The sequence below is a fragment of the Rhinoraja longicauda genome, chromosome 33 (genome assembly GCF_053455715.1).
Source record: "Rhinoraja longicauda isolate Sanriku21f chromosome 33, sRhiLon1.1, whole genome shotgun sequence".
Lineage (NCBI taxonomy): Eukaryota > Metazoa > Chordata > Chondrichthyes > Rajiformes > Arhynchobatidae > Rhinoraja > Rhinoraja longicauda.
In genome coordinates, this window is record NC_135985.1 from 21,348,485 (window position 1) to 21,415,715 (window position 67,231).

At 45.9% G+C, this 67,231-nt stretch overlaps 2 protein-coding genes across 2 annotated transcripts in view; one reads left to right on the plus strand and one right to left on the minus strand.

The window, feature by feature from the left end:
* Positions 1-8,272: 8,272 nt before the first annotated feature.
* Positions 8,273-35,486, plus strand: st8sia2 (ST8 alpha-N-acetyl-neuraminide alpha-2,8-sialyltransferase 2). The gene is made up of 5 exons (XM_078427221.1): positions 8,273-8,332; positions 15,956-16,075; positions 22,054-22,311; positions 26,568-26,861; positions 31,193-35,486. The coding sequence occupies exons 1-5, from the start codon at positions 8,292-8,294 to the stop codon at positions 31,482-31,484; spliced, it is 1,005 nt and encodes a 334-aa protein (XP_078283347.1). The 5' UTR covers positions 8,273-8,291; the 3' UTR covers positions 31,485-35,486.
* A 14,609-nt stretch (positions 35,487-50,095) lies between these two features.
* The window catches only part of fam174b (family with sequence similarity 174 member B), a 21,261-nt gene continuing 4,125 nt past the window's right edge, over positions 50,096-67,231 (minus strand). The window contains exon 3 of the mRNA XM_078427185.1: positions 50,096-57,398. Coding sequence (XP_078283311.1) covers positions 57,395-57,398 — 4 coding nt within the window. The 3' untranslated portion in view covers positions 50,096-57,394. The remainder of the gene's footprint in view (positions 57,399-67,231) is intronic.

Sequence of the window (67,231 nt, forward strand, 5' to 3'; positions counted from 1 at the left end):
CATCCACTCTTTATTTCCTTGTGTCTATGTCCTTGTGTGTTTGTGTCTATGTGTGAATGTATCTGCGTGTGTCAGTCTCTGTTTTGTCCTTCTGCATACCTTCCATTCATTTGTTCTTTGTACATTTTCATATCTCTCATCTCCCTTTCGCCTGACTCTCAGTCTGAGGAAGGGTCTCCACCCGAAACCTCACCCCTTCCTTCTCTCCAGAGATGCTGCCCGTCCCGCTGAGTTACTCCAGCATTTTGTGCCGACCTTCGGTTTAAACCGGCATCTGCAGTTCCTTCCGACACATGCTGCCTGACCTGCTGGGTTACAATAGACAATAGACAATAGGTGCAGGAGGAGGCCATTCAGCCCTTCGAGCCAGCACCGCCATTCAATGCGATCATGGCTGATCACTCTCAATCAGTACCCCGTTCCTGCCCTCTCCCCATACCCCCTCACTCCGCTATCCTTAAGAGCTCTATCCAGCTCTCTCTTGAAAGCATCCAACGATCTGGCCTCCACTGCCTTCTGAGGCAGAGAATTCCACACCTTCACCACTCTCTGACTGAAAAAGTTCTTCCTCATCTCCGTTCTAAATGGCCTACCCCTTATTCTTAAACTGTGGCCCCTTGTTCTGGACTCCCCCAACATTGGGAACATGTTTCCTGCCTCTAATGTGTCCAATCCCCTAATTATCTTATATGTTTCAATAAGATCCCCCCTCATCCTTCTAAATTCCAGTGTATACTCCAGCCTTGTGTGCCTGTCTGTTTCGGCTTATGCCTTGTCTGAATATTTCCCCATCTTTACTTATCACTCCCAATTCACCAGTATCGCCTCAATTGCAATTTCCCACCGTTACTGTGATAGCAATAGGACTTTTCAGTGTGACACTGCCACATCGTGCTGTCTGATCTGTGCAACCTCAGAACAAATTATAAGGGGACTCAGTAAGGATGGGCAGGAGCCTTGATCATCACAGGTGCAGCTGTACCACATAATTAATCATCCCTTCCCCTCTCAGAGTATTTTCAAGTTATTTCTTGTTATTACCAGGGTTTTTGATCCATTTATAAAGAACAGGAGCAGAGTCGATGACTTCAGTCAATTTAACGTGCATTTAAAAAGGATTTGCCGGTTAACATGACTGTGACATGTATCCTATGTATTTTACATGTGGGAAGGAACTGCAGATGCTGGTTTAAATGGAAGATAGACACAAAATGCTGGAGTAACTCAGGCAGCATCTCTGGGGAGAAGGAATGGGTGACGTTTCAACCCGAAACGTCACCTGTTCCTTGTCTTCAGAGGTGCTGCCTGTCCCGCTGAGTTACTCCAGCATTATTGTGTATATCCTATGTGTGATGTGGGGTTTTTACTTCACGTTTGATTGCTGTGCCTTCTATCGTTTTCAAAATCTCTGCACTGCCTCGCCCTCTCCAAGTGGTTTTCCCCAGTCCCTCATTCCCTTTCCATCTCCAACTCTGGGTCCCAGATTATACCCTGTTACACAAACTGATCCACTCTGAGAATCTCCCTCCTGTCTTCCAGATGAGGTGTTCACTCTCAGTTAAATGCAAAAGATTCCATGGCACTCTTACAAAGCAGAGATCATTGGGCCACTATTCATCCCTCGGTCTCGATAGAAACATCTGATATCCTGAGATATCAGTCTGAAGAAGGGTCTCGACCCGAAACGTCACCTATTCCCTTTCTCCAGAGATGCTGCCTGAGCCGCCGAGTTACTCCAGCTTTCTGTGTCTATCCTGAAGGATCTCAATTCGGGTGGATACAGGGAGAAGGCACAAGAGACTGCAGATGCTGGAAACTTGAACAAAATTATAAAAGGCCTAGACAAGCTAGACGCAGGGAAAATGTTCCCAATTTTGGGGGAGTCCAGAACCAGGGGACGCAGTCTAAGAATAAAGGGGAGGCCATTTAAAACTGAGGTGAAGAGAAACTTTTTCACCCAGAGGGTTGTGAATTTGTGGAATTCTCTGCCACGGAGGGCAGTGGAGGCCAATTCACTGGATGGATTTAAAAGAGAGTTAGATAGAGCTCTATGGGGCTAGTGGAATCAAGGGATATGGGGAGAAGGCAGGCACGGGTTACTGATTGTAGATGATCAGCCATGATCACAATGAATGGTGGTGCTGGCTCGAAGGGCCAAATGGCCTCCTCCTGCACCTATTTTCTATGTTTCTGTTTCTAACACAAAATGCTGAGAGACTAGTGGGTCAGGGAGGAAATAGACCGGTGATGTTTTGGGTTTGGATCCTTCTCCAGACACAGTGGATCTTTTCTGGAACTATGCGTCACTGTTTAAAAATGTCTTTAAACAATAATATTAGCTCAACCAGTGTAGGGTCTCCACCCATTCCTTCTCTCCAGATTTGCTGCCTGTCCCGCTGAGTTATTCCACCATTTTGTGTTTATCTTCAGTGTAAGTCCAGAACAAGGGGTCACAGTTTAAGGATAAGGGGGAAGTCTTTTAGGACCGAGATGAGAAAGTTTTTTTTCACACAGAGAGTGGTGAGTCTGTGGAATTCTCTGCCACAGAAGGTAGTTGAGGCCAGTTCATTGGCTATATTTAAGAGGGAGTTAGATGTGGCCCTTGTGGCTAGAGGGATCAGGGGGTATGGAGAGAAGGCAGGTACGGGATACTGAGTTGGATGATCAACCATGATCATAATGAATGGCGGTGCAGGCTCGAAGGGCCGAATGGCCTACTCCTGCACCTATTTTCTATGTTTCTATGTTTCTATATCTGCACTTGCTTCCTACTTATGGGGTCCACGTGTCGAGCCAGTGTTTAATGCCCATCCTTACATGCCCTTGAGAGGCGGTGATGAGATTCCCTCTTCAACCACTGCCTTTACCGTTGAAGACATATTTGAGATGACTCGTTTGGGTCATGAGCCTTTGGACCTCTTCCATAGACGGTTGAAGGAATGTTCGTTGCAGATTTCTAAGTCAGTGGTAGATAGATTCTTGATACACAAAGGGTTGAAAGGTTCCCAGGGAAGGCAGGAAATCACAGTCGGATTTTAGATTTTTTAGCGATACAGCGTAGAAACAGGCCCTTCGGCCCACCGGGTCCATGCCGACCAGCGATCCCCGCACACTAACACCATCCTACACACAAGAGGGACAATTTTTTTTTACATTTGCCCAGACAATTAACCTACATACCTGTACGTCTTTGGAGTGTGGGAGGAGACCGAAGATCTCGGAGAAAACCCACGCAGGTCACGGGGAGAACGTACAAACTCCGTACAGATGGCACCCGTAGTCAGGATCGAACCTGAGTCTCCGACACTGCATTCGCTGTAAGGCAGCAACTCTACCGCTGCGCCACCGTGCCGCCCCCTCAGCCCCCTCCTTCATGAATGGCATATTTGAGAACCAGAGGACATCGGTTTAAGGTGAGGGGGGGGAAGATTTAATAGGAGCCTGAGGGGGCAACACTCTTACACAAAGGGTGGTGGGTTTATGGAGCAGGCTGCCGGAGGAGGGAGTTGAGGCTGGTACTATCATAACTTTTAGGAAACATTTAGACAGGTACATGGATCGGACAGGTTTAGAGGGATATTGGCCAAACACAGGGAGGTGGGACTAGTGTAGACGGGACATCATCATATCATCATCATATATATACAGCCTGAAGCAGGCCTTTTCGGCCCTCCAAGTCCGTGCCGCCCAGCGATCCCCGTACATTAACACTATCCTACACCCACTAGGGACAATTTTTTTTTAACATTTACCCAGCCAATTAACCTACATACCTGTACGTCTTTGGAGTGTGGGAGGAAACCGAAGATCTCGGAGAAAACCCACGCAGGTCACGGGGAGAACGTACAAACTCCTTACAGTGCAGCACCCGTAGTCAGGATCGAACCTGAGTCTCCGTCGCTGCATTCGCTGTAAAGCAGCAACTCTACCGCTGCGCCACCGTGCCGCAAGTGGGGCTGAAGGGCCTGTTTCCACGCTCCCTGACTCTGTGACTCTAGAGTATACCCATACCTGCCAAGTATACTGTGTATGTACCAAGTGGCTCCTGCATTTTTCACTGGATAGTATTTGGTAATAATATCATAGCTAGTCACTGTGGGGATAATTGCATTGACTTCATCGAGGGTCAACACCTTGTGCATGGTGGAGAATCGTGCGCGTGCCTGGGATCCTGAGAGCTAAACCGTCAGGAGCCCTGCTCCTGGCAGGGTCACCCATGGTGGGCAGGTTGAAGGGGGAGCTCCCTGACAAATGTAGCCCAAGAGGAAGACTCCAACGGTGGGGCAGGCGGAGTGATGGTGGGCAGACACAAAGAGCTGGAGTAATTCAGCGGGTCAGGCGGCATCTCTGGAGAAGAGGAACAGGTGACGTTTCTGGTCGAGACCCTTCTTCAGACTGGGGATGGTGGCGTAGGTTCACTAGGTTAATTCCCGGAATGGCGGGACTGTCGTATGTTGAAAGACTGCAGCGACTAGGCTTGTATACACTGGAATTTAGAAGGATGAGAGGAGATCTTATCGAAACGTATAAGATTATTAAGGGGTTGGACACGTTAGAGGCAGGAAACATGTTCCCAATGTTGGGGGAGTCCAGAACCAGGGGCCACAGTTTAAGAATAAGGGGTAGGCCATTTAGAACGGAGATGAGGAAAAACTTTTTCAGTCAGAGAGTTGTGAATCTGTGGAATTCTCTGCCTCAGAAGGCAGTGGAGGCCAATTCTCTGAATGCATTCAAGAGAGAGCTGGATAGAGCTCTTAAGGATAGCGGAGTCAGGGGGTATGGGGAGAAGGCAGGAACGGGGTACTGATTGAGAATGATCAGCCATGATCACATTGAATGGCGGTGCTGGCTCAAAGGGCCGAATGGCCTCCTCCTGCACCTATTGTCTATTGTCTGTACAGCATTTGCACGTTCTCCCCGTGACCACGAGGGTTTTCTCTGAGATCTTCGCTTTCCTCACACACTCCAAAGACGTGCAGGTTTTTTAGGTTAATTGGTTTGGTATAAGTGTAAATTGTCCCGAGTGTGTTTAGGATAGTGTTGGCGTGTGGGGATCGCTGGTCGGTGCGGACACGGTGGATCAAAGAGCCTGTTTCCACGCTGCATCTCTAAACTAAACTAGAGGGAAGATTTATATTTGACTTCAAGAAATCACCGACGTTGATGATTAATTGGCTTGATGATCATATTGCCGTAGGCAAACTAAAAGGATTTTACACATATTTAACTGTAAGTAATCCTCCGTTCATTGGATTCATAAGAAGAAATTTCCCTGCCTTTGCTGGGAGAGGCACTGATACCTCTCTCAGTTCAACGCATCAAGTCTACACTGTTTTCTGGGTATGAACGAACTGTAGATGCTGGTTTATACCGAAGATAGACTTAAAATGCCAGAGTAACAGCGGGTCAGGGAGAATCTCTGGAGAATAGGTTGTGGCTCACCACCAGGGGCCGCTACATGACCCCCCCCCCCCCCCCCCAGAACCAGAGGCGCAAAAACGGCCGGGCAGCCGGACGAGGCGTCCGGACCTTGCACGCACGTCCCCCGCGCAAAAAAGGGCCTGACGGAGAAGCCCTTGGGGGAGCACGGTGTTTCTACCATCAGCGCTGGGGCTCGGTGGCCCGCCAGTGCCGCCCGCCTTGTACGTTTCCGGGAAACGCTGGGGCCGGCCGCCGGTGATCACCGCGGCGGTCGGCAAGATTCACCGCCTATACGCCTGGGACCGGCGGTCAGGCCAAAGATTTCTAGTGGATACAGGGGCCGATGACTCAGGTTGCAACCCTTCGCCAGAGTGCCTGAGTATACAGACGTTGTTTGATGTGCAATAGATTGAGTGAGTCGTATAGCCACTCGTTCCAGTCTACAAGCAATTGACTGGCATTATGTTGTTGATCTATCCCATATTATAAAACTGGACACACTCTAAGAAGTACTTGATTGGCTGCAGAGTGCTTTGTGTGGCGCTGTGGTAGAGTTGCTGCCTTGCAGCGCTTACAGCGCCAGAGACCCAGGTTCGACCCTGACTACGGGTGCGGTCTGTATAGAGTTTGCACGTTCTCCCCTTGACCAACGTGGGTTTTCTCCGAGATCGGTTTCCTCCCGCACTCCAAAGACGTACAGGTTTGCAGGTTAATTGGCTTGGTATTAATGTAAATTGTCCTCGGCGTGTGTAGGATAGTGCTAATGTGCGGGGATCGCTAGTTGGCACGGGCTCGGTGGGCCGAAGGGCCTGTTTCCTCACCGTATCTCTAAAACTAAACTAGACATTCTGAAAGGGGCGCGAAAGGGAACACGGCCTCTTTTCGTTCAGCCCCAGATTCAGCCCTCGTGTGGTGTTGGTTTTAGCTGGGGCATCAGCTGCAGCTGAGAGAGTCCTACTCTCAATGCACAAAGATTTCCATTGAGATGCAGCCACAACACAAGCAGCAGAAACTCATGCGAGAACGAGACCAGCACCTGCAGTCGAGCCACCTGGGACTGCCTGAGCTCACACCCCTCCCACATCTCCCAGCTTACTGGCCGAGTTACCAGACCAGATGCTCCATCCATTACATCACCGGGAGTAGCAGTGGTATTATTGGCAGTAAGCAAAGCAAATGCAATGTTACCATTTATTTCAAGGCAACTTGAATATGCAGGCAGAGGTGTAATGCTGAGCTTCAGAAGGCACTTGTCAGACTGCATTTGGAGAGGGTCCAGAGGAGGTTTACGAGAACGATCCCAGCAATGACTGGGTTAACATATGAGGTATCACAAAATGCTGGAGTAACTCAGCGGGTCAGGCAGCATCTCAGGAGAGAAGGAATGAGTGACATTTCGGGTCAAGACCCTTCTTCGGACATTTGACGAGCGTTTGACGACTCTGGGCCTGTACTCGCTGGAGTTAAGAAGGATCAGGGGAGAGGGGGCCTCATTGAAACGTACTGAATAGTGAAAGGCCTGGATTGAGTGGATGTGGAGAGGATGTGTCCATTAGTGGGAGAGTCCAGGACCAGAGGGTGCTGCCTCAGTATAAAAGGTCGTACCTTCAGAAAGGAGATGAGGAGGAATTTCTTTTGTCGGAGAGTGGTGAGTGAATCTGTGGAATTCATTCACACAGACGGCAGTGGAGGCCAAGTCATTGGATATCTTTAAAGCAGAGACTGACAGATTCTTGATTCGTAAGGGTGTCAGGGGTTGTGGGGAGAAGGCGGGATTGGGTTGAGAGGGAATGATAGAGTGTTAGTGTGCGGGGATCGCTGGTCGATGCGGACTCAGTGGGCCAAAAGGCTTGTTTCCACGCTGTATCTCCAAACTAAAACTATAGTTATGATGGGGGATGAGCTGTGATTGTTTTCTTTGCCACAAAGGAGACTGCAGGGCGATTAGATTGAAGTGTTGGCAAGGCGAGAGCAGCTAAAAACATCAAATTAAATCACAAATGAACATGTTTATCAAATAACTAGAAATACTCAACTAAATTGAAGTCATCTTAACAGCTAATTTCCACTTGGCCTCTGAACGCAAAGCTCTGCACAAATCATTTTAATCAGCAGAAGCTGCAGTGGCACAGTGGCAGAGTTGCTGCCTTACGGCTTCAGAGAACCCAGGTTCAATCCTGACTACGGGTGCTGTCTGTACGGAGTTTGTACGTTCTGCCCCCCCTGACCGCGTGGGTTTTCTCCGGGTGCTCCGGTTTCCTCCCGCACTCCAAAAGCGTGCAGGTTTGTAGATTAAATGGCTTCGGTGAAATTGGAAAATTGTCCCTAGTGTGCGTAGGGTTGCGTTGGTGTGCGGGGATCGCTGGTCGGCATGGACTCGGTGGGCTGAAGGGCCTGTTTCCTCGCTGTATCACTAAACTAAACCAGACCAGACCAGACCAGACCAGACCAGATCAGACCAGACCAGACCAGAATATAAAAGCAGTATCTCCTCCAATGATACACCTTGTGGAGTTGCAGTACCAAAGCAGGGATGTAATGCTGAGGGACTGGTCAGAGCGCATTTGGAGTATTGTGAGCAGTTTTGGCACTAGTGGGAGAACCAGGGTAGGGGACTGGGGTTAGAGCTTCGGAAGGAGGAAAAAGAGAGTGGGATGATGTGGCGTTACTTACAATTGGAGCATTCAGTATTCATACCTTTGGGGTGCAAGCTATCCATGCGGAATATGAGGTGGTGAGAAGGGAGAAGGTTTGGTGTTTTCCCATGTTGGGAGATCAAATATAATCTTTCTTCCCCGAGTCATTGTTGAGTATCTCCTCACGAATTTTGGCCATTCTTTTCCTGCAGGTTTTCGGAGGGAAAGAGAGCCATGAAGACAGCCAAGGAGATGCCAAAGGACAAGTGTTGTAGGTGTGTAGCTCATCTTTCTATGCTGCTCATTCAGAGAGTACGATCCATTACTGTCTGAGGGTAAGTTACAATGAAAGTGCCCTTCCAGAGGAGGCTCGGATTTTCCACTCACTCCAGGGCAGGTTGGTGCCCTCAGTTAGTGAGCATCCCATCTCAATCTGGTGTCAGTCATAGAAACATAGAAAATAGGTGCAGGAGTAGGCCATTCGGCCCTTTGAGCCACCACAGCCATTCAATATGATCATGGCTGATCATCCAAAATCAGTACCCGTTCCTGCTTTTTCCACATCCCCCTTGATTCCGTTAGCCCTCAGAGCTATATCTAACTCTCTCTTGAAAGCATCCAGTGAATTGGCCTTCACTGCTATCTGTGACAGAGAATTCCACAGATACAGTCACGACTCTCTGGTCGACAGCTGAACCCAAGCGAGACATTCCCCACCAGAAACAAATGGGAAGAAAAGACCAAAGCCAGACACAAAGTGCTGGAGTAACTCAGCGGGTCAGGCAGCATCTCTGGAGAGAAGGAACGGGTGACGTTTTGGGTCGAGACCCTTCTTCAGACTGATGTCAGGGGAGGGGGCGGGACAAGGATAGAATGTAGTCAGAGACAGGAAGACTGGGAAGGGGGAGGGGATAGAGAGGGAAAGCAGGGACTATCTGAAGTTAGAGAAGTCAATGTTCATATCGCTGGGGTGCAAACTGCCCAAACGAAAAGAAATAGGTGATGTTTCTGGTCGGAACCCTTCTTCAGAACTCCGAGGAGTGTTGTAGAGCAGAGGGATCTAGCAGTGCATGGTTCCTTGAAGGTGGAGTAAGTAAGTTGATAGGGTGGTCGAAAAGGCTTTTGGCACATTGGCCTCCATCAGTCAGGGTATTGAGTATAGAAGTTGGGTGGTCATGTTGCAGTTGTATAAGATGTTGGTGAGGCCGCATTTCGAGTATCGTGTTCAGTTCTGGGCACCATGTTATAGGAAAGATGTTGTCAAGCTGGAAAGAGGACAGAGAAGATTTACATGGATGTTGCCAGGACTAGAGGGTATGAGCTATAGGGAGAGGTTGAGTAGGTTTGGACTCTATTCCTTGGGGCGCAGGAGGATGAGGGGTGATCTTATAGAGGTGTGTGAGATCATGAGAGGAATAGATCGGGTAGATGCACAGTCTTTTGCCCAGAGTAGGGGAATCAAGAACTAGAGGTCAAAGCTTTTATGTGAGGGGGAAAAAATGTAATGGGTAACTCTTTTACACAAAGGGTGGTGGGTGTATGGAACGAGTAGCCGGAGGAGGTAGTTGAGGCAGAGACTATCACAACATTTTAGGAACATGTACGTGGATAGGTTAAGTTTAGAGGGATATGGGCCAAACACAGGCATGTGGGACTAGTAAAGATGGGGCATATTGGTCGGTGTGGGCAAGTTGGGCTGAAGGGCCTGTTGCCACGCTGTATGACTCTAATAAATCTAATAAGAGTCAACCACATTTTTGTGCATCTGGAGTTGGCGTGGACCACAGTGGGTAGGCATGACTGGCTTCATTCTCTGAAGGGAATCAGTGTACCTAATGGGAATTTGCAAAAGAGCTGCAGCTTCTCATGGTCTCCATCACTCACACCAGCTTTTTCTGTTTAATTAATAGCATGTTAGTTTACTGTCTGGCACCAGCCAGGTTATTAGCCCTGAACTGAGGGCTACCCCTGCAATATGCCCACTGTATTACTGCACAACACATGCAGAGACACACAAGGTTGGTGCAGAGTTGCTGCCTCACAGCGCCAGAGATCCAGGGATCGATCCCGACTACGGGTGCCGTCTGTACGGAGTCTGTACGTTCCTGCGTGGGGTTTTTTCTGGGATCTCCGGTTTCCTCCCGCCCTCCAAAGACGCACAGGTTTGTAGGTTGATTGGCTTGGTTAAATTGTAAATTGTCCCTAGTCTGTGTAGGGCAGTGTTAGCGTGCGGGGATTGCCGGTCGGCGCGGACTCGGTGGGCCGAAGGGCCTGTGTCTCTAAACTACACGAAACATTGCACAAAAATGCTCCGAGCCGTGAGGAATCTCGGAGAGCGGAGGAGTGAGGATCGCGGTGTGGCACTGTCACCAGCAGTGAGCCTGACTGAGGTGTCCGTTTCAATGTTACCCTGGGAAAGCACTCGTTTTGACAGCTGGAATGATCACCAGCTGCTGTCTATTCACACAGTGCGGGGTATACACACTCCCAGCCTCCAGCCTTGTTTTAATAGCAGTTCTATTTCTGGTCGGAGAGACGGGCTCACTGTGGGTAAAATCCACTGCAATTGTCCCCCGCTCCCCTTGGTTTGCCATTCTTGCGTGCAGCCTATTGATTAGCAGCCCAGTTATTGTGCCTTGAAAATGCCCTCCAGCCCATGGTCCCTGGGACCACTCTCACCAGCCGACAACAGGTCTAGTTGGGTTTAGAGATACAGCTCGGAGACAGGCCCTTCGGCCCACCTTGTCCGCGCCGACCAGAGACCCCCGCACACTTACACTATCCAACACACACCAGCGACAATTTTACACTTGTACTGAAAAGGGGCGGTGGCGGTCACCCTTTGTCCCGTATTTGGGAGTGAGGAAGTTGGCAACCCTACTGATACGGGACAAGGGCGGTCCCTTACGGGACAAACCAATTTAGCCCAAAATACGGCTAATGGGGGACAGTTGGCGACCTTACTTAAAGGGGTACGTGTCAAACGCAGGCAAATGGGACAAATTTAGTTTAGAGATACAGCGCGGAAACAGGCCCATTGGCCCACCGATTCTACGCCGACCAGCGATCCCCGCACACTAACAATATCCTCCACACAATTTACACTTTTAACCAAGTCAATTAACCTACACACCTGCACGTCTTTGGAGTGTGGGAGGAACCCGGAGAAAACCCACGCGTCATGGGGAGAACGTACAAACTCCGTATAGACAAGCCCCCTTAGTCGGGATGGAACCCGGGTCTCTGGTGCTGTAAAGCAGCAACTCTACCACTGCGCCACCGTGTCGCCTGAAGTCTCCAGTTAGTGCATGTAAAGCGAGAGGGAATAGATGCAAATCGGTGCTGTCATTTGGAATTTGCACATTCTCCCCGTGACCGCGGGCGTTTACTCCAGGTGCTTCGGTTTCCTCCCACATCCCAATGAGGTGCGGGTTTGTAGGTTAATTGGCCTGGGTAAAATTGTCCCCTAGTCTGCCCCTTTGACGCGGTTTCTGCAGCACAGGAATGCAACAATGTGCATGGCACCCCAACTGAAGTGATTGAGAAAGTGGGATGACATAGAACGGGCGTGAATGAATGAACGATCGATGTTCGGCACGGACTCGGTGGGCCGAAGGGCCTGTTTCCACGCTGCATTTCGAAACTAAACTGCGGACTTTCGAGTGTCAGTGTGGCCAGGACTGTGCCTTTAATCTTTCATGTTCTTATACAACGTAGAAGGAGGCCATTCAGCCCTTTGGGTCTCTGCCAGCTCTTGGATCCTTCCCAATGGTATGAGTCACTGAACAATGGAGACATACAGCCTGGGTCTGAGCCAATAGCCAATAGACAATAGACAATAGGTGCAGGAGGAGGCCATTCGACCCTTCGAGCCAGCACCGCCACTCAATGTGATCATGGCTGATCATTCTCAATCAGTACCCCGTTCCTGCCTTCTCCCCATACCCCCTGACTCCGCTATCCTTAAGAGCTCTATCCAGCTCTCTCTTGAATGCATTCAGAGAATTGGCCTCCACTGCCTTCTGAGGCAGAGAATTCCACAGATTCACAACTCTCCGACTGAAAAAGTTTTTCCCTCATCAATCCTCAGCCAACAATCAAACATCCCATTCACATTAACTTTACACAAATGCCATGTTGTTATCCCTGCAAGTCCCACTTAATGCCCGTATGAATGGTCTGTTTCTTCCCATCGGCACCTGTTTTGCTGGTCTTCCCCCTGATGCCTGTTTGTCTGTTGCATGCTTGCATTCCTGTGCTGCTGAAACAGTGTCAACTGCTGTCACAGCTGTGAGCCCCCACAAGCTGCATGGACTGCTCACGAACACAAGTTTGAGTTCAGTGAAAAACCTTTGTTGCGTGCTGACTGGTCAGTCTGAAGGCCATACATGATTACAACCACAGTCCACAGATACAGGATAAAAGGAATGACATTTAGTGCGAGGTAAAGTCCAGTGAAGTCCCACCATGGATAGTCCGAGGGTCTCCAATAAGGTATAGATAGTAGCTGAGGACGGGCCTCTGCTTGTTGGTCACACGATCACACTATTCAAAGTTTTATTAAGTACCGAGCGAGCCTGGGAGTTTGACTGTGTTTGGAAATCAATATAACTCTTTAGACTTTAGAGATACAGCGTGTGAAGCAGGCCCTTTGACCCACCGAGTCCGTGCCGACCGGCAATCACCCCTCACGCTAACCTGCACACACTAGGGACAATTGTACAGCTTTCCAAAGCCAAATAACCTACAAACCTGTACGTCTTTGGATTCCTCACTGGTGTTGACATTAAAATTGTCTTTGACGTGACTGAATTTTTGTTGACTGACCTTTCTTAGTTAGTTTAGTTTCGAGATACAGAGTGGAATCAGGCCCTTCGGCCTACCGAGTCTAAACCAACCAGCGATCCCTTTGTTAACACTATCCGACAAACACTAGAGCCAATTTACTATTTTTACCAAGCCAATTTGGCCTGCAAACCTGTACACCTTTGGAGTGTGGGGGGAAGCCGGAGCACCCGGAGAAAACCTTGGTCACGGGGAGAACGTACAAACTCCGTACAGGCAGCACCTGTAGTCAGGATCCAACCAGGGTGTCTGACGCTGTAAGGCAGCAACTCTACCGTCGCTCCGCCCTAATGCGTTGAGTTTTCTTTATAAGCCTGCGGTTCTTGCTCCTGAGCTGTTGTCTGGGAACCAACCCAAGGTGAGAGGCGTGCGAGGCTGCCGACATCTCATTGAGTGTGTGATGGTTGCTGGCAGCAGACCTGCCTGAGAAGGGTCTGGGCATCACCAGTGCACCGCCCCGCCGATGGATCTGTGCAGAACGTTACCCAGTGCCAAACACAGCGCCACCTCACTGCAACCAAACCCCAAGCTGCAAGGAATAAGCTTGATCCTGATCCCTCATCCAGAAGTTATACCTCCTGCGCCCATCAATTAGACAGACTCCCTGTGGCATACTCACAGATAAACTGGTGGCAAAAACGTACTTGGATGTGTAACTCCACTCTTCCAGCTGATTGAGTCTCAGTCATGACCCTGGCGTGTGACAAAATAATTGGACCCTTTATTTGGACAGCGTGCTTTATTTTTGAGGTCAGGGAAAGTGTGAGGTCCAGTCTCTCAGGCTCTCATCTTTCCTCGAACATCAGGCCAGTTAATCGAGAGTCAAGAGTGTTTTAGACTCGTAGAGTCACACAGCGTGGAAACAGGCCCTTCGGCCCAACTTGCCCACACCGACCAACATGTCCCATTTACACTAGTCCCACCTGCCTGCATTTGGCCCATATCCCTCTAAACCTATCCTATCCATGTACCTGTCTAAATGTTTCTTAAACGTTGCGATAATACCTGCCTCAATTACCTCCATACTCGTTCCATACACCACCCACCCACCCCCCCCCCTCCCCTCCCCTCCCCTCCCCTCCCCTCCCCTCCCCTCCCCTCCCCTCCCCTCCCCTCCCCTCCCCTCCCCTCCCCTCCCCTCCCCTCCCTCCCTCCCTCCCTCCCTCCCTCCCTCACCTTAAACCTATGTCCTCTGGTTCACGATTCCCCTACTCTGGGCAAGAGACTCTGTGCATCGACCTGAACTATTTCTCTCGTGATTTTGTACACTTCTATAACATCTTTTTATCGTTGTTTTACTGTCAAATGTACTGAAACAGAGCAATGAAATTCTTCAAAGTTGCTCTTGCGCCCGTTAGTGTGCACGAGAATGGCGTAGCTGCCAATTAGTTTTAATTGTAGTTAAAATAGTTTTAATAATTGCTTCTTCTCCCAGCTGCCCCTTGTTAACTCTCTCCCCACCCTGCTGCTGACTCCTCTTGTCGCACTAAAGACCACACTTGGGAATCATCATCCAGGGAGCTGAGGAGAACAACACTTAGGAGAGGACTCAAGGAACTGCAGCTGCCAGAATCTGGAGTAAAACACAAAGTGCTGGAGTAACACAGTGGCTCACGCAACATCTGTGGAGGAGATGGACAAGTGACGCTTTGGGCTTAGTTGAGTTTAGTTTGGAGATACAGCGTTTCTGATAAGCCTGAGACGGGCCATGAAACTGAGAGAACAGTGAAAGGCCTGGATAGAGTGGATGTGGAGAGGATGTTTCCACTAGTGGGAGAGTCTAGGACCAGAGGTCATAGCCTCAGAATTAAAGGACGTTTCTTTCGGAAGGAGATGAGGAGGAATTTATCTAGTTAGAGGGTGATAAATCTGTGGAATTCATTGCCACAGGTCTGTGGAGGCCAAATCAATAGATATGTAGGTTAATTGGCTGGGTAAATGTGAAAATTGTCCCTAGTGGGTGTAGGATAGTGTTAATGTGCGGGGATCACTGGGCGGCACGGACTTGGAGGGCCGAAAAGGCCTGTTTCCGGCTGTATATATATGATATGATATGATATGATATGATATTTTTAAGGCAGACATAGATAGATTCTTGATTAGTACAGGTGTCCGGGGTTATGAGAAGGCAGGAGAATGGGGTTAAGAGGGAAAGATAGATCAACCATGAGTGAATGGCGGAGTAGACTTGATAGGCCAAATGGCCTAATTCTGCTGTCACATGACATGAACAGGCTACTTATACTAGTTGTATCCTAGCCTGAATCTGCTTCTAGTTCCTTACAGTAGAAGCAAAGAACTGCAGAGGCTGGTTTATACCAAAGATCGACACAAAGTGATGGACTAGCTCAGTCTGAAGAAGGGTTCTGACCCATCCATGTTCTCCAAAGATACTGCTTGACCCACTGAATTACTCCAGCAATTTGTGTCTTTTTTGTTAACCAGCATCTGCAGTTCCTTGATTCGGCAATGACTGCTTCATCTATTTCTAATGCTTTTTATTGACTGGATAGCTCTGTTGGTAATCTGAAGGTACGGTATAAAACACAGTGTTGCTTTGATGTCCCGTGGGTTGAGATATTCCTCAGTTATCCGGCACGGTGGCGCAGCGGTAGAGTTGCTGCCTTACAGCGAATGCAGCGCCGGAGACTCGGATTCGATCCTGACTACGGGCGCCGTCTGTACGGAGTTTGTACGTTCTCCCCGTGACCTGCGTGGGTTTTCTCCGAGATCTTCGGTTTCCTCCCACACTCCAAAGACGTACAGGTATGTAGGTTAATTGGCTGGGCAAATGTTTAAAAAATTGTCCCTAGTGTGTGTAGGATAGTGTTAGTGTGCGGGGATCGCTGGGCGGCGCGGACCCGGTGGGCCGAAGGGCCTGTTTCCGTGCTGTATCTCTAAATCTAAAAAAATAATCTATATCTAAATCTAAACCTGATGTCCCTATTGAGAAATGTCTTGGCAGATTTACGGTGCAAAGTTAAACGTCATCCTTACATGTAAGGGTTCAGTTACAATGGGCAGCGCTTACATCAGTCTTTGTGGTTCTTTAGGGGAGAAGTGATCGCGGACAGCTCATCCAGCACAGCTCAGCCAGGGACTGGGAATCTGGAGATCATCGAACCACAGGTGCCAAAGTGGAAGCTTAATGCCACACTGACTGCATGGATAAGGTAAGGGTTTGCCATCTGTAACAGCTGATCCTTCCAAGCATTCCAGTTACCATTATTGGCATTGGTATATTGAGGTACAGTGAAAAGCATGGACGGGTGATGTTTAGGGTTACGATCCTTCTTCAGACTGATCGTAGGGGTGGAGGGGGGAGAGTGGGAAGGAAAGCTGGGGGAGAGGAGAGCAGAGGCAGGACAAAGCACGGTGGCGCAGCGGTAGAGTTGCTGCCTTACAGCGAATGCAGCGCCGGAGACTCGGGTTCGATCCTGACTACGGGCGCCGTCTGTACGGAGTTTGTACGTTCTCCCCGTGACCTGCGTGGGATTTCTCCGAGATCTTCGGTTTCCTCCCACACTCCAAAGACGTACAGGTATGTAGGTTAATTGACTGGGTAAATGTAAAAATTGTCCCTAGTGTGTGTAGGATAGTGTTAATGTGCAGGGATCGCAGGTCGGCGCCGACCCGGTGGGCCGAAGGGCCTATTTCCGCTATGTATCTCTAAAAAAAAATCTAAAAAAAGCATTGGAGGTAATAGGTGGATAAAGGCTTGTGTCCACCAATTACCTGCTACACTTTGTCCTTGCTCTCCTCTCTCTCAGCTTTCTCCCCCCATCCCCCCCCAACAATCAGTCTGGAGAAGTGTCCCGAGCCGAGATATCACCTATCCATTTTCTCCAGAGATGCTGCCTGACCTGCTGAGTTACTCCAGCAATTTTGTGTAAACCAGCATCGGCAGTTCCTTGCTTCCACAGTGAAAAGTGTTTGTTCAATTACATACTGTGCGTGCGTGCTATCACGCCTTGCACAAGTACAACAGGTCATGGGCAGCACAGTGGGGCACTTGGCAGAGCTGCTGGTTTGCAGCGCCGTAGGCCCGGGTTCGATCCTGACCTCGGGACTATCGGTGTGGGGTTTGCATGTTCTCCCGAGATTTCCTCCGACTCCTCCAGTTTCCTCTCCCACATCCCAGAGACGCACGGGTTTGTAGGTTAATTGGCCTCTGTAAAATTGCCGCCTAGCGTGTAAGGAATGGTGGTGAAAGTGGGCTAACGTAGAACTGGTGCAAACGGGTGATTGACGGTCGGCGTGGACTCCACTGACGACCAGGCTAAACTAGTGGGGATTTATAAGAGCAGAGTGGATGAGAGTGGACCCTCCTCTGGGATAGTATTGCACAGTCGCCTGCTCTGAAGCCATCATATCATTGTATCACCAAGCCTCACAAAGCAAATGTAATGGTTCCGATCGGTGGTGTGATGGCACAGTGGTTTTTTGTGGCCCTTGCACCTTCTCTCTGTGACCCACACTGTGGATTTCCTTTGTGTTTCCTCCCATGTTCCAATGGTGTGCGGTGTGATAGGTTTTAGTGTTTAGGGATACGGGCCCTTCAGCCCAATCACCGTTGACCATCATTCACCCGTCCACTAGTTCTATTCTACACACTAAGGGCACTTTACAGAGGCTCATAAACCTGCACGTCTTTGGAGCGGGTGGAAGCCCGAGCACCCGGAGAAAACCCACGCGGTCATGGTGAGAATGTACAAACTCTGTGCAGACCGCACCTGTAATTAGGATTGAACCCGTGTCTCTGGTGCCGTAAGGCAGCAACTCTACCGCTGCGCCACCCTGGCCCCCGTTAGTTCGGTGGCGATCGCGACGTGAAAGATTTTCTAGGCACGCAACCCCTCGTAATGAAATGAATCCGGGTCCACAGTTCTCTGGGGTAGAGAGTTCCAAAGATTTGCCACGCTCATAAAAAAAAATTGCTGAAGATAGACCCAAAGTGCTGGAGTAACTCAGCGGGCCAGACAAGGAACGGGTGACGTTTCGGGTCGAGACCGTTCTCCGGACATAATTTCTCCCTCATTTCAGCGTTAAGTAGTTGATTTGTTATCCTGGGATTAATCCATCTCCGGGGGGAATCATCCTCTCTGCATCCACCCTGTCGAGTCTGCTCAGCATCTCTGAGTGTCTCAGTGAGATCATCTGTAATCCTTCTCTACCCCAGGGAGTACAAGCTCAATCTTTCCACCCGTGACAACCTCTTCATTCCAGCAGTCAGCACTGTCAGATCAGTTGCACTGCTGTGGCCCCAACTCCAGGACATAACTAGTTTTCCATGAGCAAACTAACGAGGGTAATAGACAAATCTCCGTTCCCAATATCGGAACGCCCAGAGATATATGTTGTTTAATATTTCCAAAAAAAAAATTTTGTTTATAGAAAATAGATATCAAAAACAGTGCTGGATATGCTTTCCATTCATATCGCTGTTCAGTCACCAGGCAGCACAGTGGCACAGCTGGTAGAGCTGCTGCCTCACAGTGCCAGTGACCCAGGTTCGATCCCATCCTCGGGTGCTGTCTATGTGGAGTTTGAACGTTCTCTCTGGGACCGCGTGGGTTTGATTCGGGTGCTCAGTCTGGAGAAAGAGTCTTGACCTGAATCATCGTCCATCCATTTCCCTCCACGGATGCTGCCTGATCCCTTGAGTTCCTCCAGCACTTTGTCTTTTGCTGAAGATTCCAGCGTCTGCAGTTTCTTCTATGTCCTCCAGCAGATTGATTGTTGCTCCCCATATCTTCTTTAGCTTAATTAACACAGAGAATACTGTGCGTTGAAGTGTTTCCTGTCTCACTAAAGCTTCTTATTTTTGAACTCAGCCTCTACTCCTGGATTCCTTAATGGGTTAGCTCACCACGTCCAATTAGGCCTAATTAACTTTTAAAAAATCATCATTCGGTTCTCATTTAACCTTGTAAATTCCAGGAACGGCAACCCCAAATTGCGTAATCCCTCAGTAACTTTTGGATTCCATGTATGGTACTTCTGTGTAAATAAATACCACATATACATATTAATATTTTCCATTCTGTGCAGGTAAAATAATTCCAGCTACAGAACCTCTACCCGTGCAAAGTTCTAGTCAATCAATCTATAAACTGACTGAAATTCATAAGTGATAGGAGCAGAATTAGGCCATTCAGCCCATCAGGTCTACTCTGCCATTCAGTCATGGCTGATTTATCTCTCCATCCTAACCCCATTCTCCTGCCTTGTCCCCATAACCTCTGACACCCGCACTAATCACTGTACTAATAACCCGTACTATCTTGACATCCTCCCAGATTATCACACCCAGAATCGGAAGAAAAGCTCCAGATAAGGTCTAAGCAGCAATTAATGAAGATTTGGTTTAACACTGGGCTTTGGATTAATAGTTCCCTTCTATGACAGAGCCCTCTAGTGGACAATAACAAAACTGGCCAGTCTGAAGTTGGGTCTCGACCCAAAACATCGCCTATCCATGTCCTCCAGAGATCCTGAATCTGTTCACACCTCTAGTTTCCTTCTCCTTGACTCTTAGTCTGAAGAAGGGTGTCGACCAAAAAAGTCACCTATTCCATTTCTCCAGAGATGTTGCCTGCCCCGTTGAGTTACTCCAGAACTTTGTTTTTTCTTCTGTAAACCACGATCTGCAGTTCCAGCTTCTTGAGCAAAGAGGTCATGGAGCAGCAGAAGGTCATTTAGTTCCTTGAGACTGATCCATCCTTCAGTGGGATCGTAGTGAATCTACGATCCAACTCTAACCACCTACCTTTAGGTCTAACCGCCTACCTATCCAGGGATATGGGGAGAGGGCAGGAACGGGGTACTGATTGTGCATGATCTGCCATGATCACGATGAATGGCGGTGCTGGCTCGAAGGGCCAAATGGCCTACTCCTGCACCTATTATGTATTGTCTTTCCCCATATCTTTTACAGTTGAGTTTTTTAGTTGAGTTTAGTTTATTGTCACGTGTACCGAAGTGCAGTGAAAAGCTTTTGTTGCGTGCTAACCAGTCAGCGGAAAGACAGTACATGATTACAATCGAGCCGTCCACAGTGTACAGATCCATGATGAAGGGTACAACGCGAATAACGTTTAGTGCAAGATAAATTCCAGGAAAGTCCGATCAAAGATAGTCTGAGGGTCTCCAATGAGGTAGATAGGGGTGTCGGGGTTATGGGGAGAAGGCCGGAGAATGGGGTTAGGAGGAAGAGATATATATCAGCCATGATTGAATGGCAGAGTAGACTTGATGGGCCGAATGGCTTAATTCTGCTCCTATCACTCATGAACTCACTTAGACAGTAGTTCAGGAATGATCTCTAGTAGATCAGTTGGTAGGATGGTTCAGTTGCTGATATTAATCCTGGAGTTAAACTTAACAAATGACCTGCCTTCAGACGTGTGGGTTGACAGGTTAATTGGCCACTGTAAGTTTCGCCTGGTGTGCAGATGAGTAGTGGAATTCGGCGAGCTTTAATTTAGTTTTTAGTTTTAGAGATACAGTGCGGAAACAGGCCCACCGAGTCCGCACTGACCAGCGACCCCCATACATTAACACTACCCTGCACACACTAGGGACAATTTACACATATACCAAGCTAAATAATTAGCATCCCTGTACGTCTTTGGAGTGTGGGAGGAAATCGAAGATCTTGGAGAAAACCCACGCAGGCCACGGGGAGAACGTACAAACTCCGTCCAGACGGCGCCCGTAGTCGGGATCGAACCCGGGTCTCCGGCGCTGTAAGGCAGCAACTCTACCGCTGTGCCACCATGGCCGCTCAACGGGGATTGTAGGCAAAATAAAATGGGAATGGTGTTAACTGGGCATTTGCTGGTCATGGCAGATTGCGGTATTGGGAGAGCCTGTTTCCCTACGACTCAACATTATGTGACTGACTGCTGGGAAGTTTGGGAATAGAATTTCAAATTGTTCTCACCTTCTGCTTAGCATTATATACATAAACCTTTCCTATCCATGTACCTGTCCAGATGTCTTCTAAATGTTGTTATATTACTTGCCCCAACTACCTCCTTTGACAGTTTGTTCCATAAACCCACCACACTCTATATGAAAAAGTTCCTATTAAATCCATCCCCTCTGACCTTAAACTTATATCCTGCAATTCTTGATTTCCCTACTTTGTTTTGTTTAGTTTAGAGATACAGCATGGAAACAGGCCCTTCGGCCCACCGAGTCCATGCCCACCACCGATCACCGCGTACATTAGTACCATCCTGCACACCAGGGCCAATTAACCTACAATCCTGCATGTCTTTGGGATGTGGGAAGAAACCGGAACACCCGGAGAAAACCCACGCAGGTCACGGGGAGAACTCTGTAGAGACGGTATCCGCAGTCAGAATCGAACCCTGGTCTCTGGCGCTGTGAGGCAGCAACTCTACCACTGAACCACTGTGCTGCCCTCTGGGTAAAAGACTGCATTTACCTTTTCGTGATCTTACACACATCTACAGATCATCCCTCATCCTCCTGCACTCCAAGGAATAAAGTCCCAGTCTGTCCAACCTCTCCTTATAGCTCAGGCCCCCGAGTCCTGGAAAGTCACATGATTGTTGTACTATTTACTAATGTCACAGAAGAAATGTCTGGTTTTCATTTTTGACCTTGCCTCCTTGTTCTAGACTCCCCAGCCAGAGGGAGTAGGTCATGGTTTCATCGTTGTTGTGGTTGATATCATTGCAACGTACATGGATGGGAAAGGTTTACAGGGGATATGGGCCGAACGCGGGCAGGTGGGACTAGTGTAGGTGGGGCAGGTTGGTCGGTGTGGGCAAGTTGGGCTGAAGGGCCTGTTTCCACACTGTGTGACTCTCAGACTCTAAAACATCTAAAACACTCTTGACTCTCGACTATCATTGCAACGTACATGGATGGGAAAGGCTTACAGGGATATGGGCCAAACGCGGGCAGGTGGGACTAGTGGAGATGGGGCAGGCTGGTCGGTGTGGGCAAGTTGGGCCCAAGGGCCCGTTTCCATGTATGACTTCTATAACATAGAAAAACCCAGATGAATTGCTTGTAATTCAACATTTTGTGTTGGATCTTCTCATTGAATCCAAGTGTGATAATGTTATCCTGAATATCCTCTTCACAATGCTGATTTTTATCTTTCCATTTGTAGGAAAGACATTCTGAGGTTTCTGGATGCAGAGAAGGACATTTCGGTGCTGAAAGGCAAACTGAAGCCGGGAGATATCATTCATTACATTTTTGACAGGGACAGGACTCTGAATATATCCTATAGCCTCTATGAGCTGTTACCAAGGACATCGCCAATGAAGAACAAGCACTTCAAACAATGTGCCATTGTGGGAAATTCTGGGATTCTACTGAACAGTAGCTGTGGGCAAGAGATTGACTCACATGAATTTGTGATAAGGTAATAACTTGGCACACCGTGGAATGGACAAGCTAGATGCAGGAAAAATGTTCCCAATGTTAGAGGAGTCCAGAACCAGGGGCCACAGTCTAAGAATAAAGGGGAAGCCATTTAAAACTGAGGTGAGAAAAAAACTTTTTCACCCAGAGAGTTGTGAATTTGTGGAATTCTCTGCCACAGAGGGCAGTGGAGGCCAATTCACTGGATGAATTTGAAAGTGAGTTAGATAGAGCTCTAGGGGCCAGTGGAATCAAGGGATATGGGGAGAAGGCAGGCACGGGTTACTGATTGTGGATGATCAGCCACAATCACAATGAATGGTGGTGCTGGCTCGAAGGGCCAAATGGCCTCCTCCTGCACCTATTTTCTATGTTTCCATGTTTCTAAAGCAAATAAGCTGCAGAAACCGGAAACGTGAAATAAAAGCTGAAAAATAACCAGCTGTTCAGGAAGTATCTGTGGAGAGAGGGGCAGGAGTAACTCAGCAGGTCAGGCAGCATCTCTGAAGAAATGGAGACCCTTTGTCAGACTGTTCGGAGAGAGGAGGAGGTTCTTCAAAGTCGGCATACCTTGAGGAGATTCCGCAGTGGAGCGGACAAAATGTGTGGGAAGGAACTGCAGATGCTGATTTACACCGAAGATAGACACAAAATGCTGGAGTAACTATGAGGTGCTGTCCCTCCAATGTACGGTGGGCCTCACTATGGCACTAGAGGAGGCCATATTTCGCCTGGGAAGCTTGCAGCCCAGTGGTATGAACATCGACTTCTCCAACTTTAGATAGTTCCTCTGTCCTTCTCTTCCCCTCCCCCTTCCCAGATCTCCCTCTATCTTCCTGTCTCCATCTATATCCTTCCTTTGTCCCGCCCCCCTGACATCAGTCTGAAGAAGGGTCTCGACCCGAAACGTCGCCCATTCCTTCTCTCCCGAGATGCTGCCTGACCTGCTGAGTTACTCCAGCATTTTGTGAATAAACACCTTCGATTTGTACCAGCCTCTGCAGTTATTTTCTTATACTACAATGTAATGAGGTGCAGCTCAGGGAAATTATTTGTTATAAAATATCATTGACAAGTGGACAGATTCACCCCACCCATGGCCATGTCAGTTGCTTATTCTGTGTTAATTTAGCACAGTGCATATTTTTAGAAGAAGTGAATTGAAAAGTAGGACAGTCATGATAAGGTTGCATGATAAGGAACATGGTGAACAGTCCCACCTATATCACAGAAAGGACACAGAGCTGTTGGAGAGATTATGGAAAGGATTGGCGAGAACGATACCAGAAATTGGAAATTATTCCACCCAGAAAAAAACGGTCAACAGATTCTCTGGAGAATGTTGGCTGGAGGCTGAAGAATGACCTGATCGAGGTATCCAACATTAGGCAGTGATTTGATAGGTTCGATGCAAGGGTTGGAAATGGAATAATTCCAATACAGAGTTCGGAGGAATACATCCTTGTTCTAGAGAGGTGGCACGGTGGCGCAGAGGTAGAATTGTTGCCTCACAGCGCCAGAGACCCGGGTTCCATCGTGACTACGGGTGCTGTCTGTACGGAGTTTGCACGTTCTGCCCTTGACCTGCGCGGGTTTTCTCCGAGATCCTCGGTTTCCTCCCACATTCCAAAGACGTGCAGGTTTGTAGGTTAATTGGTTTGGTATAAATGTAAAATTGTCCTTGTTGTGTGTAGGATATTGTCTGTTAATGTGTGGGGATCACTGGTCAGTGCGGACTCGGTGGGCCGAAGGGCCTGTGCGTGCCTTTTTGTCGGGAGATGTGCCTTCATTCCAGGAGTCAACTGGGCTTATAGTCACTGGAACTTTCAACCTTTAATGGATTAACTGGGCTTATATTCTCTTGAATTTGGAAGGATGAGAGGGGATCTTATAGAAACATATAAAATTCTCAACAGATTGGACAGGCTAGATGCAGGAAAAATGTTCCCCATGTTGGGGGAGTCCAGAACCAGGGGTCACAGTTTAAGAATAAGGGGGAGGCCATTTAGGACTGAAACGAGGAAGAACTTTCTCACCCAGAGAGTTGTGAATCTGTAGAACTCTGCCACAGAAGGCAGTGGAGGCCATTTCACTGGATGTTTTCAGGAGAGAGTTGGATATAGCTCTTGGGGCTAACGGAATCAAGGGAAATAGGGAGAAAGCAGGAACAGGGTACTGATTTTTAATGATCAGCCATGATCATATTGAATGGCGGTGCTGGCTCCAAGGACTGAATGGCCTACTCCCGCACCTACTTTCTATGTTTCTATGGAAGGCATCCCTGAATAATATTCTGTACCGAACCAGTGCCCTGAAACACATCATCTGATTGTTGCGTTGGTTGTATTAGACAAATGCTGGGAGCTGGGACTAGCTACAGTATCAGTTATGGTTTGATAAGTAGAATCTTTCAGCTGAATAGGAAACTGGAAAGTCAACAAGGGTCTCGACCTGAAACGTCACCCATTCCTTCTCTCCAGAGATGCTGCCTGACCCGCTGAGTTACTCCAGCATTTTGTGTCTACCTTCGATTTAAACCAGCATTTGCAGGGTTTTTTTCCTCCAACAATCTCATTTATTGGAATAACCAGAATTCAATGTTCAATTGCACTTTATTGTTGCCTGCACCGAGGTACAGTGAAATTCATTTTTGTTTACAGACCGTCTCGACCCGAAACGTCACCCATTCCTTCTCTCCAGAGATGCTGCCTGTCCCGCTGAGTTACTCCAGCTTTTTGTGTCTACCATCAGTACAAGTATCACAATACCTGAGCACTTAGATACCTCTTAAAAACTGTGGTCGAAATCAAAAGTTGGCCTTTAACAGAGAGACTCCTAACTTTAACAATTTAGTTACAGGAATTTTAAAAGGCCGAAGAGAGGAAAAGTTGGAAGACAGGAACGACATTGAAGTGGTTTCATTAAGTCCAACGAGAGTGAGATGAATGGCAGGTTAATAGTTGTTATTTTTTCAGGGAGTTCAGCTATTCCTTAAAGCTTTCAATTCCTTCCTCAAATATATAACAGTATAATAACAGTATAACAAAACTTTATTGTCATTCGGTATAAATACTGAACGAAATTTCAGCAGTCACAAGACACAGCAAAAAAGAAAAGAACACAGGACACCCGACCCCAACACAAACATCCATCACAGTGACTCCAAACACCCCCTCACTGTGATGGAGGCAACAAAACTTCCCCTCTCTTCCCCCCGCACCCACGGACAGGCAGCTCGACCCCTACCGAGGCGACCGACACGCACAGCCCCCGCAAGAGGTCCATGTGACAGTAAATGTTCACTGAAGCCAAGAAGTGAGACTTTAATACCTTCACTGAACAGCAGCACTGTGGGTAGTACAGCACTCCCACTGCGCCTCACTGGAGCTTCGTGCTAGTTTATACGCTTGCATCCTGAAGTTTGGCACGAACCATCAGTTCTGTGTTGACATGTAGATTCTATAGATTACGGGAATTGATCAGTCAAGATCAGGTGGCACAGCGGTAGAGTTGCTGCCTTACAGCACCAGAGACCCAGGTTCAATCCTGACTATGGTTGCTGTCTGTATGTAGTATGTACGTTCTCCCCGTGACCCGCGTGGAATTTCTCCGAGATCCTCGGTTTCCTCCCACACTCCAAAGACGTGCAGGTTTGTAAGTTCATTGGCTCGGCATCAATGTAAATTGTCCCTAGTGTGTGTAGGGTGGTGTTAGTGTGCGGGGAACGCTGGTCGGCGCGGACACGGTGGGCCGATGGGGCCGGTTTCCGCGCTGTATCTCTAAACTAAACTACTGACCGGTTCCACTGACCAGTTAGCACGCAACAAAAGGGCGGCACGGTTGTACAGCGATAGAGTTCCTGCCTTACAGCGCCAGAGACCTGGGTTCTATCCTGATTATGGGTGCTGTCCGTACGGAGTTTGTATGTTCTCCTTGTGCCCGCGTGGGTTTCCTTTGGGAGCTCCGGTTTCCTCCCACACTCCTAAGACGTACAGGTTTGTAGATTAATTGGCTTTGGTAAAAAAATTGTAAATTGTCCCTAATGTGTGTAGGATAGTGTTAGTGTGCGGGGATCGCTGGTCGGCGCGGACTTGATGGGTTGAAGGGCCTGTTCCGCGCTGTATCTCTGAACTAAACTAAAAGGCGTGACAAAACGTACCAATTAAAGATACTACCTTATATTCCAGCACAATGCCAGACTCGGATCAGAGTTGTAAAAACAGCAAATGGTCACATTGCAGCTTCATTTGTTTTTAGATGCAACCTTGCCCCAGTGGAAGTGTACGCGCGGGATGTCGGGCAGAAGACCGACTTGGTGACGATGAATCCTTCGGTGGTGCAGCGTGCTTTCGAGGATCTGAAGAACGAGACGTGGAAGGAGAAACTGTTGCACCGCTTGAAGACGCTGGACGGCGCCATTCTCTGGATCCCGGCGTTCATGGCCAAGGGGGGCGAGGAGCGCGTTGAGTGGGTAAACAACCTCATCGTGGAGCGCAAGATCCGCGTGCAGACCGCCTACCCATCATTGAGGCTCCTACACGCAGTGCGGGGGTGAGTCCAGAGCCAACCTCCAAGGTGCACGGTGGAATTCAGGGCGCACATAAAATTCAGGGAGGCAGAGACAGGGAAGATAGGCAGCGTACGGTTCTCCTGGTAGAGCTGTCCAAAACTGGAGGGGGTGGGCTTCGGGTGAGAGGAAGGAGGTTCACAAGCTTTGTTTAGTTCAGAGATACAGTGTGGAAACACGTCCTTGTGGGGTCCGCGCCGACCAGCGATCACGGTGGCGCAGCGGTAGAGTTGCTGCCTTACAGCGAATGCAGCGCCGGAGACTCGGGTTCGATCCTGACTACGGGCGCCGTCTGTACGGAGTTTGTACGTTCTCCCCGTGACCTGCGTGGGTTTTCTCCGAGATCTTCGGTTTCCTCCCACACTCCAAAGACGTTCAGGCATGTAGGTTAATTGACTGGGTAAATGTTTTTTTTTAAATTGTCCATAGTGTGTGTAGGATAGTGTTAATGTGCGGGGATCGCTGGGCGGCGCGGACCCGGTGGGCCGAAGGGCCTGTTTCTGCGCTGTATATCTAAATCTAAAACCCCTGCACTAATTCTATCCTGCAGACAATTTACAGAAGCCAATCAACCTACGAAACCTGCATGTCTTTGGAGTGTGGGGGGAAACAGGAGCACTCAGGGAAAACCCCATGCAGTCACAGGGAGAATGTGCAAACTCTGCAGACAGCGCCCGTAGTCAGGATCGAACCCGGGTCTCGGGAGCTGTGAGGCAGCAACTCTGCTGCTGCACCACCAGAGTACATTTTTCACACAACGAGATGTAGGGATGAGCTGGTAGGGGTGGAGACAGGAACAGTCTCAGCATTCGAAAGGCATCTGCACAGATCACCTGCCCCACAGCCAACAATGGATCATTGTGGGCTCCACCATTCCTTGATCATCGTTGTTTATTGCATATCGTTTAGTCATTATTTCCTTCTATATCTCTTGTTTCTGTTACCCCTGACTCTCAGTCTGAAGGAGGGTCTTGACCCGAAACGTCATCTAATTTCTTTTCTCCAGAGATGCTGCCTGACCCGCTGAGTTGCTCCAGCATTTCGTGCCTACGCACAGATACTTGAATGGGCAAGGCGTCGAGGGGGCCGAAAACAAAAGGCTGAGGAACTCAACAGGTCAGGCAGCATCCGCAGAGGAATCACTAAAGCCATAGAGAGGGATGTGGAATTGAACTAAGCAAGTGGATTAGCATAGGGTGTAATGGTTGGCAGAGATATGATGGGACAAAGGGCCTGTTTCCATGCTGTGTGACCTGCTGGTAAAGTCACTGCTGCATTGCCATCTCCTGAGTAAGACCTGTCGTTAGTTGTTTTGTTTTTTTTTTAGAGATACAGCGTGGAAACAGGCCCTTCGGCCCACCGAGTCCGTGCCGCCCAGCGATCCCCGCACATTAACACTATCCTACACACACTAGGGATCATTTTTTTAACGTTTACCCAGTCAATTAACCTACATACCTGTACGTCTTTGGAGTGTGGGAGGAAACCGAAGATCTCGGAGAAAACCCACGCAGGTCACGGGGAGAACGTACAAACTCCGTACAGACGGCACCCGTAGTCAGGATCGAACCCGAGTCTCCGGCGCTGCATTCGCTGTAAGGCAGCAACTCTACCGCTGCGCCACCGTGCCGCAAAGCTTGTCCCAAGCTTGGCGTTCATGGCAACAAATGAGAACCTTGCGATGGTCACAAGTGAAAAGGAGATGGAGGTTATAATAAGGGTATTAGCAGAGCCAGAACTGGAGGGTTTTTTTTGTGGTCAAAATGAGTTAGTGTTAATCTGTCCTTCAATAGGCAATAGGTGCAAAAGTAGGCCATTCGGCCCTTTGAGCCAGCACTGCCATTCACCGTGATCATGGCTGATCATTCTCAATCAGTACCCTGTTCCTGCCTTCTCCCCATATCCCTTGACTCCGCTATCCTTAAGAGCTCGATCTAACTCTCTCTTGAAAGCATCCAGAGAATTGGCCTCCACTGCCTTCTGAGGCAGAGAATTCCACAGCTTTACAACAGCCAACATCCAACAGCTTCCAAGAGTGAAGAGGGAAATGTATGGCTGAAAAGATCAGAAGAAAGTGTTGCCATCTTGAGTCGATGTGTCCTTAGTAATGTTGGCAGATTGCTGCCGCGTACAGAAAGCAAATCATTTTAAAACCCTGAAAGCTGCCCAGCTTTAGAAAAATACTTTGACACGTAATTAGGCTTGGCGACGTTGCAGGAGACGTTTCATGGCAATAAGCTCGGAGGCAAAGCCACAACAATTATTCCTGAGCTAATTAGAAGAAGAAAATAAGGTAGTAGTTGGCTAGTATTGCATTCGTCAATTAAAAATATTCCTCAAAGAAATGAAAGTGTTGAATCTTAGCATGATATTAATGATCATTTTAAATTTGTTGTGATTATGTGCCTGAAACTAAAAAGCCAGGAGTGTCTGCGGCAAATGTCACAGTAATGAAATGGAACGGCACTTGGTGATTGCTATGGTCAGGATATCACTCAGTCTACAATCATAGATTCCAGGTCCATTTTTTAATCTGTCTGCTCTGCTGGGAATCAACCTCAGGGGATTTTACTATAAAGACACTCTATACAAGCAGCGCTTTGATTTTTTCATATGCAATTGTTACATCCTATTAAGGTGCGATCCAAATAGTAATTGAAGGTATCACAAAATGCTGGAGTAACTCAGCAGGTCAGGCAGCATCTAGGAGAAAGGGAATGGGTGACGTTTCGGGTCGAGACCCTTCTTCAGACTGAAGAAGGGTCTCGACCCGAAACGTCACCCATTCCCTCCTAGATGCTGCCTGACCTGCTGAGTTACTCCAGCATTTTGTGATACCTTCGATTTGTACCAGCATCTGCAGTTATTTTCCTACACAAATAGTAATTGAAATGTGTAGCCAAGGTGAAGTTGCTGAAGCCATAAGTTAAGATGTCCATGCAAATATTTCTACAGTACGATGGACTTGCTTGTAACCTTACCTGTAGTCACACTTATCAGTTGGATGGGAACCACAACTTTTTGGAAACTGGTAGAGTTTTTCTTCCTTTCATAAGGGATAGGAGTAGAATTAGGCCATTCGGTCCACCATGTCTACCCTGCCATTCAATCATGCCTGATCTATCTTTCCCTCCAAACCCCATTCTCCTGCTTTCGCCCCATAACCTCTGACACCCGTACTGATCAAGAGATTTATTTCCAATGCTGGCATATATATCCCTTCAAATACATTTAGAACAACAGACTTAAAACAGTACACAGGGACACGGTGGCGCAGAGGTAAAGTTGCTGCCTTACAGCGCCAGAGTTTGATCCTGACTACGGGTGCTGTCTGCACAGAGTTTGTACGTTCTCCCTGTGACCATGTGGGTTTTCACCATGTGTTCCGGTTTCCTCCCACATTCCAAAGACGTGCAGGTTTTTCGGCTAATTGGCTTCCATAAAATTGTAAGCTCGCCCTGGTGTGTAAGGTTGTGCTAATGTACGCGGCGATCGCTGGTCGGCGTGGACTCGGTGGGCTAAAGGACCATTATATCTCTAAAGGCCAAGTCTAAAGGCTAAGTCTTCAGCCCACCACATCTGCGTTGGAAAGTGATGCCAAGACCTACTCTTATCGGCCTGCACATAATCCATATCCCTCCATTCTCTGTTTATCAATGTGCCTATCCAAAAGTCTCTTAACCGCCACTATCGTATCTGTCTCCATCATCAGCCCTGGCACCGCGTTCCAGGCACCCACCACACTCTGTGTAAAAAAATGTTGCTATTGAGGGCGTGCAGCGTAGGTTTGCTAGGTTAATTCCCGGAATGGCGGGACTGTCATATGTTGAAGGACTGGAGCGACTAGGTTTGTATACACTGGAATTTAGAAGGATGAGAGGGGATCTTATCGAAACGTATAAAATTATTAAGGGGTTGGACATGTTAGAGGCAGGAAACATGTTCCCACTGTTGGGGGAGTCCAGAACCAGGGGCCACAGTTTAAGAATAAGGGGTAGGCCATTTAGAACAGAGATGAGGAAAAACTTTTTTAGTCAGAGAGTTGTGAATCTGTGGAATTCTCTGCCTCAAAGGGCAGTGGAGGCCAATTCTCTGAATGCATTCAAGAGAGAGCTAGATAGAGCTCTTAAGGATAGCGGAGTCAGGGGGTATGGGGAGAAGGCAGGAACGGGGTACTGATTGAGAATGATCAGCCATGATCACATTGAATGGCGGTGCTGGCTCGAAGGGCCGAATGGCCTTCTCCTTCTATTGTCTATTGTCTATTGTAATGTGACTGATATCTGTGTCCACCCCCCTCCCCACCCCTCCCCAGGTACTGGCTGACTAACAGGGTGCTGATCAAACGTCCCACCACCGGCCTCTTGATGTACACTCTCGCCACTCGCTTCTGTGATGAGATCCACCTCTACGGCTTCTGGCCCTTCTCGAAGGACCAAAGGGGAAAGGCAGTGAAGTATCACTACTACGACAGTCTGACCTACGAGTACAACTCACGGGCTATGCCGCACACAATGCCCCTGGAGTTCAAGACACTGAAAAGCCTGCACCTTCGGGGGGCATTGAAGCTAAACGTTGGAGAGTGCAACGTGGCAACGCAAGGTTAGATGTACGTGAAGGGAAGGAGGGAGGCTCTCCACAGCCAATACTGTGGCGTCATTGGGAAGCTGGACAGATCCAGTCAACCTCACACATGGGGGATCGATCACGGTGAGGACAGCGCTCGTGGACAAGGCACCAACACTCTGTGCGCACAAACGTCAGAAAGGGAAGTCAGATCTTTTGTTCTCTGATACATGAGGCGTGGCAGCAAAGAGACCGTCTGTAGCAGGACGGGACTATTGCAGAACGGAGTGGAAATTCCTTCTATCAGGAAAGACCAGGCTTCATTCAGAACTAGGCCCCAAACCAAAGGCCCAAGTGTCAGGAACTTTAACACCTACACGTTTGATTAAAAATGTCTTTCTTAGTTAAGCTTGTGACAGACTTTGAGGGGAAACACAATAAACATTGTTGCTAGCTGAAGTGATTTTAGAATGAGCACAAAAGAAAAGCACTTTAACTGGAATACTGCTGGGAGAGATTGTCTAACTGGTTCATCTGTGATTTCCTGAAGGTAATCTCACAAACCTGGAAATCTAAACTGTGTAAGAGAAAATTGGAGATAAGACACAAAATGCCAGAGTAACTCAGCGGGACAGGCAGCATCTCAGGAGAGAAGGAATGGGTGATGTTTCGGGTCGAGACCTTCCAGCCTGTGATTCAGGGGAGAGGGGGGGACATAGAGATAGGGAAGGGTAAGGTGTGAAAACACAGATCAAAGGGGACTGTGCTGAAGGAAAATGGAGAATGGTTCATTGTGAGCTGAGGGGGAGGTGACAACGAGGCATACTGTACAATCAGTAAAATGCAAATGAGAGGACAGTGAAACTGGTCAGAGTATGGGGAATGGGAGAGGCACGGACAGAGAGGGAAAACAAGAGATACTCGAGGAAGAGAAATGTGGATGAACTGAGAGAGGAATTCAAATGAGCGACTGAAAAAACAGAAGCTTTAATCAAATAGTTGGTCTTCAACCTGCCATGGAATTTGTAATGGACTATCGCCCAGTCTCTGTTACACAGCATCTACGGTTCTTTATAGAGTCATAGAGTGATACAGTGTGAAAACAGGCCCTTCAGCCCAACTTGCCCACACCAACCAGCAATGTCCCAGCTACACTAGTCCCACCTGTCCACGTTTGGCCCATATCCCTCCAAACCTGTCCTATCCATGCATCTGTCTTAACTGTTTCTTAAACGATGGGATAGTCCCTGCTTCAACTACCGCCTCTGGCAGCTTGTTCCATACACCCACCACCCTCTGTGTGGAAAAGTTACCCCTCAGATTCCTATTAAATCTTTTCCCCCGTCACCTTACACCAATGTCCTCTGGTCCTCGATTCCCCTACTCTGGGCAAGAGACTCTGTGCATCTACCTGATCTATTCCTCTCATGATTTTATACACCTCTATAAGATCACCCCTCATCCTCCTGCGCTCCAAGGAGTAGAGTCCTAGCCTAATCAACCTCTAGCTGTAGCTCAGAACCTCTAGTCCTGGCAACATCCTCGTAAACTCAGGACGGCAAAGGCCATCAATGTGTAGAGTACAAGGTCAGTGTTTCTCCGCAGTGTAAGGACTGCAGTTGCCCCATAGAGAGAGTCTATTGCCTCAGACTATCTTTAATTGTCATGGATCCTGGATTCCCGCACAAAACGCTGCCTAAAGCTCGAAATAGGAAGGAAAAAAAAGAAAAGAGAAAAAAAGGAATAGCGAGACTGTGATCTCCCCATAATATCATATCATATCATATCATATATATACAGCCGGAAACAGGCCTTTTCGGCCCCTGGGTCTGGAGTTCAACCCAGTACAGTGTTTGCGATTCTCTGTCATTCCCATGGCCTGTGATCTCCCCATTCTGCAGGGTTTGTATCTCCCCATACTATCGAAGGTATTTATTCACAAAATGCTGGAGTAACTCAGCGGGTCAGGGAGCATCTCAGGAGAGAAGGAATGGGTGACGTTTCGGGTCGAGACCCTTCTTCAGACTGATGTCAGGGGGGCGGGACAAAGGAAGGATATAGGTGGAGACAGGAAGATAGAGGGAGAACTGGGAAGGGGGAGGGGAAGAGAGGGACCGAGGAGCTATCTAAAGTTGGAGAAGTCGATGTTCAAGGTACTTCCCCATACTATCGAGTCAGTGACGCATCGATACAGAAAGAGTGATTCAACCAAACATAGAGGACGCATTTCATGAAAATATTGTGCGCACTGTGCTCTAATACGTGGGAGACAGACGCAAGATGCTGGAGTAACTCAGCGGGTCAGGCAGCATCTCTGGATGGAAGGAATGGGTGACGTTTCGGGTCGAGACCCTTCTTCAGACTGAGAGTCAGGGGAGAGGGTGACACACGACGGGTAAGGTGGGAAAACGAGACCTCAAAAGGGATGGGGATCAAGGAAAATGCAGGATAGACCATTGTTAGCTCGGAGAAGGTGACAACAAAGCAAGCAGGGATAAAATGTAATCAGGGAGGCAGTCAGACTGGTCGGAGAACTGGGACGTTTTACATGGGACTTCTTTTCTCAATGATAGGCAAAAGGTGCAGGAGTAGGCAATTCAGCCCTTCGAGCCAGCACCACCATTCAATGTGATCATGGCTGATCATTCTCGATCAATGATACAAGTAATTAGTGTGATGCACACGGAACGACGACAGGAGTCAAACTGCTGGGAGGCAATGCAATGCCGATGGTGGAGCTGCTGCCCCACAGCTACACAGACCCGTGTTCAATCCTGACCTTGGGTGCTAATGGGTGCTGTATGACAGTTTCATTGGCCTATACTTTTCCTTCCCTCCCTGAACTGATTCCTGCTACCTTTTGCAAGTTACCATTAAACAGCACCTTCCAAGCATTGCATTCCACTCGATTTACACACTGCATTAAATAAAATTCTACCCCATTTCCTTGCTGGATTTTTTGCCATTTACTTTACACAAAGGATTTCCTTATCTCTGTACTGTGGGCTTAGGCAGTCTGCTAACGGGACCCAAAATAAAAGGCACGCTGCCTTCTCAGGAGCTTTCTTATGGTCGAATATGACAGACTTTCCCAGTCTCTTTCCCAATGATTTTCCACGTCGACTGCCAAACACGAAAGCGCTGGAAGAACTCAACGGGTCAGACCGCATCTGTGGCGGGAATGTACTCGTTTCAGGTCGGGGACCTTCTTTGGACTGACACGACGAACTGCAGATGCTGGATTCTGGAGCAAAACACAACGTGCTGGAGGAACTCAGCAGCTCAGGCAGCATCTGTGGAGGGAATGGACGGACGAACGTTTTGAGTCGAGACCCTTCTTTAGTCTGAAGACCCAAAACGTTGCCTGTCCATTCCCTCCACAGATGCTGCCTGACCTGATGCTGAATTCCTCCAGCACTTACAATACAATACAATATATCTTTATTGTACAGGGGTACAACGAGATTGGGAATGCGCCTCCTATACGATGCAATACATTAATTAGCTAGTCAGTATTAATTTAAACAACCCAATGAAACAAATTGTAACAGTTTTAAAACAGAATATAGTGCAAGTAGATCTGTGCCGGATCACTGTGCGATGTGACCATCCGGCTCAGCAGGACCGGTTCATAGCAGCTATGGCCCTGGGGATGAAGCTGTTCCTGAGTCTGGAGGTGCGGGCGTAGAAGACCTTGTATCGTCTGCCCGATGGTAGAAGTTCGAACAGACTGTTGCAGGGGTGTGAAGAGTCTTTGTGGATGCTGGTGGCTTCTCGGAGGCATCGTGTGTTGTAGATGCCCTCCAAGGTTGGTAGCTGTGTTCCGATGGTCCTCTGAGCTCTATGGACTACCCGCTGAAGAGCTCTCCTCTCTGCCTCCATGCAGCTGAGATACCACACAGGGATGCCATGCGTTAGGATGCTCTCTATGGTGCAGCGGTACTGCTACTGCTACTTTGTACTGCTTTCTACTGTCTACTGTTTTCCCTTCAATGTTTTGATGATTCATGTACTATTATATTCATAATTATATGATCCATTATTAAACACCTTATCTACTTTCAGTACTCTCGTTTATGGAGGTAATTGCAGTTTGAATTTAATTTATTATTGAGAAACCCCCCCTCTTCTGAAAGAAGGCCTGATACTTGGAGAGTTGGCAGATACGCAATGGAGTCACGCCGGGGCTAGGGCAATGTGGGGAAAGAACATTCTATTCTGAAGAAACAAGGCGGTGGTGTAAGTGGTTCGGCAGGCAATGTGTCAATGACCATCGCTCACCGATCACAGCCCACTAGTTCTGTTCTCCCACTTTCCTCATCCATTCCCTACACACCAGGTGCAATTTACAGAGACCGATTAACCTGCAAGTCCTTGTGACGTGGGAGGAAACTGGAGCACCCGGAGGAAACCCACGTGGTCACAGGAGGAGAGCGGCACGGTGGCGCAGCGGTAGAGTTGCTGCCTTACAGCGAATGCAGCGCCGGAGACTCGGGTTCGATCCTGACTACGGGCGCCATCTGTACGGAGTTTGTACGTTCTCCCCGTGACCTGCGTGGGTTTTCTCCGAGATCTTCGGTTTCCTCCCACACTCCAAAGACGTACAGGTATGTAGGTTAATTGGCTGGGCAAATGTAAAAATTGTCCCTAGTGGGTGTAGGATAGTGTTAGTGTGCGTGGATCACTGTTTCTGCGCTGTATCTCTAAATCTAAAAATCTAAATCTAAACATGCAAACTCCTCACAGACAGCACCTGAGGCGAGGATGGGTCTTCGTGAACCCAGCCGTGGCACATCAGAAGGATCTCCACAACCCACTGTAGATTGAGACTGAAGGTATACACAAAATACTGGAGTGACCCAGCGGGTCAGGCAGCATCTCTGGAGAGAAGGAATGGGTGACGTTTTCGGGTCGAGACCCTTCTTCAGACCGAGAGTCGGGGAAGAGGGAAACAAGAGGTATGAAAAGGTGCAGAATAAGAGACGGCACCGATGGCCAAGGAGCCCACAATGGTCCATTGTTGGCTACGGAGGAAGTGATAACGAATGGATACGAACAGTTAAACAAGCAGGATGACTAGGGTGGGGGAGTGATGGTGAATGAGGGAATGCAAGAATGTCGATCATGACCAATGGTTTATAAACCACTGTTCTAGAAGCCATGTTATTCCTCGCTTCTGTGCCAATGTTATTGTGGAAGATTGTGACATGTGAGTGGCACCTGAGTGTTGGCTGTGTTGTACGCTTCACACAAAAGACAGAACACAAATAGGATGAACAGCACCAAACATCTCACTTGGGTACACATCAACCCAGCAGTATCAACGTTGAATTCTCTCATTTTAAGTAACTTCTACTAACACTCCCCTCCATTTCGTAGAAACATAGAAACGGAGAAGAAAGGTGCAGGATTAGGCCATCCGGCCCCATTGAGCCAGCACCGCCATTCAATAAACACAAAACCCCAGTATTAGAGCCTGTATCTCTAAAGTCTAAAGAATGCCACACCGTTGAAAGTGCCGCCATTTAAGTGAGTGGTGAGGTCAAGGTCCCTGACATGTGCATGAAATATAATTTAACATGATAAAACATCAATAATTGGCTAAGACCAACGAGTGTTAAATGAAACCAAATGTGCTCATTCACCCAATCAGGCTGAACAGACGACTGTGGATCAAGGGATGCAGACGGTTGGCACGGATACAGGGCCCATCATTGGCACAGATACAGGGCCCGCTGTTGGCACAGATACAGGGCCCGCTGTTGGCACAGATACAGGGCCCGTCATTGGCACAGATACAGGGCCCATCATTGGCACAGATACAGGGCCCATCATTGGCACAGATACAGGGCCCATCATTGGCACAGATACAGGGCCCACCGTTGGCACAGATACAGGGCCCATCATTGGCACAGATACAGGGCCCATCATTGGCACAGATACAGGGCCCGCTGTTGGCACAGATACAGGGCCCGTCATTGGCACAGATACAGGGCCCATCATTGGCACAGATACAGGGCCCATCATTGGCACAGATACAGGGTCCGCCGTTGGCACAGATACAGGGCCCACCGTTGGCACAGATACAGGGTCCGCTGTTGGCACAGATACAGGGCCCATCATTGGCACAGATACAGGGCCCACCGTTGGCACAGATACAGGGTCCGCTGTTGGCACAGATACAAGGTCCGCTGTTGGCACAGATACAGGGTCCGCTGTTGGCACAGATACAGGGTCCGCTGTTGGCACAGATACAGGGTCCGCTGTTGGCACAGATACAGGGTCCGCTGTTGGCACAGATACAGGGCCCATCATTGGCACAGATACAGGGCCCGCTGTAGGCACAGATACAGGGCCCATCATTGGCACAGATACAGGGCCCGTCATTGCCACAGATACAGGGCCCACCATTGGTACAGATACAGGGCCCACCGTTGGCACAGATACAGGGCCCGCAGTTGACACAGGGCAACACATTGGCGCAGCAATAGAGCTGCTGCCTTACAGCGCCAGAGATCCAGGTTCAATCCTGACCTTGTCTGTAGTCAGCAGTTTGTACATTCTCCCCGTGACCTGCGTGGGTTTTCTCCAGGTGCTCTGGTTTCCTCCCACACTCGAAAGGACATGCAGGTCTGTAGGTTAATTGGCTTGGTATAAATGTAAATTGTCGCTAGTGTGTGTAGGGTAGTGTTAGTGTGCGCTGGTCAGTGCGGACTCGATGGGCCGAAGGGCCTGTTTCTGTGCTGTACCTCTAAACTAAACCCCACCAGGCTGAACGAATCAATGGGGAATGGGCAATATAGACCATGTGCAGGCAGATGGGATGTTTAAATTTTCAACTTGGTCAGCACAGACATCATGGGCATGTTACCCTGCTGTGCTCTGCTCCTCCACGTCCTATCTAATTCTGTGCTGCCTCAGCAAAAGAGCTGGGGCAATTAATCTGACTGTCATGCTATGCTCTCCATAACCAAGCCACTGCTTCTTTCAACGAATGTATCCAATTCCCTTTGAAAGCGATGAATGAAACTGCTCCCCCCACAGTACCTTCCGCATCAGAAGGAATCTGCTTCATGTTTTGTCTCGCTCGCTTGCTCTCGTTGCCACTGCTTCTTTTTTTGCCAATTAAGACCACCACTAATGAATCCCAGGGAAAATACCAGAGGAACAACTTGGCTGGGAGGGCGGTAGGAATGTGGAAACTGGGAGACAATAGGTGCAGGGGAGGGCTGAATGGCCTACTCCTGCATCTAAAGAGACAGAAAGCCCAGCAAAGATTGATTGGCCAAATGACACGTTTCTGTGCTGCACATTCTACCCAACACAAGATGAGCCATTGCCTTAATCTGATCCCTGAAATAAGCAAACGGTGGTGGAGTTGCTGCCTTTCAACACCAGAGACCCAGACTATGGGGGTGCTGTCTGTACGGAGTTTGTCCGTTCTCCCTGTGACCATGTGGGTTTTCTCCGGGTGCTCCGGTTTCCTCCCACACTCCAAAGACGTGCAGGTTTGTAGGCTAATTGGCTTGGTATAATTGTAGATTGTCCCTAGTGTGTGTAGGATAGTGTTAGTGTGCAGGGATCGCTGGACGGCATGGATTCAGAGGACCGAAGGGCCTGTTTTCTCACTGTATCTCTAAACTAAACAGACCTTGTTACTGAAGAAGGGTCTCGACCCGAAACGTCACCCATTCCTTCTCTCCTGAGATGCTGCCTGACCTGCTGAGTTACTCCAGCATTTTAGCCAATAGACAATAGGTGCAGGAGTAGGCCATTCGGCCCTTCGAGCCAGCACCACCATTCAATGTGATCATGGCTGATCATTCTCAATCAGTACCCCGTTCCTGCCTTCTCCCCATACCCCCTGACTCCACTATCCTTAAGAGCTCTATCTAGCTCTCTCTTGAATGCATTCAGAGAATTGGCCTCCACTGCCTTCTGAGGCAGAGAATTCCACAGATTCACAACTCTCTGACTGAAAAAGTTTTTCCTCATCTCAGTTCTAAACGGCCTACCCCTTATTCTTAAACTGTGGCCCCTGGTTCTGGACTCCCCCAACATTGGGAACATGTTTCCTGCCTCTAACGTGTCCAACCCCTTAATAATCTTATATGTTTCGATAAGATCCCCTTCTGTGATACCTTCGATTTGTACCAGCATCTGCAGTTATTTTCCTACACAACTTGTTAAAGAAGTAGATGTTCAATGCGATTCTACATTTAGATCATTAGTCCTTAATTGTAAAATAGCCAGCGTGAGATTCAGCGGAGACCAAATGCCAGAGGCACAGTCCCGAGCTGAGACTGTGTTCTCTGCATTAAAGGTAGAAGTTAATAAACCAGTCTGAGCCTTTATTTTTAATGGGAAATCTCCATAGCAACAGATTCACATGAGTTATAAAAGCCTGCGTGTGTGTGTGGCAGTCATACAACGGAGCACTGCTGGAGGTCAGTTGAACTGGATGCTGAAAGGTGTTGACAGAGCAGAATATTGTCTTTTGGCTGCTCCTGGTGAATACAAGGGCATAGAAATACGTACTGTACATAGCAGAGAATGAAGACTAATCAGTCCTGGATTATTTCCCATCTAATCTGCCTATTTTTATCTTAGTCTTTCAGCAATTCTCTCTATACCTTTGTCTCTCATGTACTCGTTTCCCTTTGTAAGCATTCATGTCACTCGTTCCTCACCTGTTTGTGTTGAAGTGTTCCTTGCGAGCCATCAAGTTCTTGAACTGATCCACACAATCCTGAAGAAGGGTCCCGACCCGAAACGTTACCCATTCCATTTATCTGGAGATGCCGCCTGTCCCGCTGAGTTACGCCAGCGTTTTGTGTCTGTCTTCGGTGTAAACCAGCATCTGCAGTTCCTTCCTGCACATAATCCCAATCCTGCTTCGACAACAGAATACCATGGACCATCCATTGCGCTCGTATATATTTTTTCCAATTGTGTTTTGCACTGTTATCTTGTTGTTTTGCACAATTATTTTTTGCTTGTTCACTGTCTTCCAGAACATATGCACAATTTAGACACAAAATGCTGGAGTAACTCAGTGGGTCAGGCAGCATCTCTGGAGAAAAAAGAATAGGTGACGTTTCGGTTCTGAACCCTTCTTCAGATTGAAAGTAGAGGTGGGGGGAGGGGTCAATAAACTGGAGGTGAGAAAAGGCCAAAACAAATCAGGGCCGGCATCAGGTGACCTCAGGAAGGGTGGAATGGCCCACAGTTGTCCTACCAGTTTGACCATTCGCATTCTTGTATCCCTCTTGTTATCACACCTTCCCCAGCATACAGTTCCTTCCTACACGTATGTATAATTTATGTTTTTGCTTGCTATCTGAGTCTAAAGGCCCTGTCCCACTTAGGCGATTTTAAGGCGACTGCCGGTGACTAGGCTGTCGCTGAACGTTTGCCGGGGTGTCGCGGGCATGATCGTGAGGGGTCTTCAATGAATCGTAGCGGATCTCGGCGCGTCGCGGAAAAAAATTACAGATAGAAATTTCTCGGCGCCAGCTGGCTTGTCGCCAGGTATCGTAGCTTATTGCGGGCGCTGTCTGTCGCACGCTGTCCCCAGGTTTGCTAGGTTGTCGCAGATGCATTTAGAAGCACGTAATGTTAAATTAAGAAAAGGCATTTGAAGATACCAGAAGATAGTTTTGTTTAACCAATTTATTTACCGTCAGGACATTTGACAGGTAGATTGGAGGCGGCAGTTTGACGGTCGGGTAAGCGTGGGAATTTTGCGATGTTTCCGAAGACGGTGTCATCTCTTAGCCAGGTGCTAGTTTCACAAAAAAAGTAACTTGTATCGACCTGACTCGGCATTGTCATGGTCATTGTCGTGGTCATTGTCGTGGTCATTGTCGTGGTCATTGTCGTGGTCATTGTCGTAGGGTGAAAGAAAATTTCGGCGATCTGCTACGACTTTGACAGTCGCCTTAAAAATCATGTAACTGGGACAGGCCCTTAAGTCCCTTTGATGCTGCACAAACAAGATTTCCACAGGTAATTTCCACAAGATTACCTGTGCACTGTACCTGATTGTACCTCTGCACAGAATAAAGAATGTTACCTGAACCACGAACAGTCATCATTACTGATTTTCAGGTCAGTTCTTTTAAAGCTCATACATAGGTCAATGGCCTCCGATAGAATTTAAAAGAAGCTGGCACAGAGAATGTACTAATTACAAGGATCTTGTCAGTAACTGCAGGGAGACCTATTGCGTTTTATGGAAAAATGGCTTGGGCATTCATGCTGCCCAGGTAATTTGATGCTGCCCCTGCTTTGAAGGTTAATTACCACTGTGTTAATAATCAACATCGTCCCATCAAGTCCCTGTCCCAGGACTACCGGGGCAGCATGAATGCCCAAGCCATATTTCCATAAAACGCCATACATCTCCCAATACATTCTTAATGCCAGCTTATTTTAAATTCCATCAGAGGCAGTATACAGGCCATTGACCTATGTATGTATGAGCTTTAAAAGAACCAACTTGAAAATCAGTAATGATGACTGTTCGTGGTTCCACAAGTCAGGTAACTTTCTTTATTATATGCAGAAGTACAATCAGGTGCAGGGTACAGGTAATCTTGTGGAAATTACCTGTGGAAATCAGGTGAAAGTTGTGTCTCTCCCGACGGGCCACGTGGCCAGAAGGCTTCCCGATGGGCCGTGGATGTGGACTGGGAACGCGGCCGGAAGCGAGGCGCCGTGGTCTCGATGCTTCCCGGATCGCCGCTTAGAAGCCCAGGTCAGGGCCTCGCAGGTCAGAGGAGCGGCCGACGGAGCCCGCGGCTGGGGCCCGGATCGGCACCACGGAGGAGTGAAGTGGGGCGTCGACAGCGGTGAGGCCTCGGTGGTGGTGAAGCCTCGAGACGATGGGGCCTCGGTGGTGGTGAAGCCTCACGACGATGGGGCCTCAGTGGTGGTGAAGCCTCGAGACGATGGGGCCTCAGAGGTGGTGAAGCCTCGAGACGATGGGGCCTCGGTGGTGGTGAAGCCTCACGACGATGGGGCCTCGGTGGTGGTGAAGCCTCTCGATAATGGAGCCTCGGTGGTGGTGAAGCCTCGAGATGATGGGACCTTGGTGATGGTGAAGCCTGGCAGCGGCGGCGATGCCTCGCGGGTCAACGAGAGCGTGGAGGAACCGCCGTGAGGGAAAGAACAATGGAGGACCCAGCGTGGAGGGACCACCATGAGGCGGGAGGGGACGAACAATGGAGGACCCGGCAGGCATGGAGGAGGGACCACCATGAGGTGGGAGGGGACGAACAATGGAGGACCCGGCCTGGGCAGAGAACAATGGGGGGGAGGGGTGGAACAATGGAGGACCCGGTATGGGGGGACCGCTGTGATGGAGAACAATGGGGGGGGGAAACAATGGACAATGGGGACCTGGTGTTGGGGGAACCGCTGGGGGGGGGGGGGAACAAAAGGAGGAGCCGGTGGGCTTTGTAACTTTGTCAGCGCCGTAAGTGGCTGCTATTTGTACACATTGTGTAAGCAAGCAAAGAATCTCACTGTGCCCAGTCACATGTGACCATAACGTATTCCTATTCCCTGCTACTTCAAAGCAGCAGTTGGCTAATACTGACAGGTTAATAATTGTGCTAGCACAATTAACATACATACTTGACACAGAGCATTAATTACTCCCTAAAGATTGTGGAGAGAGCACATGTTACGTGAATCAATTTTATTCGTTGTGGCAGCAAGCAGCCACTTTGGCGTTTTAAGAAGTGCTGTCCCGTTGTCACTTTCTTCGGCAGTCCCTTGGGGTTGAGTTTAACAAGGTTTCAATCGAATTCCGTGCTTCGAAGCGTGGTCTTCAAACAAGTATCCCAGGAGTTTCACATTAACTGGCAAAATAAATTGAGGCAGACTTTCGATGAATAACTAAAAGACTCACGCGTCTTCAGCGTTTTCTACAGCAATCATTCTTCCACTCACAGGGTGTAAAGCTGTGCTCAGAGAGGACAAACGGTTCACGGGGCGATGGCTGCAATGGGGCCTTGTGGCCATCTGCAGCTGGGACCATAAAATGGTGCATCTTGCATATACAGTAGACTCAGTGGGCTGTTCTGTCCAACCTGGTCTAACCGGGGGATTGTGCTTATCTATGGTGATAGTCTTGCTGAGCTCTGTTTAAGTTTAGTTCAGAGATGTAGTGCAGAAACAGGCCCTTCGGCCCACTGAGTCCGCACCGACCAGAAATCCCCAAACATTAACACTACCCTACACACACTAGGAACATTTTTAAAAAAAACATTTATATCGAAGCCAATTAACCTACAAACCTGTCCGTCTTTAGAGTGTGGGAGGAAACCGAAGATCTCGGAGAAAACCCCTCGCAGGTCAGGGGAAGAACATACAAACACCGTACAGACAAACACCCGTAATCAGGATCGAACCTGGTCCCCTGGCAGTGCAAGGCAGTAGCTCTACCATTACTCCACCTTGCGGTATGCAGAAAAGTATTTCACTGTAGCTGGGTACATGTGATAATAATGAAACCATTGGACCATTGAAGCTATTCTTCAATGCATGAACCCTAATTGCCCTTGGTTTGATGAACCTGACCACTTAGCCAAGAGAGCAAAGTGGGACCCAGCGTAGGGGGTGGGGGAGGAGGTGGGAGAAGGAAGAGGAACCATCGAGACGATAATGAACACTTTGTAGCTGTGTCGGTGCCCTTTACTTTGGGCATTGTATGCAAAACAAAGAATTTGACTGCACCATGTACGTGTGCCAATAAAGTATCATTGGATCATCATCATATCCTGGTCAAACAGGATGCCAGGTTACAATAATCTCTCCTGGCTGCACCTAATCCATTTCCCTTCAACCATTACCCTATCCAAAAGCCTCTTAAACGTCACTATCGTATCTGCCTCCACCACATCCCCTGGCAGTGCGTTCCAGTCGCCCACCACTCTCTGTGTAAAAAACCTGCCCTGCACATCTTCTTTAAACTTTGCCCTTCTCATCCTACAGCTATGCCCTCTAGTATTTGATACTTTCACCCTGGGAAAAAGGGTTCTGGCAGTCTACCTTATCTATGCTCTCAGGGCTAACGGAATCAAGGGATACGAAGAAAAAAGCAGGAACGGGGTGCTGGATCGGAGGGCCGAGTGGCCTACTCCTGCACCTATTTTCCATGTTTCTATGTTAGAGTCAACTATACATTGCTGTGGACCTGGAGGGTAATGGTGACCATCTGGGCAAAGATGGCAGATTTCCTTCCCAAAAGGGTGGCAGGGTGGCACAGCTGGTAGAGCTGCTGCCTCACAGTGCCAGAGACCCGGGTTCCATCCTGAACTCAGGTGCTGTCTGCGTGGAGTTTGGACGTTCTCCCTGTGATGGCGTGGGTTTCCTCTGGTGTAATGCATTTTGGGATGCCTGTTAAAGGATGTTAACCGTTCTACACAGATACCATAAGGATGTTTATAAAGATACATCTTTCCTTAACGCTATCAGACTATTGTTCCAGGATACTGGCAATGCACTTTTGCATCATCTTTATCAACATAAACCATTGAACACAGAATGTTGGGACATTACCAAAAGCTTCCTCTAATACTGTGATGTATCTGAGTGCACATTTGATACGGTCTAATACACTGACCATTTAGTCATGTGATATCAGGACTCGAGCGTCTGAGTTACAGAGGTTGAGTATGCTGGGACTCTATTCCTTGGAGCACATGAGGATGAGGGGTGATCTTATAGAGGCGTATAAAATAGATCTTATATAGATCTTATAGAGGTGTATAAAGTCATGAGACGAACAGATCAGGTAGATGCCAGGAGTATCTTGCCTAGAGTTGGGGAATTGAGGTCCAGACAACATTGGTTTAAGGTGAAGGGGAAAAGATTTAATAGGATTCTGAGGGGTATCTTTTTCACACAAAAGGTGGTGGGTATATGGAACGAGCTGAAAGATGTGGTAGTTGAGGCAGGGACTATCACAATGTTTAAGACACAGTTAGACAGCTGTCTGGACAGGTTTGGAGGGATATGGGCCAAATGCAGGCAGGTGGGACTAGTGGAGCTGGGATATGTTGGTCGATGTGGGCACGTTGGGCCTGTTTCCACACTATATAGATTCCCATGACTATATTATGGATGGGTTTTGACTGCCAAAAGGAATCTGAAAGAATTTTCAGAGGAAAATTTCTCCTCACCAGTCATGGGTATTATACTCTGTTTATTATATTCTCTGGCTCGACTAGGATAATGTTTCTTTAACTTGAAATCATCTCCAGCTGTGACTAGATTTTGGTCACTGCTTTTGTGCGTGCTTAATGTTACAAGGCAGATGAATAATTCAAGCTGCCCCATACTTCAACAAGTATAGGTTGCTGCGATGTGTAGCGTTGATGAGTGATCCTTACTGTGCGCAATATTTTAATTTTAATATATTTTGAAGGCTTAAAGTGTTTTTTTTACGATATTCTAAAAATATTCACATGCTGCTTTCTATACTTCAAGCTTGTCGCTGCTCCTAAAAATAGAATCAAATTACCAGCGTGCAAGTAACTGGATGAACTCAGGCACTCTGTGCAAGGTTATTTCCATCTTGGATTGTATTTGTTTCCACATTCATAGATTACCAAACCAAAAAGTCAAAATGATTATAGAATATACTCAAGTCGAATTTTGTTAATTATTTAACGGAAGAAAATTAATCCATTGTTATTGAGGAACAGTGATTAATAACTCTTATTCCTTGTTCGAAGGTGTTAATTCTTTTTGGCATGCAGCTTAATGGGTATCGTGCAGTAGCTTGCCAAAGAGTTATTTTTAATGAATAAGTTGAGGCATTGAGTGTGGGAAAGCTTTTCACTGGTACACGTGACAATAAACTAAGGTAGACACAAAATGCTGGAGTAACTCAGCGGGTCAGGCAGCATCTCATGAGAGAAGGAATGGGTGACAGTTCGGGTCGACACTCTTCTTCAGACTGATGTCAGGGGAGGGGGCGGGACAAAGATAGGATGTAGCAGGAGACAGGAAGACAGTGGGAGAACTGGGAAGGGGAAAGTGAGGGACAAGGAACTATCTAAAGTTAGAGACGTCAATGTTCATACCGCTGGGGTGTAAACTGCCCAAGCGAAATATGAGGTGCTGTTCCTCCAATTTGCGCTGGGCCTCACTATGACAATGGAGGAGGCCCATGACAAAAAGGTCAGACTGGAAGTGGGAGGGGGAGTTGAAGTGCTGAGCCACCGGGAGATCAGGTTGGTTAAGGCGGACTGAGAGAAGGTGTTGAGCGAAACGATCGCCGAGCCTGCCTTTGGTCTCGCCGATGTAGAGTATTTCCTACATATCCTGACAATAAACTAAACTGGGCAGTTTGTGGATTTGAGGGAAGGTAGAGAGGGTTAGTGGGGGGGGGTGGGGGGGGTGGGGAAACAATACAGAGCTCAGTTTAATAGTCCTTTCATCAAAGATTCTTGGCAACATACACATTTTTCCAGCTGGGGTCACTATATATCAATCAGGAGAAGGAATGATGACAACGCCCTCAACTTCTTCCTACCTTAGGGCTGCTCAAATGTGGACATTTTGGGTCTCTTTCACTTGATGAATAAACGCAGATTCAATGACTTCCTTTTGCATTACCTTCACATTCTATTTCCACAAGAAAATAATACAAAGTTTTCAAATGAAAAGTCCAGGGGCTTCATCTGCACTCTAATTTGTTAAAGGTCACACTTCTACTCCCAATATCTTTGCCGTGGCAACAATGCGTTCTTTCATTGCCAAATGTGACCTTCTGGCTGGGCTTTTCAATTTCTCTTTTCAATTGGATCCAAAGGGCTATTATTGCCACTGAGGGTGAGCAGCTCTTTCAGGGCGACCTTTTGCAGGGAAACAGTATCATGCCAATGCTTTCGTGCAACATTTAAAGGGGTACACCATCACAGCAGGCTGCATGCATTAAATCGTTAACAGACACAAAATGCTGGAGTAACTCATCGGGTCAGGCAGCATCTCTGGAGAGAAGGAATGGGTGACCTTTTAAGTCAAAACCCTTCTTCAGACTAAGAGTCAAGGGAGAAGGGACAGGCACGAGAGATGGAGTAACTCAGCAGGACAGGCAGCATTTCCGGAGAGAAGGACTGGGTGACGTTTCAGGCCGAGACCCATTTTAGAAAGGTCTTAACCCGAAACATTACCCATTCCTTCTCTCCAGAAAGCTGCCTGTCCTGCTGAGTTACTCCAGCTTTTTTTTAATGTCTATCTTCGGCTTAAACCAGCATCTGCAGTACAGAGAAGGTTCACCAGATTGATTCCTGGGATGGCAGGACTTTCATATGTAGAAAGACTGGTTAGACTCGGCTTGTACTCGCTGGAATTTAGAAGATTGAGGGGGGATCTTATAGAAACTTACAAAATTCTTAAGGGGTTGGACAGGCTAGATGCAGGAAGATTGTTCCCGATGTTGGGGAAGTCCAGAACAAGGGGTCACAGTTTAAGGATAAGGGTGAAGTCTTTTAGGACCGAGATGAGAAAGTTTTATTTCGCAGAGTGGTGAATCTGTGGAATTCTCTGCCACAGAAGGTAGTTGAGGCCAGTTCATTGGCTATATTTAAGAGGGAGTTAGATGTGGCCCTTGTGGGTAAAGGGGTCGGGGGTATGGAGAGAAGGCAGGTATGGGATACTGAGTTGGATGATCAGCCATGATCATATTGAATGGCGGTGCAGGCTCGAAGGGCCGAATGGCCGGCCTACTCCTGCACCTATTTTCTATGTTTCTATCAGTCAGGGGAGAGGGTCTGGAGAAGTAGAAGGGTAAGGTGTGAAAACAACAGATCAGAGGATGGTGATAAGGAAATGTAGAATGGATCATTGTGAGATGTGGGGAAGGTGACAGAGGGGAAAATGGCATACAATCAGTATTATTCAGTAAACAAATCATTGGTTTGCTTTGAACAATCAGCATTTCTATTTGTGCTTTGCAAAAATGTGCTCTGTATATTCATTATGTTGCAATGGTTCTTCAGTCTCTGAACTCTTATCAATTTCTTAAAACCTGTTGGCAGTGTTTTAATTTTCAACGCCAATTTGTGCGAGAAATTAATTTATTTTCCATTGTAAATATGATCAGGCAGGATCTGGATTCCATTGCTGCATTAAGCAAGAATAAGCTATTGCTGTTTATTCTTGTTCAGTCTACTGGGTTAGGTTAGTTTAGTGTAGAAATACAGCATGGAAACAGGCCCTTCAGCCCACAGAGCCTGCACTGACCAGCGATCCCCGCACACTAACACTATCTGACAAGTTTTTCTACATATATACCAAGCCAATTAACCTACACACTTGTTTGTCTTTGGAGTGTGGAAAGAAACTGAGGTTCTCGGAGAAAACCCACGCAGGTCACGAGGAGAACGTACAAACGTGGCCAGGATCAAACCTGGGTCTCCGGCACTGGAAAGCAGCAACTCTAATGCTGCGCCACTGTAACACCCTTAATTGCAGCACCTTGGTTGAGATTGACCAAAGAGGTACAGTGTACTGCCACGATTCCACTGGGTGCGCCTCATGAGAAAGTTGGCAGAAGGAAGCTCGAGTTCATCTCTCCCTGCAAAGAACATTTCTTAGCTTATTTTGCCTACATTTAACCCGAGCTATGGCTTTTAAGTTAGGCCCAAGTCACACTGATGGTGTCTAGCATGAGCACATTTAATATTTCTTTCATTTATGTTTCTAACAGTCCATGGTGCTTTAGAGCTATAGGAGGCATATACTTAGTGGGTCCGAGGTTTTGTTGTATCATTATTATTTAACCAATGATACTTTATCGTCACATGTATGTAGATATGTGAAATTCTTTGCTTTTGCATTCGATACAAAGTACATAATGAGTCGGCACTTATCTGATGCCGACAAAGTTACAAAGTACTCATCAAAGTTCCAATGGCCCCTCTTTGTCCTCCCCCTCCCCTCCATCTGGGTCCCTCCCACAGCTACTCTTGGCCAGGCTGACTCTGCAACACCATCAGGATCCCTGCACTTACAACCGGGCCTTAAAAATTGAACCAAATTGGCGACACTGCATACTCTCGTGTGCTACTGCTATACACTTGTACCGTGCCTGAGATGCTTATCTAATATGTATCTAACTGCTTTTACTGAGCCGTATACAAAAGAGAATTTCACTGTACCTATGTCTTTGGGGTGTGGGGAGAAACCGGAGCTCCCAGAGAAAACTCACATGGTCATAGTGAGGATGTCCAAACTCCATGCAGACAGCACCCGTAGTCAGGATTGAACTCGGGTCCCTGGTGCTATAAGGCAGTAGCTCTACCACTGCACCACCTTGCCACCCCTAGGCACTTGAAACCGTACATCTAGATTCATTGCCTGCAAAGTGAACACTGCAAAAATACTTGGTATAGAGACATTTGATGTTATGTAAAGTGTGATGACGATATCCTTCAGCTATTATACCTTACTGGTAGTTAAATGCTGGAGAACATGCAAGAACTGATATGAATGTAATCCTTTCCTTCAATTGGTCATTTGACATTTTCAATAACAAGGCAGAGATACTCTGTGTTGTGTGACTTCTCCTGGGAAAGAGGCACGTTGAAAGTTGTACATTCACTATAGATGAGTGAATGCCCATAAACTGAAATACTGCAATACAGATATTTATTGGTAGATGATATAAAGTAATTACAACAGAAATCAAGATAATCAAATCACAGATTTGCTAATATTCCATATTCTTCTCTATATATTTTATTCTTTTCAAATAAGACATAAAAAATCAACCCAAATCATCCAGTGTGATTCCAGAAACTACACAAAAAAAGCTGATATAGTTTGACAAACATGAGGCTTCTCACTCTGACATAATTCTCCAGTGTAACATATACCAAGTGCATCATAAATTAGTTGCATTTAAAGTCCAACTCAACAACTAGTGTTCTATAATCATTATAAAGACAGCTGCTGTAACAGTAGTAAAGGGTCAAATGTGCAAATCCTAAAAATAATCATCCCAATTCCCCATAGATTAGATATGATAAAAAGCGTCAAGATAATTTACGGTTAAAAATCACTAGAATCAGTAGCTTTGCACGTTTGGCCAGCACATGTGGGAAATAAGACACTTCCATATCAGTTGAGAACAAAAGGAAATAAGTAAGAAAGAACAGAACACTAAATTTTAAGATCAGGAATTTAAATAGATATACGTACAGGTATGTAGGTTAATTGACTGGGTAAAATGTAAAAATTGTCCCTAGTGGGTGTAGGATAGTGTTAATGTGCGGGGATCGCTGAGTGGCGCGGACTTGGTGGGCCGAAAAGGCCTGTTTCCGCGCTGTATATATATGATATGATATGATATAGTGTGCTCTGAAAGATACATTCAGCAACGTTCTTATTGGGTACAAGTATGCATCTGTGATTATACTCAACCTAGTCCAAAGTTTGTCAGTGATGCTAGATGTTTCATTTCAATAGTACATACACATACGATTGCATTTGGAGTAGATGCTTTACAATTACTTTCTTTCAAGATATATAAAAAAACACAATATCCAACAATCATGTAATTGTGGAGACGAGGACTGTGCAGATGCTGGAATCCTGAATAAAACACAAAGTGCTGGAGGCACTCAGTGGGCCAGCAGCATATGTGGAGGGTACAGACAGCGTTTCAGGTCAGCAAAAGCCCGGGGCCTAAATATCGTCCATCCCCTTCATTGATGCTGCCTGATCCACTGAGTTTCTCCGGCACTGTGTTTTGATTATATAATTGCGTCAAATTAAGAAAAAAAGATATTCAGTCCATCCGATCTGTCCCATTTTAACCTTTTAACCTACTTCATCCATCGCAACCAACATATCCTCCTGCTCCTTAGTGTCCTCTTGGTAATTTGTCTCAACTGCTCCTTGCAGTGGCAAGGTCAACATTCTCCACACTCAGCAGTTTCTTTTGTGAATTCCTAATGCAACGATGAATGTAGCAGCTAATGTTTTAAACCCGCATCCACTTCATTGATATTGAGGGATGTAATATTTTTCCCCCCCCTCGATTTTAACTCCAACCTGAAAATATCCTATTCGCCTTACATTAGCAATTGAGTATTGTTACAGATGGTCCATGAAATAAACAATCCACTCAGGTGTAGTCTGAGAACAAAAGGTTAAACAACACCTTTAGGACCTTTATCTCTAACTGCCAATAAGTATAGAATTTGATAAATCAGAGGAGCAGGCACTTCAAAGTATGCTTTCATTGTGTAATGTCATCTACTTGTGAAACAAGACAAAGCAAGTGGCTGCACAGCATGTTGATAAAAGGATTAATGCCATGAGTTAAAGTCAAGAGGAGTTCATTGATAATACGACTTTCCAATGATAATGTAAAAGGCTGTTGTTTAGTGTCATATTCTACCAAATCCAAGACCAAAACTAACATAAATATAGATATCGCTGGAAAAACTGAGCAAATCAGGCAGCATCTAGAGGGACAAAAGGTTAACGTTGAGGGAATTTCCCCAATAGGGTGAAATTATGTAGTTGACACAAAGGAGCTTAACTGCCCTTTTACTTTAGACATTAAAGCTGCAGTGTAGAATCAGGCTCTCCGCACCAACCAGCGATCACCCCGTACACCAGCACTATCCTGCACCGGTACCGGGGAGAATTTACAATTTTACCAAACCCAATTAACCTACAAACCTGCACCTCTTTGGAGTGTGGGAGGAAACCGGAGCACCCAGAGAAAACCCACAAAGTCAGGAGGAGAACATACAAACTCCGTACAGACAAGCACCCGTGGCCAGGATTGAACCCGGGTCTCTGGCACTGTAAGGCATAAACTTCACCTCTGTGCCACTTTGCCAGCCCTTAATAGCTACAATATTTCACACTAGAAATATAGTGTGAAACACTATATCCTTCTTTGTCCCCCCCCCCCTTCTTCAGTCTGAAGAAGGGTCTCGGCCCGAAACGTCGCCCATTCCTTCTCTCCCGAGATGCTGCCTGACCTGCTGAGTTACTCCAGCATTTTGTGAATAAATACTCTCGTTGGAAAGGATCAGTCTGCCACAATTGTTCCACAGATGCCACCTGGTGGCTATTTGTATACATGGAATGCAAAGGACACACAAGCAGCAGCACTGGAGTTGAAAAGTTGCAGCATGAAAGCAGGCACTGTGGCCACTGAGCCCACACAAACCATCAATCACCTGTTCACACTAGTTCTACGTGATCCCACTCCCTGCACACTCAGGGCAATTAACCTACAAATCTGCATACCCTTTGGGATGTGGGAGGAAACTGGTGTACCCGGAGGAAACCCACACGGTCACAGGAAGAACGTGCAAACTCCACACAGACAGCACCCGAGGTTAGGATCAAACCCAAGGCCCTTAGTGCTGAGAGGCAGCTCTGCCAGCTGCACAACTGTGTTGCCCTAAACTCAAGAAAGTACATTTTATGAGAAAGTAAAGAAATTGTTCATTCTAATGGCCTTCAGTTCTTGGGCAGTTTCCTGGATGGAATTCAATACAAAAACCTTCAATGATTGAAGTTACCTCACAGGGCAGTAAGGTTATGTGGCTTTGTCTTGTTTTACCGATCGCAAGTGTACATGGATTATCTCACAGCAGAAAGTTGATTTACAAATCGATTCCAAGTGCTAATCATAGTTTGAAGTAAGGCATTCCAAGTTTTGTAAAGTCATTGTTTTCTGGTTGCTTAAAAGGTTTTAATTTATCCTCAGCATCTACAATGGTTTTGAAATACTAAGGATACACGTGCGGTGGAGTTAGTGTTGTATGAATTGATTATCACTGGATTGATTATCAAGATGAGTGGGATATCCTATAAAGGGAATCAATAAGGATGGCCAACAGTGGAGAAGAATGAAGGATAATGTCATTGAGACAAAGGTCTCCAAGTGGAGGATGATAAGTGGCCTATCTACTTGGTGCTCTCTCAAGACACTTTTAAGAGTTTCACGTTTCAGTTCAGTTACATCGTCAGCTTCCAATTCTGTTTGTACTATCTTGCCCAATGACTAAAACAAAAAGGAGAAAAACGTTCCCTTAACTTCCCACAATATAACTATCTCTTAAAATTGTGTCCCTGTAAACTAGATCCTTACATTCTTGCAGTCTAAAGTAGGTGAATAATTTCCGAAAGTCCTTATGTATTACAAATGTCCCAAGATGGACTGGCCTCATTAATCCACAAGCTCATTTCACTGACTTAAGGCATGTTGAAGGAATTAAACAACATTGCTATGAACACTGCATTCAGTTCTCCAAGCAACTCCAACTTAATGCTCTGAATACAAGCATCGCAATACTCCAAAAGAAAAATGTATGCTGCGTAAAATCTAGACAAAATATTATTTTCCACAAACTGTAAACATAAGGTTATTTCATTATTGAATAAAGTGATGTGATTAACAACTAATTTTAAACATTTCAAATACATAACATTTCTGTTCATTTCCAAGTTCTTCTGAAAGATTGGCTGTACAAAGGTTATAAAAGCCCATTGACTAAAATGTCAATGTTCAAGGAGATGCTGATTGTCAATATATTGTACTAAATGGCACTTAAACCTGACTTAAACTGGTCATGTGTCATGATCGAAAAGTTTTTGTAGATGTGTATCTGTCTCAACCTGATCTCGTTCAACTATGATTACTCTGAGTAAGGGAATACCCGGTACATGAGTGTGTCCAGGATTGTTGGCTATTTTTCTGTCCACTCCTAAGTCACAAGTTAATGCAAATATACTCTCCCACCTACTCCTCTCAAGACAGTCTTCACGTTATTCCGGTTAAAGAGACTACAATCTTGTTGCTTAAATATCACCCCTCTTCTAAAATATTGCCTCATTAAGGAATATGGTTGTAATAAAGTTCCATCTCCTCTAATTGCCCACTTTTTGTCTGCTTCCAAGATGGCGTCCAACCCAGGCTATTATTTGCGTGCTAGCCACAGAAGCAGATCTACAATCACATTATTACAATCGCTCCACACTCTTAAACCTCTATTCCGACAGTAACATTTCTTACTTTAACTATGATCTTCTTAAACTACCTAATTTGTGACCCTCGGACTATCCTTGATCGGACTTTGCCGACTTTAATTTGCACTAAACGTTATTCCCCTATCATGTATCTGTACACTGCAAATGGCTCAATTGTAATCATGTATTTTCTTTCCACTGACTGGATAGCACGCAACAAAAGCTTTTCACTGTTCCTCGGTACACGTGGCAATAAACTAAAGTGGACTTTGTATATCCAAGTCCTGATGACATTACATCAATGGCTGCATTTCTAAAGTGTAGTTCAATGACTAGAAGAGAATGTCTAACATTGTGAAAGGATTACACAACATCTCTTGACAAAGAGCAGCAAAATGTTCATTTGTTGGGACAACATGGCAGGGACTAATTCGGTCCCCATCCTCTGGTACCTCTTCAAAGTGACCAGGTTGTTTGCCAGAAAAGGTTTCTGTCCTCTTCTCGATCAATGTTCAGATACACATAATAAATAGCAAGTAGAAAAGGGACGTTTGCTGAACCCAGTCTAGTAAATTCAGGACAGACTAAAGTGAGTGCTATTACCAGGATTGCAGGTATGGCAAAGGATGCAAAATCTTTGAAATAGGCTCACTTGAAACGATGCGAAAATTGTCTAACCGCAGACTTTATCCTTCCTATGTTGGACTACACTTTAGGGAATTTTAAGCACATTGCGGCATAATCTCCATTAATGAGCCAATTCTTTACCAGTGCTGACTTTTGAGCATTATATCTGTGGAGGAGTAAAGAACAAAAAAAAGCTGGCTAGAGTAGTTTATAAGGTATTGACCGAGTAATAATTTACCTGGCCTGCCAAGTTAATTGGTTCTCGGCTGCAGCATCCCAAAAGAATAGTTTGGGTTTTCGCCAATGGGGGCAGCGGTGGAAGCGAGTTCTAACAATTACAACTTTCCGTAGAAATTATATTTCAAGCGATTTTAATCGCCCTGTTATTCCAGCAGGGCTTGGCTGCCTTTCTCAGTCATTGTCTTTAGTACTGGGTCATCAGATTAAAACATGCTATTAAAAAGTAGGAACATTCTTTTTTTTTTTGTGCAAAATTAGTGCAACATTGCTTAAGCATTTTCTTTTGTGCCAACATCTTTTTTTTCCACTTCACCGAGACCAGAATCTAATTAGAGAACTGATTAAAATTTCTGTAGACAGTGTGCTTTAAGGTTTCTTTAAAGAATTCAAATAAAATCACCTTTTGTTATACCACCCCTCTTTTCACAGTATACTAAATATTTATATTCTACCACCAGAAGATTCCATTGAGCTAACAAAATAAAATAGAATTGAGCTAGCAGATATAAAATTGAACACTTCAGAAACATCTTTTTAGGAGCCATATTTAGTGTTATGGTAAACGAGTGTAATATGAATTTTGCTACATAGTAGAAAATCTCTTGCTATTCATCAAAATTAAAGTAAAATAGAAATTTATGATTGCATTCATCCAATTATTGGTACAGCCTGCAAAGGACATTATGACTTGTGAAATATTTCAATAAGGTGCTGGTAACAAGTCAGTTATCATCAGTGGCAGTGCTGGAAACTTTTATGTTGAACAAATCCACAACTAAGTGAAAAGGTATTGGAACCCACGAATGACATGATGTTGCTTTCCCTGTTATTTAATAGTGCTGGTTCATGATGTAAACCAGCAACAGCAATGCGATATACTGCATGATTTCCTTCGAAGAATAGTGCGGGTGACCCACCCTAAACAAAGTTCATGCTGGAGCACAGTATGTTTCTTTTAAAGAAAGAAGTCAGCCAGTGTATTGTCTGAATTAGAAACGATTAGAGTCATTCAACTCAACTTGAAAGGCCTGGAGTGGAGGTGGTCATCATTAAATTGATAACAGGACCTGCTTCTATACATCAAGCCTAGCTTGGTTACCATTTCAATTCATTGATATATCAGTCCGCTACAATTGAATACCTGGATCCATATTTCAGTAAACAACTTTGGAAAAGTCATTTATGTAGCTCTAATTCATTGTGCACCCGTCTAATAAAAGCAAAAGCAAGTATCAAATTGGCCCAAGTTATAAATATCAAGCCTGCTCCTCAGAAAACTCACCACATCCGTTCTTACTTTGCTTATATTGATCATTTTGATTTGTCCACATCAAGAGTGCACAATGCATACCAATTCCAGCTGTTGGTTAATATAATATAACACGATCCCTAACTGAAGAGGCAATGTTAACTTGTCCAACTGTAGAACTTTCTATTCCCATTAGAAATCAGGGAATAGAAAGTTGCCCTGTCTTGCCTGTGCTAAACATGCATAAAGTAGTGGCAGTGCATTGCCTTCTGCTTTCAAAATGGAGTTTCACTCAAAATGGAACTGAATTCTGAAAGGATAACACAACAGCATGTATTCTGTACTGCACGCTCAGCTCAAGTGACTGTTTCTGAAAGCTATCATGACCTAGTGGCATACATATATTCTTTTAAAATCAAAGAATAAAGTAAAATTTATCCAAGCAAAACACTTAAATCTATATTCCACTTCACCTTAGCATTGTGGTACTGATAATATATTCTGGATAGAGAATAAATACAAAGTTTCTACCATAAGATATAATACTACACATTTCAAAATGTACACCCGAACATCTTGAGTTTTGGAGAAAAAAAACCCTTTCTACAAAGTCCATGGGGAAACAGACGGGAATATTGTGCTGGTGATGACAATGTAATAATCTCCTTTGCACTTCTGTCTCTTACGCAAGAAACTGAATGAAAAGTTAGCACACAGATGACAAGTGGAACCCAGTTTTTTTCCAGATGGTAGTTGTGGCTGGTAGTTGGCACAGTGCGATTGGCCATCCATATAACGGGCATTTCCAACAAACCTTCACCTGGGGAAAGAAAGGAAGAAAAGTCAGAGAAACAAATTACATTATCTTTCAGGAACTTTAAACAGCCTTCCTCTTCTGTCAGCACTGCTTCAAACAGATTATTTTATATCCAGGGAAATTGTAACCAGTATTATCTAGAATTGGTGTATCCAGCCAGATTCCATTAAAAAACCAACAGAACGAAGCATTCAATAATTCAATTTAGTTTAGAGATACAGTGCAGAAACAGGCCCATCGGCCCAGTGAGTCCACACCGTTCAGCGATACCTCGCCGATCAGCGCACACTAACACTATCCTACACACTAGGGATAATTTACAATTTTACTGAAGACAATTAACCTACAAACCTGTACGTCTTTGGAGTGCGGGAGGAAACCGGGGCTCCCAGAGAAAACCCATGCAGGTCACAGGGAGAGAGTACAAAGTCCATACAGACAAGCACCCGTAATCAGGGTCGAACACAGGTCTCTGGTGCTGTAAGGCAGCAACTCTACCACTGCGCCACCATGCCGCCCAGACTTCATCTTTAAGCCCGAGTCTGAACAGGGGTCCCGACCCAAAACATCACCCATTCAACTTCTCCAGAACGTCACCTATCCATCTTCTCCAGAGATGCTGCCTGTCCCACTGCGTGGAAACAAAGCATTGTTTCTTTTGGTGTAAACCAGCATCTGCAGCTCCTTGCTTCCACTCCCTCATCTTTAAGGTAGATTGTTTTATTTTAGCTTATCTTGTAATTAAAGCTTGCAACTACAGATTGACTAACAACTTGAATGGTGGAATGATAATCTAGGCTAGGTTTTTATTCACAAAATGCTGGAGTAACTCAGCAGGTCAGGCAGCATCTCGGGAGAGAAGGAATGGGTGACGTTTCGGGTCGAGACCCTTCTTCAGACTGATGTCAGGGGGGCGGGACAAAGGAAAGATATAGGTGGAGACAGGAAGATAGAGGGAGATCTGGGAAGGAGGAGGGGAAGAGAGGGACAGAGGAACTATCCAAAGTTGGAGAAGTCGATGATAATTTTGATCAAAATTAAACAAGAGCCCAAACTATATGAGTCGTAAATTCAGATTAATTTTAAATACTGTTTCATGCAGTCAGTTCTTGTCCCGAGATATCACTGGTTCAAGCACACTACACTTAACCATATTGTCACAATTTGAATTACAGTAGTATTCAAATTCAAATAATTATTTTCAGAAACAAATTAGCATTTAAATCAATAACATCTTTCACCCATTCCCTGAAACTTGACTGTTCACTCATTGAAATCCTGTTTGCGGCATCAGTATTCAGTGTACCTGCACTTTGAGCAGAGATGTTGCTTTGTGGTCCTCACCTGGACCAGTGAGATGGCTTGTCGTGGTTTATGTTATTCAGCCCCTTTGGGCTGAAACATTAATCAATTTACCACAACCTGCCATCTGTTAGCAAAAAACACGTATACTTTAGAAATGTATTCCTCCACCCACCACAATAACTTTACTTATTCTTTTTGACATTGTTTTAACAGTTCCAACATCATCCTTATTCTGAGGTGACCAGAACTATACAAATAATTTCAGGTCTGGCTGTGCTATTGATTTATTATGTAGCTAGATTATTTCAATATTTTGGCCTTTTTTAATTACCTCGGTACATCTAAACATTCAATTAACCTATTCACTGCCATTGGGGATTGGTGTAAAAGACCACTTTGAATCTAAGCTGCGATCTTTCTGCTCGATTTCCAACTAACATATTCAAATTCCCTGTGGTTTATTTTATTCTACTCAAATCCACCACATTTACATCAGTGGTGAATGTGTAAACTGTGTGCTACTAGCTTCAAATAATTGTGTAGGAAAATAACTGCAGATGCTGGTACATATTCGAAGGTATCACAAAATGCTGGAGTAACTCAGCAGGTCCAAACTCTTGGAAAATGGTTTAGACTTCTAGAGAATCCTAAAGGATTTGGAGAGAGACCAAAAGGGAGATGGTGATGGTACAAGGCAGAGGTTTAGACGGAATTCCTTACAATTGCAAATAATGACCGAGCAACTAACAAGGTAAACCACAGGTGCAAAATGGGCCAAAATGGAAATGTTCACGTCTTGAAAAGATTTTCTTGCTGAAGGTAGTTACAGAGATAGCTACCAGCAAACTTAAAGAAATCCCAACTAAAGGATAAGAAATTTAAACCCGAGGCATTTCAAAAGCCCACACAGGTCAATGATGATGAAGGTGTGGGGTGGGAGATGGGAAAATTCTCATTTGCTTCCTCGCATTGACTAGGCAAGGAGGAACAAGCATCGTGGAGGAGGTTCCGTTGGGAACTTTTATTTTTACAAAAAACCCTTTGAGGGCAAAATATAATGGAGAATGTCACCCTTAACTGCCCGCCCTCAACAAACCATGTGATGGCAGTGGCGAGCCAACTAACTCCTCAATTTGCTGTACTCTTCCTTGTGAAAGTACTCGAATAATGCTTTATCATCATATCATCATCATATCATATATATACAGCCGGAAACAGGCCTTTTCGGCCCACCAAGTCCGTGCCGCCCAGCGATCCCCGCACATTAACACTATCCTACACCCACTAGGGACAATTTTTACATTTACCCAGCCAATTAACCTACATACCTGTACGTCTTTGGAGTGTGGGAGGAAACCGAAGATCTCGGAAAAAACCCACGCAGGTCACGAGGAGAACGTACAAACTCCTTACAGTGCAGCACCCGTAGTCAGGATCGAACCTGAGTCTCCGGCACTGCATTCGCTGTGAAGCAGCAACTCTACTGCTGCCCGGGATGGAAGCTCTCGGGCCTTGACTCAGGGACAAGGAAGGACAATATATTCGCAAGGATGGTTCATTACCGAGTCATACAGCGTGGAAACAGGCCCTTCGGCCCAACTTTCCCACCTAACTTTTCCATCTAAACTAGTCCCACCTGCTCGTGTTTGGGCAATATCCCTTTAAACCTAACCTGTCCATGTATCTGTCTAAATGTGTCTAACATTGTGATAATACCAATTATCTCCTCTGGCAGGTCGTTCCATATACCTACCACCCTTTGTGTAAAGAAGTTGCCCCTCAGATTCATATTAAATCTTTCCCCCTTCACCTTAAATCTCTGTCCACCTGGCTCTTGATTCCCTTACTCTGGATAAAACACTGTGCATTAACTTTGTTGTCTCTACACACCTCTATAAAATCACGCGTCATCCTCCTGCGCTCCAAAGAATAAAGTCCTAGCCTGCTCAGCTTCTCCCCATAGCTCTGGCCTGCGAGGTTTGGCAACATCCTTGTAAATCTTTTTTACACCCTTTCCAGCTTAACAACAACTTTCCTATTACAGCGTGACTGAAACATGAAGCTCGTGACATTGGGAACTGTGGACAGAGCAGTTAGGTGAACATACGTAGTGTGCTATGTAGCTGGTACGCATTGCAGCTATGATGAGTGGAGAGATTAATTTACTAATCATGTGGGCTGCATTGTTGCCATGTCCTACTTGGTACCAAGCTTCGAGCGTTGGAATTTCTCTTGGGCCAACAGACAAAGCCAACTCCATTACTTTCCTGATTTGTACTTTGTAGATGGCAGAAGGGTGTGGATTGTCAGAAGGCGAATCGTTCACCCAACTACCAATGTACCCTATGGCTACACACATCTGAAGAATGCCTGAAGAAGGGTCTTGACCTAAAACATCCACCTCTCCTCCTATTCAGAGATGCTGCCTCTCCCGCTGAGTCACTCCAGTTTTTTGGGTCTATCTCAGTGTAATCCAGCATCTGCAGTTCCTTCCTGTACACTATTTGTTTGACTGGCCTAGTTGACCTCTTGCCAATGGTAACCCCACGCTGTGAAGGTGAGGCAAATACCAAGGATAGGTAGTTAAATTCTCACTGTTCGGCATGTACTTCAAACATTGTTTGTCCCTAATCAGGTCATGCCGTGGGTTTACAAAAAAAAGACACAAAGTTCTGGAGTAACTCAGTGGGTCAGGCAGCATCTCTGGAGAACATGGATAGGTGACGTTTCGGTTCATGACCCTTCCTAAACCAGCATCCGCAGTTTCTTGCTTCCTCATGCCCCAGGTTTACTTGGCCTTGCTTCAAACAGGCAGAGCATGCTTCATTTCCAGAGGAATTGTGAATAGATTTGAACCGAAAAATGAAGCAGCTAAAGATGATTGGGCCTATGGCAGTGTCCGGACGAGCTCCTGCAGTTATATCTCGGGCCTGAGATGACAGTTCCAACAACCACAACTTTTATAAATTCATAAGTTATAGGAGCAGAATTAGGCCATTTGGCCCATCGAGTCTACTTGGCCATTCAATCATGGCTGATCTATCTTTCCCTCTCAACCCCATTCTCCTGCCTTCTCCCCATAACCCTTGACACCCGTACTAATCAAGCGTAGCGGTTGCAGACCTGGACCATCCAGTTTCTCTGGATGCCACAGATTGAGGGGTGATCCAATAAAAGCCTGCACGTTATCTGTATCCCTCCATTCCCTGCATATCCATGCTAAAAGCCTCTGAAGAAGCCACTATGGTATCTGCCTCCACCACCACCCCTGGCAATGCATTCCAGACCCCCACCACTCTTTGTATAAAAAAAACTTGCCCCTTCTTCCTTCATGCAGATGAGATTTCAATCTTGGATACCCAATTACTTCAGCTTTATCAAGGCTCCTTGATCCCACGCCCAGTTCATCGTTGCCTTGATATCATGGCAGCCACATCCCATCTCTCATCTCATGAGTCCAGGGCAAGGAAAAACAAGAAGTGGCATCAATGAAGATGTAGTTATTAACAAGTATAATTTCAAGAGCGATGTTTTGATAACAATTAAGACAAGTCTCAATTAGGTTGGGTGATAATTATAATTAGCTGTGTGCGGCTGCGACGCCTTCGGCCGCGGGCCCTGTGGACGTCTGAAGCTCGCAGGTCCCTGGGTGGGGGCCGACTTCGGGAGCTCCGGCAGCGGCATCGTCTTCATCCGCCGCGAATCGAGAGGCTTGGGTCGGCTCGCTGCGGACCTTCACCATCCGGCGCAGCCTGCGATAGGCAGCGGGATTTTCCACCGCCCGGCGGGGGCTTCAATATCGGGACCCCCGACGTGGCAATTTCGACTGCCTGACCGTGGGAGAAGAGAGAAGACATTCTGGCCTTCCATCACAGTGAGGAGGTGACTGGAGGAGACTCACTGTGATGGGTGTTTTTTGTTTTATGTTGGTTTTTGTGATTGTGTGTTTTATTGCTTTCTTTTTTATTGCCTCTCATTGTTGACTGTGGAGAACGTAATTTCGTCCAAAAACACGTTTTTGGATGACAATAAAGGCTGTTCTATTCTATATCTGGTCTGATTTTACTGAACAGGAATACCAGGGCAATTTTACATATTGTCAGCTAGATGTTGCAACTTGTACTGGAACAGCTTGGTGTGAGACACTGGGAGCATGGGAGGCAAGGTTTCAGAAATAGTATCAGTATTATCTGGTAACTTCGCCTTCGCTGCGTTCAGTGCTATCAGCAGATTGCACGTTAATCCTCACTATTTTACAGTGTATATTTATTCTTTAGTTTGGGTGCTGTTACAGGACATTTGAACTGCTAATTATTAAAAATTTCTGTGCACACTTTTTTCCTGGTTATTCAAAATCTTCCTCCGTGTAATACAGAACAGTTCCAAGAACGTTAGGGTGTGTAAATTGAACCAGGGCTCATCGATCCCTTGATGCAGAGACACCAGGCTTCCAAGAGAGAAAATAAGAACTTTCATATCCTTCCGCCAAGATCAAACTTTTCAGAGACTTGAAACCTGCACGATCGGATTGGAAATGTGACAAATCTTTGTGTGCTGTTCCAGAAGAGATTCTACTTACAATTGTATTACTCTCTTATTTGTGTATGATTGTACTCATGTTCAGCATGATATAACTGTGCAGCAAGCAGAACAAGCTTTGCACTGTATCTCATACACGTAACAATAATAAGCTAAACTAAAATGAAGCAAAAGACTATGCTAGTCAATGAACTTGGTCACACTCCAAAGTATGTTTAAGTCAAAAAGTCATTAAAAACCATGCCAAACTTCTTAACAATAATAGTCAAATGGTAGAAACAAGACTTTACTTGGATTTTAAATGGAAGGGTATTTATGCAAGAAGGGGAATTAAAATAAATCTTTACTTAATAACAGGAAGGAAAAGAATCACTCGAGTAACATAAACCCAGTTCCTCGTTGCGAAATCAACTATGAAGTAAAATTCCCCAGAGATCCAATTAAAAAAAGAAAACAGCCTTCAGTGGCAGTAGTAGTTAAGAAAAATGCATAAATAAAACTTGGACATGCAAGACTATTGCTAAAAAAGTGTCCACTCAATTGAAAATGTTCCCAGACTATGTTAAAGCAAATATCTAAAATAGAATATGATGCCAATCACATGCCCCAATTTTGGTTGTTGAAGAGAATTGGCATCTAAGTGCCCATTTTGTTTTGCACTTTATTTTAACTTGTGGGGGTTTGTTGGTATTTTATTTCTTAACTTCTCTGTCAAAAATCGAACATGCAGAACCCGTGAATTATCCAGTAAGCTTTTAAGAACAATGTGCACAGTACAGCACAGTTACAGACCCTTCAGCCAACAATATCAGTGCCGAATTCGATGCCAAGAGAAACTTAATGTCATCTTTCTGTACCCATGAATCCACATCCCTGCATATCCTTGTATCTATCTAAAAGAAAGGTTTTCTGGAATTAGGAATTAGCTTATTCACCTCAAAAGACATTTTGTTCCCAGATTTTCTGTCTATCGTCTGTCTTCTAGCTGTCTGCGATAGGAAAAGTTTAGAGGGATATGGGCCAAACATGGACAGATGGGACTAGTGTAGATGGGGCATCTTGGCAAGTTGGGCCGAGAGGCCTGTTGCTATGCTGATTGGCTATGACATAAATAATTGCTTGGAATAAATGCTGAACTGCACTACATTTAATGTTGATGATTGAATTTCTTCTATAGACTGGAAGTTTTTAATGACCCAATGGAGTTTTTTGGAAATCATGCACAAGAACAATATCAGAAGTCAGAATCATTAACTAAGTTGGCAACAGCTGGTTTCTGAATGGCCATTAATGATTAAATTATCAAATATAATGAGGATATTGTAGTTTAATTTGCATATTGAAACCATTTGCTGCCAAAGTCCAACAGCCAGTTCTGTTAAAAGCCACTTAGTTCCAATTCAGATAGAATCGCACTACACTAGAATTGATGCTTTACATTGATATTTACAAGTTTATAAGAATCATTTATTGCAGGGATAATTGGGCAAGTTATTTTATTTAGTATGCTACAAATGTCCTCATTAGGCACCAATTTATCCATTAACTTTGAGAACAGAAGGCAAATTGAAGGTAATTTGAATATCACTGTACCTTAATTGGTACACGTGACAATAAAAGACCTTTGAAACCTTTGAAATTGGTTTCTATGTATTCTTCAAGATTTGAATAAGTGCTGCTCAGAACGATAATATTACACTTCTTATGTTTGATACAGAGAAATATTGAAAATCAAATTTTTTATAGGACTGCCCAAACCGGTCCTAATGAATCCACAAGTTAAAACATGCTCTATTTGTTCATTATTTCTTTCAAAAAATAATCTATGCAGATCTTTTTAGATTTGTGAAAACCCATCTTCAGATCCCCTGGAAGCCTTAATACACCAACATTTTTTTGCGTAGTTAAACCTAATCTACTTTTCTCTATCTTTTCTAATCTCTGCCTCTGGTTAAATGAGAGAGAGAGTGAGAGAGAGAAAGAGAGAGCGAGAGATTTAGTCCTAATGAGCATGATTCCAAATATAGAATTCTCCCACAAGATTACTTTGTGTTTGAAAGCCTGTGGACTTAAACTGAGCAAAGTCAGGACAAATTGTTAGGTTCTACTTGTGGGAAAGAAAGAGAAGACAATGAAAAGTGCATTAAATGAATGCACAATTCATTTGTAGAGTCAGAATACATTGGTAGAGTCAGAATACTAAGAAGCCTTATCTGAGCCTGATTATTTTTTCTTATCTAAATTTACATTTCAATCTTGTGATTGTGTTGATATTCAATGCCAAAGGCAAAAACTGAACTAGGTCCCACTTAAAATAGCATGGTGACTTTAGCTCAAATGCTGTGTTTTTTTCATTGGGGTGATGGGTTATGAGACATGCTATTCCAAAATTAGCTATTTATTCACTGGGAAGCTGAAAATTCTCTCAATAACCTAATTATTAAAATTAGTCATAATTTCCAAGTAATTATTTTTGAACTATAATTACCACTGGCAAGGCCAGGATTTATTTCTATCCCTACTTGCCTTGAAGGTGAGCCATCTTGAATTTTCATAGCATGTACTATTGAGAGCCAAGTTAAATTCATATTCAAGGATTCAGAGCTGCAATATACGACCGGGTCAAGTGCAACTTAAAGGGGTATTTGAACAGTCTTGTGTGCCTGTTACCTTTGGCCTTCTAGATAATTAAAGTTGCATTTAATAAGGATGATGCTGAAGAAGCCTCAACAAAATAACACAGTGCATTTTTCTGGATGTATTCACTGCAACATAACCCAGCCATAGTGGACAAGATGAACCATTTCATCTTGGATGGCGTAACATCTAGGCGTAGGTTTGCACTGCGTGACGTGCTATTTGCTCCATGGAGATAGTAAAATGGTGCTTGACGATTCGGTAAGAATGTTACGATAGAAATGCCCAATGTGGCTATTGTCAAACATGTATAGGGCATTAATGTTGAAATCTGCTAATGAAAGGTCTTCAGACTCTCTCATTGGTGATGGCGATTTGCTGGTGTAAATGTTCTTATTTATCAAAGGATCAGTTTTCCAGGTCTTGTACGCAGACATGGACTCCATTGTTGTTTTAGAGGTTACATTCCCATTTCTCACATCTGATGGTCTTTACGAAATAGGTTACTGTATTACAATTTTAACTAGTGTCTTTGAAGCCCCACTTTACATTGCTTTGATGTCAAGGACAGTCATTCTTACATCATCTCAGTTTTTTTAAACAAGATCTACTGGAATCCCAACAAAGCATCAGAGGTATTTGGCGAGATAGTGTCTGTTAAGAGTATTGAACTGATCAAGAAAACCACCACGGCAGCAATCGGCTGAATTTAATTAGTGTATTAAGTTAAAATATTTCATTTGGTCAGATATCATTGTAGTTGCACTGGGACAGATGGAAACATATTGGCTTTCGGGGACACTAGTCTTCAACGATACAACCGAGCTGTCGTGCGATTGATCAAGACTGGTTTCTAGTGATGGAAAATTGATTATAACACAAGAGGCTACAATTTGGCCCATAGTTTTTATACCAGCCCCTTGTAAGAGCAATCCGACTATTCTCACTCTCCAAAACTCTCCCCAAAGAACCGGAAATTCTTGTTTAGATCCTTGCCCTGTTTTCTCTCAAATCTGCCTTTATTAAAATACTTCACTGAGAATTGCAGACACTGGCCAGCTGCTTGATAAAATGATTTATCCTCATCACTTTGGTTTGCCGATAGCTTTCATTCTACATCCTCTTCCCATGGGTTAAGAACAGATTTCTCTCCTATCTCCACACCCTTCATGATTTTAAGTATTTCTTCAGATTCCAATGCCATTTTCCCTCAGCCAGGAAAACAGACCCATCTTCTGCAGTCTATCCATGTAACTGAAGTACCTCACCCCTGCAATATTTTTAGTAAATCTCTATTACATCCTCTTTAAAACTTTTAAATTGTCCATAAAGTGTGGTGTTCAGAATTGGACCAA

What these genes read in the sequence shown, in the direction of transcription:
- st8sia2 (XM_078427221.1), top strand. Translation starts at nt 8,292, where the DNA reads ATGAAGACAGCCAAGGAGATGCCAAAGGACAAGTGTTGTAG. An exon ending in CCAAAGGACAAGTGTTGTAG is followed by an intron (nt 8,333 to 15,955) that starts GTGTGTAGCTCA and finishes GTGGTTCTTTAG; the next exon opens with GGGAGAAGTGATCGCGGACA. An exon ending in ACACTGACTGCATGGATAAG is followed by an intron (nt 16,076 to 22,053) that starts GTAAGGGTTTGC and finishes TTCCATTTGTAG; the next exon opens with GAAAGACATTCTGAGGTTTC.